Below are 72,089 nucleotides of genomic sequence, written 5' to 3' on the forward strand. Positions count from 1 at the left end.
TACGTGGACTTTTGTGACTGGCTTCTCTCACTTACCATGGTGTTTTCAAGGTTTGTTGTAGGATGTGTCAGTATTTCATTCTTGTTGTAGGATGTGTCAGTATTTCATTCTTCTTTATTGTCGGATAATACTCCATTGTATAGATATACCACACTTTGTCTATCCATTCGCCCATTACTGGACATTTGGGTTGTTTCCACTTTTTGACTATTATGAATAATGCTGCTATTTATATACCAGTTCCTCTGTGGACATATGTGTATATACCTAAGATAGAATTGCCGGGTCAAATGGTAAACTATGTTGAATTGTTTGAGAAAATGTGAGTGTTTTCCAAAGTGGCCGCACCATTTTATATATCCACCAGCAATATGCGACAGTTCCAATTTCTCTACATTCTTGCCAACATTTGTTATTATCTGACTTTTTGATTCTAGCCAGCCTAGTGGAAGTGAAGTGGTATCTCATTGTGGTTTTGATTTGCTTTCCCCAATAGCTAATGATATCAAGCATCTTTTTATGTGCCTATTGTCCATTTGTATATCTTCCTTGGAAGAATGTCTATTCAGGATCCTTTGCCCATTTTTGAATTGTTAGTCTTTTTATTATTTTTTCCAGCTTTATCGAGGTACAGTTGACAAATCTGTGAGATATTTAAAGTGTACAACATGATAATATGTGTATACGTTGTGAAAGGATTCCCCCACTGAGTTGATTAACACATCCACCACCTCACTTATTTACCTTTTTTTTTTTTTTTTTGGTAAGAACATTTAAATTCTACTCTCTTAGAAAATTTCAGTTATACAATACAGTGTTATCAACCATAGTCACCATGTTATACATTAGATCCTTAACTCTTTTTATTACTGAGTTGTAAGATTTCTTTATATATTTTGGATAGTACAAGTTCCTTATTAGATAAATGATTTGCAGATATTTTCTCCCATTCTGTGCGTTGACTTTTCACTTTCTTGATGGTATCCTTTGAAGCTCAAAAGTTTTTAATTTTTGTGTAGTCAAATTTATCTATTTTTTCTTTTATTGCTCATGCTTTTATTATCTCTAAGAATCCTTTGCTAAATCCAAGGCCATGAAGATTTACCTGTTTTCTCCTAAGTCTTAATAGTTTTTGCTCTTAACATTTAGGTCTTTGATCCATTTTGAGTTGATTTTTATATATGGCATAAAGTAGGGGTCCAACTTAATTCTTGGCTATCCTCTTGTCCCAGCACCATTTATTTTTTATTTTTTTTACATCTTTATTGGAGTATAATTGCTTTACAATGGTGTGTTAGTTTCTGCTTTATAACAAAGTGTATCAGTTATACATATGCATATGTTCCCATATCTCTTCCCTCTTGCGTCTCCCTCCGAGGTGCTCCCTCGGTCACAAAGCACCGAGCTGATCTCCCTGTGCTATGCAACTGCTTCCCACTAGCTATCTATTTTACATTTGGTAGTGTATATATGTCCATGCTACTCTCTTGCTTTGTCACAGCTTACCCTTCCCCCTCCCCATAATCTCAAGTCCATTCTCTAGTAGGTCTGTCTTTATTCCCGTCTTACCCCGAGGTTCTTCATGACATTTTTTTCCCTTAAATTCCATATATATATGTGTTAGCATACGGTATTTGTCTTTCTCTTTCTGACTTACTTCACTCTGTATGACAGACTCTAGGTCCATCCACCTCATTACAAATAGCTCAATTTCGTTTCTTTTTATGGCTGAGTAATATTCCATTGTATATATGTGCCACATCTTCTTTATCCATTCATCTGATGATGGACACTTAGGTTGTTTCCATCTCCGGGCTATTGTAAATAGAGCTGCAATGAACATTTTGGTACATGACTCTTTTTGAATTATGGTTTTCTCAGGGTATATGCCCAGTAGTGGGATTGCTGGGTCGTATGGTAGTTCTATTTTTAGTTTTTTAAGGAACCTCCACACTGTTCTCCATAGTGGCTGTACCAATTCACATTCCCACCAGCAGTGCAAGAGTGTTCCCTTTTCTCCACACCCTCTCCAGCATTTATTGTTTCTAGATTTTTTGATGATGGCCATTCTGACTGGTGTGAGATGATATCTCATTGTAGTTTTGATTTGCATTTCTCTAATGATTAATGATGTTGAGCATTCTTTCATGTATTTGTTGGCAGTCTGTATATCTTCTTTGGAGAAATGTCTATTTAGGTCTTCTGCCCATTTTTGGATTGGGTTGTTTGTTTTTTTGTTATTGAGCTGTATGAGCTGCTTATAAATTTTGGAGATGAACCCTTTGTCAGTTGCTTCATTTGCAAATATTTTCTCCCATTCTGAGGGTTGTCTTTTGCTCTTGTTTATGGTTTCCTTTGCTGTGCAAAGGCTTTGAAGTTTCATTAGGTCCCATTTGTTTATTTTTGTTTTTATTTCCATTTCTCTAGGAGCGGGGTCAAAAAGGATCTTGCTGTGATTTATGTCATGAGTGTTCTGCCTCTGTTTTCCTCTAAGAGTTTGATAGTTTCTGGCCTTACATTTAGATCTTTAATCCATTTTGAGCTTATTTTTGTGTATGGCGTTAGGGAGTGTTCTAATTTCATTCTTCTACATGTAGCTGTCCAGTTTTCCCAGCACCACTTATTGACGAGGCTGTCCTTTCTCCACTGTACATTCCAGCCTCCTTTATCAAATCCAGCACCATTTATTAAAAAGACTGTTCTTTCCCCATTGAATGGTTTTGGTACCCTTGATGAAAACAGTTGATCATAGAAATATGGGTTTATTTCTGGTCTGTCATTTCTATTCTGTTGGTCTATTTGTTTATCCTTGTGCCGGTCCCACACTGTCTTGAGTACTGTTGCTTTGTAGTGAGTTTTAAAATCAGGAAGTGAGAGTCCTCCTACTTTGTTCTTCTTTTTCAGGGTTGTTTTGGCTATTTTGGGTCCCTTGCAATTAGATGTGAATTTTAGAATCTGTTTATCAATTTGTACAAACAATTCAGCTGGGATTCTGATCGATTGCACTGAATCTATAGATTATTTTGGGGAGAATTGCCATCTTAATAATGTTAAGTTTTCCAATCCATGAACAGGGGATGTTTTTCCATTTATTTAGATCTTCTTTAATTTCTTTCAACAGTGTTTTGTAGTTTTCAGAGTATACGTTTTGCACTTTTGGTAAATTTAATCCTAGGTATTTTATTCTTTTGATGCTATTCTTCAGGTAGTGTTTTGATGGGAACTTTTGTGGTAATACTTTTGCAAAGTCTTCTTATCAGGTGAAGGGGTAGGGTGAGTGGAGAGTTAAAAAAAAATGTCTCTCCAACTGTTGGCTGGAGAGAGGAGCAGGGCATTTTCTGTCATTCTTTAGGAGGCTGTGTGTTTAGGTCTTTCACGGTCCTGTGGCAGGGCACTGAGGGATACATCAGCCTGCAAAGAACTCCATAAACCCAAAAGCCGATGGTTTTGTGTGGTGGGCGAGGAGAGTGAGTAGCTGAAGATTGATCACTCTTGGTCAATAGGAATGCAATCCGTTTGGACTAATTCACATTAATATTTAAGTTACTAATACCCATCCCCCAACTTCTGAGATTTGTCTGCTTTTCTAAAAGGGGAAAATGAGTAACCCAGACGCATCAGTAATAGGAGAAACTTAGTAGCATAAAAAAAGGAAGGAGAACGTTTGGGAAGTGTGAAAAATATTTTTGGATTTGATCTGGGAGGTTAAGGTTCTTGTGAGGAAAGAGGATGTCACAGCACAAGTTGGGAAGTCCATTGTTACCTGCCTGTCTGCTCTAGCTGTCTGCTCCTCTCTCCTACATCTGCTTTTTATGGCTTTTTCCTTGCTCTGTTTATCCTAGTTGTGTTTTGCTCTCCCCTCAGTGGCTCTCCTTAGCATGTGTATGAAGGGAGGTGGAAGTCAGGCCCAACATGCACATGCCTGTGTCTGGAGCATCTGTAAATCTAAGGTAGCATTTTTCCTAAATGCCACCAAAATGGTTGTGATGCTAAAATTATATATATATATATATATATATATATATATATATATATATATATATACATGTACACTTTTTTTTTCTTTTTCTTGTCTCTGGATTTCAAACCCTAAATTTGTCCTAGCATCATATTCATGACCATAAATGGAACCCATTGTAGAGATTATATCATAGAGATTAGCAAGTTAGTGGTTTCATTATTTTATGTGTTATGAACCAGTATTGTTTTAGACTGCTAACCCTCTTTAATATATTTTTGTGTATGTGTGATAAATGCTGGAAAAATTTAATGGTAATTTTATTTGTCTTTCCAACATTAACTGATTTTCAGATTTCTGCTTTTTTTTTCCATTTTGGTTTTACCTTTTTAAAGTTCTAAGATCAGACTGAGGAAGAACAGCTTGGGCCTGATTTACACATGGTTCTGCACACCTTGCCGGCCCTCCTCAAAAGTGCATGGCTGCCCCACTTCAATCCATTCTCATGTTTTGGTGTAGCTCATTTTTTCTTTTTCTTTTTGGTTGAGCTCTTTTGATTGCACAAATTGGGATCTCCCTCAAGCTACCTCGAGTACGGGGTTGCTTATTGTAAGGACACTGTGCATGGGAACCCAGGAGACTCTGGGCACTTAAGCCACTGGGGAAGTAAGAACTCTGGGTTACGGCGCTGGCACCAGGCAGCCCTGCGGACATCAGCAGCTGAAGCGGGCTTCTGTAATTCAACTTTTCTGGTGGCCAGTTTCTTTAGTATCTCAAGAGATCTTTTATTTACGTCATGGCTTCTGTTTAAGTATACGCTCTGGTCCCTTAGAACTCCAGTTAAGACATCGTTATCTCTCCCTTTTCTCATCATCATTTCCTAGCTTCAGGACCCAGAGAACTGTCTAGTCTTGGTGCTTCCTAGCCTAAATGCTGGGAGGGAGCTGGTGCCCAGCCCTCCCTGCTTTCCATGCCAGGCCATGCCTCAGGCACCTGGCTAACCTGTGCATGGGCCTCCCTGGAGTCTGATGCCCATCACTGATGCTGTTTCCTGTGTCCGAGGAGGGCCCCCCAGGTGCTAGAAAACAGGGCTACCTGTAGAACTACCCCTCCAGCAAGACCCTGGCCAAGAACTTCCCCCTAGGGGAGATTTGGGAGGGCTATACTGGCCCCCCCTGCCCCGCCCCTATCCCCACTACAGACCTGCAAAGGACATAGGTAGCACCGAGAGCAGGTCTGGGAAAAACTGGCAGTAAATTAAACTTTGAATTTTAAATAACCCCACTGATGTCATATCCTTGTACAGATGAAAGTAAGAAGCCAGTGATTCTTTAGATTTAGGCAGAAAAATTGCTGAACGTTTAGGAGGAAGTGAAACAAACACTGAAAGTGAAATTAACTATTGTTTTTGTTGGAGGGGGGAATAATAAAAGTAATTGAATACATTGTTTATTATCTTTTTAAAAATATATGGTTTTCTGGGAGTTCCCTGGTGGTCCAGTGGTTAGGACTTGGTGCTTCCACTGCCGTGGGCCTGGTTGGGGAACTAAGATCCTGCATGCCGAGCCATATGGCAAAAAACCCATATATATAGTTTCCTTTTTCTTTTCCCACTTTCTTATTGGGATGTAGTTGATTTACAATATTTCAGGTGTACAAAGTGATTCAGTCATATATATATACACACACACACACACACACACACACACACACACACACACACACACAGAGACATTTTCAGATTCTTTTCCATTATGGGTTATTACAAGATATTGATATAGTTTCCTGTGCTATACAGTATCCTTGTTGTCTACCTATTTCATATATAGTAGTGTGTATCTGTTAATACCAAATTCCCAATTTATCCCTCCCCCCGCTTTGGTAACTGTAAGTTTGCTTTCTATGTCTGTGAGTCTATTTCTGTTTTGTAAATAAGTTCGTTTGTATCATCTTTTAAGATTCTGAATAGAAGTGATATCATCATGGTTTTATTACTTTAACAAATGCATTGTAAACTTTTGGAAAAATACAGAAAAGAAGGAAATAAAACAGAAATGACCACTGTTGACTTGTCACATGTAGGCTTCGGTTCTTAAATAAATAAGTAAAGAAATAAAAACATATGTAAAAAGATCACTTAATACTTCTTGAACAGTCCCTATCATTTAGTATTCTTCTGTAACATAATTTGGAATGGCTACGAGGTGGTCTCTTATGCAGCCCTACCATAATTCACTTTTCCTAGTGTACTACTTATGGACATTTAGGTTTCTATTTTATTTGATTTTTTAAATGAAAAATACTGCATTGTGAACATTCATATAAAAATTATTTGCACATGTCTGACCAGTTTTTTTACGTTGAGATTCCAGATGTGGAATATTTGAGTCAAAGAACATAAGTAATTTAAAAATGCTTTCGGGGCTTCCCTGGTGGCGCAGTGGCTGAGAGTCCGCCTGCCGATGCAGGGCACACGGGTTCGTGCCCCGGTCCGGGAAGACCCCACATGCCACGCACGGAGCGGCTGGGCCCGTGAGCCATGGCCGCTGAGCCTGCGTGTCCGGAGCCTGTGCTCCGCAACGGGAGAGGCCACAACAGTGAGAGGCCCGCGTACTGCAAAAATAAATAAATAAATAAATAATGCTTTTGAAACATATGGCCAAATTGTCTTTGAGAAATATTGAAATAGCTCACATTCCTACCAGCAGCATTCAGTCTCATTTCCCATGATGCTTGCCAGCAATGGATATCATTGAAGAAACATTCTAATTTGATAGACAGAAATATGGCATCTCATTTTTATTTGCACTTACAGCAAGGTTAAACATTCGAAATAGATTATTGACCTTTTTATAAAAAAAATGTTACTTTTAATTGTGGTAAGAAACATAAAGTTTACCATTTTGCCTGTTTTAAGCATACAATTCAACAGTGTTGAGTATATTCACATTGTTGTGTAACAAGTCTCCAGATCTTTCTCATCGGGCAAAACTGAAACCCTATACTCATTAAACAAGAACTCGCCATTTCCCCTTTCTCCCAGCCCTGGCAACCACCGTTCTACTTTCTGTTTCAAGGTTAGCTGGGGTCAGCTCTCCACACTGGTTCCTGTAAGTCTTTCAGTGAGGCAAGAATTCTCCATATCCATTATTTTGACAGGCATAGGGGCTAGCCTGGGGAATTTGGAAATCTAAACAAATGAAAAATTTTACAACCCACCAGGAGGGCATAGTTTATCAGGGGGCAGTTTCTGACTAGCGGCTTCTGTTTGCTAAATTATAGACATCTAACCTTTTCTCTCAAACCATTCTATGGTGCTATCATTTAATTTCCTTCCCCCCATCAGTAAATGCCATGGCAAGGTCCAGTACCTGATGACATTTTCTATTGGGTTATAAAGGTAGCATCTTTTCATATGTTTGAATCTGCTGTTTATTTTACATGAAGTAAAAATCTTCCATAATTTATGTTTGAATCATTATTTCTTCTGTTGAATGACAAAAATTCAACCAAGTAGATTTAAAGATCTAATTAACATTATTGAACGATTCATGAATTGGGCAGCATCCCATCTAGCAAGTAGAGGGGAGCTCCAGAGGGCTGCAGAGAGGGGGAGGTTTTCAAAGGCAAGACAAGCCGTAAACAAACAAAAAGATTATTTCTGGCTTAAGTAACCTCCCTATCGGGGACAGAAGGAGTTACCTCATCTTCCTTTGGGGGGATCAAAAGAGTGACCTAATTGGTGCTGACTTGAAAATTTCACATTTTCTAGTTGGGATTACATTCCTGGGGAAGGTTGTAATGGCAGTTTGGTTAGGTATTAAGTCTTGGTTTTGGCATAGGTGTCTCCATTTTGGGCCTGTCATTTCTTTTTTAATAATTCTGATAGAATTATTGTGTTTATTTTTAAATGATAGTTACCTGAAAAAGTGTAAAATTAATTTGTGTTCACTGGAAAAATTCAAACAATGTGGAAGTGGATGGAGTGGAAAATGAAAGTCTTCTCCCCTCTAACCCCACCCCCATCCCTCTATCCCGCTTTAAAATATTAAAGCTTGACTGTGTTCTCTGTGATGTTTTGGAGCCAGTTTAAACTTTCAGCTTCCTATTTGTACAATTTGACTTGGTCTCTAGCATCTCAGGTGGCCAATGCCCTGTGAGAACTGTTGAATCCTCCTGCCTTGGGTGGGGGTGGGTGAAAATCTCAAGTCCTTTGGGGAGAATTAAAGACCCCAAATGTGAACCATTTGTCCAGACACACAGTCATGGAGGCAGCCTCAGGCAATGGGAAGACCTGGGCTGGGAAGCAGACTGACTTGAGTTCACACTGGACTAATTGAGCTCTCTCCCTCCCTGTGTGACCTGGGGCAACCTGCTCCCTCCAGCCTTCTGTTTTCTTACCTGTAAAGTGAGGACACTGAAATCTCCCTCACAGAATAGTTGTGAAGTTTACACAAGAAAACGCAGATGTGCTTTGTTGGAGACATTCAGTCATCTGGGAGAAAGAGAATATACAAATACTATGATGCAAGTGAGGTTCATGCCAGCAGGGACGTGCACAACACGCTGTGTAATGGGGGTGAAGAGCCGGGGCAGGAGCGGGGAAGGGGGTGGGAGTTGGCAGGACGATCTGGAAGGGGTGGAGGCTTGGGGTCAAGGACCCACCCGATCAGTGTTTCGGCAGAATCCCAAGATGGATGTCACCCATGGCCTAGCCTTCAGCCGATGCAGGGATTCCTTCAATAACCTGAACTCTCGAGCTGCTCCTCCTTCCAGCATCCGCCCCTTTGCACACGCCAGTCCCTCTGCTTAAAATGCCTTTCTCCTGTAGCCTTCCTGGCTAAATGACACCACCCTTTAGGCCTCAGCCTAAGTGCCACTTTCTCAGTACAGCCTTCCCAGGCGACACTCCCCCACCTCCCCATTTATTCTTTCCGTTCTTTCAAGAGGCTGTCCTTTCCTTTCCTTTCCTATCATTCCTATACTATATTTATGAAGTCATCTCGTAAGCTCTGAGTCTGCTCTGCCCTCCACTGTGTGTCCCACTCCTACTCCAGCACGTGGCACATAAATACCGAGCGAGTGAGTGAGTGAATGAATGAATTCCCCCTTCCCCAGCTACGTTCCCAGCCTACCTTTCTAGTCTAATCCCCAGAGAGCCTCTCCGTATTAGTTTCCTGTGGCTGCCATAAGAAATTACCACAAACTTTGTGGCTTAAAACAACAGAAATTTATTCTCTTCACCATTCCTGAGGCCAGAAATTTGAAATCAAGGTGTTGGCAGGACTGTGCTGCCTCCGTAGGCTCTAGGAGAGAAGGTTTTCTTGTTCTTCCAGCTTCTGGTGACTCCAGGTGTCCTTGGCTTGTGGCTGCATCACTCCAGTCTCTGCCTCCATCTTCACATGGCCTTCTCCTCTGTGTGTGGATGATTTCTTCTCTTCTGCCTCTTATAAGAAGGACACTTGTCATTGGATTTGGGGCCCACCCACCTGCAAAGACACCTTTTCCAAATAAGATCACCTTCACAGGTTCCAGAGGTTAGGATGCGGACCTACCTTTTTGGCAGCTTCCCACCTCCCATGAAGCCTTTCCCTCAGCTGAACCGGCCTGGTCCCCATCTCTGGATTGTCCATCATGCTTTTCCCCCATCCTCTGTGTATGCCACTGTCACACCTCTTCCTCCTCTTTCCGTGAACGTTGAAATTCCCCTGTGGGTCCTCTTGCTCGCTCACTCACTCTGGCTGAAAGGACCTTCCTTCCCCTTGGAAGCACAGCCACTGCTCACGGTGCGGCTCGCTCACCTCCTTCGGGAGCTCTTTCCTCTGCCTGCTCTGGGTTCTCCTCCCCGACACCCACCATGTGGGGAGCACCCACGTACTTCCTCGTATTCCCTACAGTGCCAGGGATGTTCGTGGAGACTCAGGAAATACTTGTGGATGATAATAATTATCTGGAAAGTGGGGTCAGACTTACATTATCAAAATAAAGGCAAATCGTGACCATGCAGCCATAGCCACCTTTCTGTTGTAAAATACATGTGCATGCATATAGTGAGGGGATTAATTTTTTTTTTTTTTTTTTTTGGCATGGAGTAGGTGTTAAGTCCAACTAACTAAGTGGGGTTTTAAGGAACAATAGACAGTCTTAGGAACATGCAGGGCCTGGAATCAGCCGAGTGGCTGACTGCACTGACTGGAGGCTCAGAATCAAGTTTCCCACCTTCATCCCTCTTGGGGCCACACCATCTCTTATCTGAACTCTGGAGTAGTTTAAATGTCACAGGAGTGACTTGTCCCTTGAAAGCTTGGGTTGCTGGTGAAACCGTCAGGGCTGTTCTCAGTGGTGGATCTCTGGGTACCTTTTCCATTCTCCTCACCTCACTGCCAACCAGCATCCCCTGCTGCCCCTCATGGCCCTCTGCTCCCCAACATCTCCAGCCTCCTCTGATTTCCCCAAGCTCCAACTCCAGCCTGACCCTGCCTGGCCTTCAGTTTGAGGGCCGGTCATCATCTGGCTGTCTTGGCCTTGCTGTATCCTAAACTCCCAATTCCCAGGTGGACCGATGTTCCCCTTGGTTGGGTCAGCAGGAGACAGGGTTAGGGGAGAAGCACAGGTATACTTTTCAGAACTGTGGGAGGGCAGGCTCTCAGGGGGGATCTGGGTGGGAGGCCCTGAGAGGCATATCTGCTCCTGTATGTAGGTTCCAAATCACTGAGTGTTGGTATCTTATTTTTCAGATCGATCGTGTCCTGTGTTGAAGATGTTTCCAGAACAGCAGAAAGAGGTATGTCATCAGAAATCCCCCAATAGATAATCCACATGCTTTAACTCACTACAGGTTAGTTCTTCATTCTCTGACCATAAATCTGCAGAGGAGAGTCAAGATACCACAGGACGTCATAGAAGGGGGCTAATGAAAGAACAAAACAGCTGCCCTCCTGAACCTCCTGACCCCCACTCCCCAGCATCCGTGCAGTCTTCTTGGCCCTACCCAGTACGAAGACCAGGCATGCTTCTTCCTTGTCCCTGTGTTAAACAGTACTGGGACCAAGGTGCTTGCTTCAGGAAATGCCTTCTCTGTGAAGGTGGCCAAACTGCAAGCCTCCACACTGCCCTCACTTCTGATACCAATTTCAAATTTGGAGGTTCCCCAGACCATCTTCAGTTTTGAAAATTCACAAGAAAGACTCACAGAACTCACTGAGAGCAGTTATACTCACTGTTATGGTTTATTACAGGGAAATGATACCAGTTAGAACCAGCTGAAGGGAGAGATGCAGAGGGCCAGGTTGGGAAGGGGCCCAAATGCAGAGTTACTGCTTATTCTCTCCACAAGAAGTCAGTGTGTGATAATTTCCACAGGGAAGCTCCCCTGTGCCTTTGGTGTCCAGAGTTTTTATTGGGGCTCATCCTGCCTGCATGGCCGACCTTTTTGTCTGCTCCTCCTGGGATCAGGCTAATACCTTTAGTCTCTAGTTCCTCCAGAGGTCACAGCTGATACAGCGTGGCCCTAAGCCTCCATCATATTCACATTGTTAGACTGTCCAGTGGCCAAACCCAGGCAAACAAAGATACTCTTGTCAGGCAAGACATTCCAGGGGCGTAGAGATCACCTCCCAGAAGCCAAGGGCAGAGGACAGACCTCCTTTCAGGTAAGCTGAATGCTTCACTACACACCTGTATTGGCCTGAGAGCGGAGCTGTGCTGACAGCCGGCACTATTCCAGAGGCACATTTTAAAAATTGTTCTTGGGGGGAGAAAGCTCCCCATGAAAGCAACAAAGACGTTTTTCCAATGAGAAGCCTTTTTTTTTTTTTTTGCTTGGCTGGTTTAATCACGATTTTTAAAGTTCATTTCAGTTAATAAAAACGAGACACAGACTTTAACCAACTGCATAAAGAAAGCATTATATTGACCTTACAAAGTCCTTTATTATAACTAATTATATAATAATATTATAACATTAAGCAGTTTTAAACTGGAAAGTCCTTCAATTGAAAAGGAAAATACCGTTAAGTTGAGAAAGGGGTATAATGCCCAGAAATATACTTGAGTCTCTGTCAGCAAGAAATAAGCACAGCAAGACCAGATTCTGGATGTGCTGTAACATACTACTGTCCACCACATATCAATTCATTTTCTATGTGTGGCCAGAATTTCTTGGTTTCTCTCACGTTGCTCTTAGAACAAAGTCCACACTCCTCAGTGTGGTTTCCAAGGCCCTGTGTGATCCGACCCTGCTTCTTTCTCCAGGCTCGTCTCCTGCTTCTCCCTCCACCCAGTGCCCTTCTCACGCCTTATTCTGGAAACTTGATTGCTCTGTGTGCCCTGGGCCCCTGGGCTTTCACAGATGTTTTTCCTACTGCCTGGAATAATCTCTCTCCCCAGCCTTCACACCACCTTGACAGGCTGATGACTCCTTATCTTTCAGGCCTCAGCTTAGAAGTCAAGGAGAGGCTTTCCTAAAGCCTCAATTATCAAGATATTTTTATCTCAGCAGCTACCCCATCAGCACCCTGTAGTTAATGCCAGTTAGAAGTGGAGGAGGTTTTGGTTAAGCCTTTAAATATCCTAGTGGCTGGTGGTGGTTTAGTGGAAAAGAATTCAAGTCCCACCTAACTGCATATATAAGGGCTGAATGCAATATCACTGATTGTTCTAGAATCTAGACCAGGGGGGCAGTGTGTGTGTGTAAGCCCTTTGCACTTGGTGCCCACAGGAGACATTACTAATTAATCGTAAGGTTGACATGTGAATTGACACCCAGTTACCATCCTTGTTCAAGATGCAAATGGCCCAGGACTGACATCTTGGTTCTACCTAAGCTGGTAGAGCCAGTTTAGAAGTTTGGTAAAAAAAATTTTTTTAAGATGGGGGGGTAGAGTGGGGAGTCGATTGCAGTCTCTCTTGTTAAAATAGCTTTACTACCACAATAAATCTAGAGAGAGGAGAACAGGGAGGGAGAGGCTCCCTTGTTAGCTAAACATGTTCCATTTGCACATTGGTTTGAATTCCCACGAGAGCAGTATCTGTGCTGATGGATCTTCCCTGTAAAAAGGCCTTGGCATCAGGCCATTGTAAAATTAAAATGAATTCAGATTCATTCGTGCATGCAGCTTTAATTTACAATTAAAATATTATGGTTACATATTTTAATAAGAATAATTAAGTGGGCCCAACTGAATCAACTCTTCTGTTTAATGAGACAGAACCCGGAACCCTAATGAAAAGGCAGGTGGCTGTGACAGGAAACGCGTTTCAGACGGCATCTTGTGTGGAGCCAGGCGTTTTCATTCTCTTTATATTCTAACACCCAGAATGAACAGGTTGATCTTCCTGCATCACTAAGGACCTTTGGCTTCAGCCACATTGAGCTCATCTTATGTGATATGTAAATAAGCAGTTTATGCTCTTTCATGGAGTCTGACATTCTGGCCCCTCCAAGGAACTGTGTTTGTGTCTCTGCCCAGGGCTGGCATGGTGTAAGTGGGATAGTCCTACATATGTGATGTGACTGGAAGGGTGGGCTGAAACCTCTCTTCTCTCTCTCTCTGTGTGTGTGTGTGTGTGTGTGTGTGTGTGTATCTCCCCAGCTCTCCTGGATCATGATGGCTGAATTCTACCTTTAGAGATTCATACCTTTTGTATAAGAGTTTTTTCTCCTTCAAAATGTACATACTTTATATTGGATATAATGGCAATTAGCATTTATTGACACTTGAGTGACAGTAAATCTACAGCTCCGTGGCAGGAGATACCTTGAGTGGAGCAGAACCAAGTGGGCCCAGGACAGTTCCAGGCACCGTGAGGACCCTGCCACACAGGGCCCTACAGGGAGAGATGGGAAGGATGTGTTGCTGTTTTGGACATGTTGGCTCTAAGCTTAACATTTAAGTGTTCAAGATACACTTACACTGATTGATGGTAACATTTTGGGCTTGCTCTAGGAAAGCATGGTTTTAATATTGATTTCTGATTGGAAACTGACTGAGCTGGGACCCGTGAGTAACATCAAAGGGTATCCCATAAGCAACGCCTCCACCTGGTGTCCTGCGATGCTGGGGACTTTGAAGGGAAGTGACAAGACAAGACCCTTTCCTAATCCCCAAAACTCAATTTGTTCTTCCTTCCTCCTTTCCTCCCTGCCTATATGACGTGATGTAATAATGGGGAAAACTGGGTATGGGATATATGGGAATTCTCTACTGTTTTTGAACAATTTTTCTGTATATTTAAAACTGCTCTAAAACAGTTAATTTTAAAACAGATAACATTGAATTATATGTGCTCACACATAAAGATTTCTAAAAGACTGCAATGAATAAATCAAGGTACAAAACAGTATTTACAGTGTGCTCCCATTTGCATTAAAAATTATATATACATGTATATACACACACATATATATACATATATGTGCCGATTATGTGTATAACAGAAGAAGTATATAAAAGTCCTAGATAGGCTGGCAAGAAACTGGAAGTCCAGTAGGAGGGGGACTTCATTTTCATGGTGTTCTCATCTGTACTTGAAATGATCTCTCTCTCTTTCTTTAACCACATACGTATTTTATTTTTATAATAATGAAAAAATCTTATTTTTCAAAGGTAGATAAGTATTGGGATGTCATTATGTTAACGGTGTCAGTACCTGTTGAACTCATGGTTAATGCTTTCAGATTCATGTTTCTGACTTACTTTCGCTTTCAAGTGCCACATGTGTCTCTTTTCATAGAGCAGTCCCCTTGAGATGACCTCTTCCCTTCTTCCCTTCCTCCCTTCCTTCTCTTCCTTTACTGGTTTTAACTTTTCATCATAAATTTTAAACATACACAAAGTAGAGAGACTAATATAATGAGCCCTTATGTACCTGGGGGTTCAAGAGTTAACACGTTATTAATTCATGACCAAGCTATCGCCCCACCGCCACCCATTCCCTCCTGCTACCACACAGTGAATTATCTGAAACGAATTTTAGGCATAGTGTAATTTCATCTGTCAATATTTTAGTATGCTTTTATAACAAATGACCCTTCTTAGAAACAAACCACATTATCATACCTTAAATAATTAACATTAATTCCTTCATATCATCAAATAGTCAGTGTTCAAGTCTCCCTGATTACGTTGAAAAAAAATTGTATATTTGGTTGTTCTAATCATGATCCAAATAGGAACTACACATTGCATTTGGTTAATATATTGCTTAAAACCTCTCATTCTGCCCATTTTCCCCCTTGTGCAATTTATTTGTTGAAGAAACTGCGTCTTTTGACCTACAGATGATTTCACATTCTGGATTTTGCTGATCGTGTCCTTGTGGTGTAGTTTAACACAGGTTGGTAATTATTTCTTGTTGTAAAAGATGAGTTTTTTCCACTAATGTATCATGAAATACAAAGGGGTAACTCTCCTTAATTCTGGACACTGCTTGTGTAAAGAAACTCATAACATCATGAATTATTATAAGTCATGTAAAAGGCAGGTCTAGTTGAATTTCACTCACAGCTATTTATCCCGACGTAATAAAAGCTTTCTTAAAAGTCATCGTTCAAAACTGCCAGGGAACGGCATTTAAACACACTCCAAGCTATAAAGTGACAAGTAACATTCCTTGGAGGATGTCTTTTAGGTTATTTGTCATAAATATTATTAGGAAATAAAGGAAGGTTGCTTGATACATTCCTTCTGCCTTTCAAGCATGTTATTTGTAGAGAATGTAGTGTGTGTGAAAGGGGCTAAATTTTAGTTTTGAGATTGTTATGGGGGAGCCCTGGATAGAACCCTGGTGAATAAGACATTGGTTAAATGTCAGTGCCTCGCTCAGAACCAGGACTCAATGCATTTTAATTGAATGAATGAGTCTCCAGTTCAAATACATAAACATATAAAATGGGTATATACTTTGGAATAGGATAAAAACGGCCTGAGAAAGTGAGCATAAAATGAAACAAGTTTTCATTTTTATGGTAGAAGATTCTCATCAAGGCTATGAAAAACTAATACTAACACCTAGAGATTCTTTGTTTGTTAGCTTTTGTCTGTACTCATCTTTTTGTAATAAGAATAAATATTTTTACAGTTAGCACACAGTTATGTTTACTGTACTATAAAAATAGTAGAAACTGTGATAGGTATGTAGTGACATATCATTGTGGTGTTAATTTGCATTTCCCCTAGTGGCTAATGATTTTGAACATCTTTTCATGCGCTTGTTTGCTATCTGTATGTCTTCCTTGGTGAAATGCCTTTTCATATGTTTTGCCTATTTTCTAATTGAATTCTTTGTTTTTTTTACATGTTGAGTTTTGAGAGTTCTTTATGTATTCTAGCTACAAGTCCTTTGAGGGATGAGTGATTTGCAGATATTTTCCAGCCTGTAATTTTTCTTTTCAACCTCTTCACAGGAGGTGCAGAGCAAAGGTTTTTAGGTTTGGCGAGGTCTAATTTAGCTCTCTTTCCTTACGTGGATTATCATTTCGGTGTCAAGTCTAAGAACTCTCTCTAATCATAGGTTGCAAAGATTTTCTCCTATGTTTTTTTCTAAAAGTTTTATGGTTTTCGGTTTCCATTTAAATCTACGGTCCATTTTGAGTTAATTTTTATGTAAGGGGCAAAGTTCAGGTCAAGGTTCATCTTTTGGCCTGGGGATGTCCAGTTGGTCCAGAGCCACTTGTTGAAAAGGCTATCTCTCCTCCATTGAATTATTTTTACACCCTTGTCTAAAATCAGTTGGGCATACTTGCATAAGTCCATTTCTGGGTTTTCTATTCTGTTCCATTGACCTGTGCCCCTCTACCCGTACCACACTATCCTGATTACTATAACTGTATAGTAAGCCTTAACATCAGGAAGAAGGATTGCTCCCACTTTATTCTCTTTCAGAATTATTTTGACTATTCTAGGGTCTTTTCCTTTCCATGTAAATTTTAGAATAAGGTCAGCTGTGTCTTCAAAAATCTGGCTGGGATTTTTACAGGAATTGCATTAAACTTATAGATCAATTTGGGGAGAATTTATCTCTTTACTATGTTGACTCTTCCAATACATGAACACAGTATAGAATATACTTACACAGATATATACAAAGAAGTCTATACTTCTTCGATTTCTTTCAATAGCATCTTATAGTTTTCAGCATACAGAACCTGTACATCCTTTGGTTTTGAATCTTCTTTATAATCAGTTGGTTAATTCTCAGACATTTCATGAGCACTTACTAATGAGTGCCAATACTGTGCTTGGTGCTAGAGATATAAAGATGAAATACAAGGCCTTTGAGAAGCTAGTGGGACAGAGTTTCAGAAGAACATGTTGTTTGAATTGATGTTTTAGCTAATAGCAAAGAAAATAATTTTTTCCCCTCCAAAATAATGCACTTTGGTGAAATTGGAAATATAGTGAAATCGGAGATTTATTACTTATTGTTAAAGAAGCACCCAGTAGAACACATTTGAGGGCACAGGCTTTGGAGCAAGGCAGACCAGAGTTTGAAACCCAGCTCAGCCTGTTGGCCATTTGACTTTGGGCCAGTTGCTTAAGCTTAAGAAGCCTTATTTTTCTTATCTGTAAAAAGGGAGGTGATAATATTACTGACCTCTTAGGATTGTCATAAAGATTAAAGCAAAACATGTATAAAGCACTTACCACAGTGCCTGGCACATGCACGTGCCTTGTTCAGTATGGTTATTTTTATTGTTGATTTATTCTCATATATCAGGGCTAAGGAAAAAAAGACGAGGTAGATGGATAAATGGATAAAGGTTGAACCTGGGGTGGGAGTTGGGGAGGGAAGGGGGTACACTGAAATTGAAGAGTGATTATTACAAGACAACACAGGAATTAGACTTTCAAAGAGTGCAGTTCTCTTTCTTCAGAAGTTTGTTTTCACATGGAGAACCGTAGGGATCAGTTAGCTTAAGTTTTTAATTCTACCCTGCCTGATTTCTTCCTTCATACTAGATATAATCATTAGGCCCAAGAAGTCATTAAAGTGTTTAATAAGGTTATTAAATTGACTAACTGCTGCTACTGAAGCAATTTTCATAGGAAATCCATATGATCCTAGTTATGGAACCTGGAGCTGTCCTTTGTGGCTGACAGGCTGTCAACATTCCTTTGAAGGATGGTGGGCAGCATCATGAGGGATGCGTCTAATTAAGAGATTACAGGTGAACCTTGGCTTCCTGGGTGTGCTATCCGTAGCTGGAAGTATCGTGAAACTTCACTAATTCCTACTAATTGCAGATTGGGGGAGGGGGACCCATCTGAATTATAGAATATTTTAAAATAAATGTACGTTTATTACTTTCAAGTACATATTTTAACTCCAACGATGCAAACAAATCGTTGTGTGGTACAAGTCTTAGGGGACTCAAGTTATTGGTGCTCTCAGAATGATTTTCAATTATTTCTATGTAAATAGGTGCTTCTGGAGTTCGTTAGGGGCTTGAAAACAGTTCATTCTCATAGACCTTAAACACTGCTCTTGTAGCCACGCGCTGTTAACTGGCACACGCTTAGAGGAAGGGGTTTGTTAAATGAAGATAAACTTTAGACCAGCTGCTAAATAACATCATTAATTCATGGAGTCCAAGAACCCAAGTGGATGAGGTTTTTATTTCAGTTGAAGTTTGATCTCATCTTTTTTTTTTTTTCCTGAAGCCAGTTCATTTATTCCTGCAGACATGCATTTATTCATTAAGTGATATTAATGGACTGCATTGGGTGTGCCAGGCGCTCAAGTCATGCTGGGCAGCCTGAGCTACCCTAAAGGAGCTTAGCATCTAGTGGAGGAGGCCTGCAGGTCATTACAGTGCAGTAAGGCGTGGTGAAGAGGGAGGAGGCCCAAGGTCTGCCCAGAGACAGTAGGCGCTTGGAGTAGAGTCAAATTAATTAGACTGGGTGAATCTGAGGATTTCCAGAGGAATTCCAGAAGGATTTCTAGAGTCTGAGTTGCCTTTTGAAAATGGATTGGAGTTAGCAGAAAATAAAAGAAAGAACCAGATGATGGCGATGAAGGAAAAAGCAGAAACTGGGGTGAGGACAGCAGTGCAGGCAGAGAGAACAGCATGTTCAAAGGCATGCAGGTGTGAAATTGCATGCTGTGTATGGGGATGTAAGCTTCGCCTTTGGAGATGAGGAGAGTGAAAATCATGAAAGGCTATATTGTGCTAACTACAGAGTTTGAACTTGATCTCGAAGGTTATGGGGCAGGTTTTGTAGGATTTTCAGCAGGAAAATGACACCATCAGATGTGTGCTTTGGAGCCATTCTTGTTTTGGTGTGGGGGATGAATTACGGGCCCAGGGATCAATTAGCAGCCCCTGCATTAATGTTGGGCAAGCAGTCCTTGGCTCAAAGCACGCACAGAGGGAATAGAGTTGTGGGTGGGTCAAAGAAGGGTGAATCTGGAGGACGTGGTCAGTGAGTCAGATAGAGAAGTCTGGGGACTCTGGGTTTCTGGCTGGGGTTGCTGGGGATGAGATGAAGAGGAGGATGTGGGAAGGGTGTGGACTCTTTGTGCTCGTGGGATGTCCCAGTGAGCTGTCTAGGCAGGAGGTTGGATACGTGGGGAGATGCCTGGACTGGGATGGAGAGAGAATCATCAGCTCACGCTGAGCACTTGAAACCATATGTTTGGATGAGGTCATCCTGGAATCCTAACAGGGTGTGAAGAACAGCAGCCTGGGATGGCTCTCAGGGCAACAGCAACGTTGAAGGGAACGAGAAGGAAGAAAGTTCGCCATTTGGCACTTCAACCAAGTTAAAGATTTTCAGGATTGAAAAAGCATTTGGAGCCTTAGCACCACAGTTAATTTTGAGTGTTCATTTAAAGTGCATTGCTGTGTTCTTAGGAGATTCTTTTTCCAGCATGGCTTTAGAATATGTTTTCAACATATCTTTCCTGCATAAAGATTAGTCATAATGAGTAATAATAATGGTACAATCCAAGAATTACAATCCACTAAGATGAGGACAGTAGATTCTTTACTGTAGAATCTACAGTGTTCATTATGATGTTCATTCCTTTTACAAATACCACGAGGGGCCTGCTCCAAGCAATTTCTGTGAAATCTTTAGGTCACTCTGCCTTTCACTGAAAAATTACAGTATTAAAGTGTTTGCAACTAGGTTCTTAAATTAATAAATTTTTACTTAAAAAAAGGTATTCATCTGGATTAGCTTTTCTGAATCGCTTATTGCCAAGGTCTATGGGAAGACCTCTGTGCTCTGGGTTTATAAGCATCTTCCTTTCTACGTAATAATAGTTGACTTTCATGTAGCACTTAATGAAAGTTTTCCCAGTGCTCTCACAGGTATTTTTTAATTTGATCCTCCTAACCAACAGTTGAGATGGGCCGGACAGGCATCATTCCTATTTTCCTGATGTAGAAGTGGAGGCTCAGTGAATAAGTTCATAATTTAGGAAGTAAGTGCATCAGAATTTACCCCTGGTCTTGTGACCACAATTTCAGTGCTCTTTCCATGAAAAGGGACATGTTACTCAAAGTGCAGATGTCAGTAGTTAGACAGTAGCGAACAAATACAGGGGAAAGAGTCCTGATTTTTTTGAGAACTATTTGTCATTACTACCATCTTCAATTAATAATATGTTGAGTGTTCAAGGGGTCTGTGATGCTGTGGTAATTGTGGACTTTATAATTTTAGTTCAGAAACCTTTTTTTAAATGACAGGTTTGTAGAAAATTGACAAATGCATTTCTTTGTCTTTTCATTTTTGTTTAACCTGAGTGGAGGCCCACTATTTCAGTAACAGGTGCATATCTTCTACTGTTAATATGGAACATTGAGCTGTTGGAAATATTTAATTTCCCCTGTGGGATATTCAAGAACTTCTGCCTCTCCAGTGGAAAAGTGGAGCTGCCAGCACCCTGTGAGGGAGTGTGGCTTACATGTGACCTGATGACTAGCAGCCTTCTCCCTTAGGCTGGCTTAACGGGGGTAGGATAACCTTGTCAGCCCTTGTCAACATTCTCCCTTGCCCTGAGTGTGTTGGGGGCATTTGGAGGGTTAGATGTCGTCTACCCTGGATTCTGGTCTTCTCTCCTATTCCTGACCTATTTGTCCTTCTGTTCATTGATTCATTGGTGATTGATTCACTCCTTCTAAGAACTATGGATGTGTGAAAAGCACTCTGGGAAAATGAGTTACACACAGACACACACACACACACGCACTAAGGGCAGGGTGCCTGGGTTCTGTTTCATGTCCACCTCTGGGCAGGATCTATTTTACCCTGACCCAATCACACTATATGTAAGAGGGCTTCTTACTAACAATTGTCTTTATAGTCCCTCTTATAATTTAGAATACGCTTTTAAGAAAAAATGGCCAAAACGTTTAGAGTATTGTTATAGTGTTGTCTTGTTTTTATTGTCTGTCTTCTAAATGACTTTAAGAATACATAATGAAAAGATTTTAAAATAAGACTTTTTGGAACATTAACTCATCATCCCTGTATATATACTGAGGGCAAGCAGTGGGGCAGAAGTGTCCAATGCAAGAGCAAAGCATTACTTTAGAAGGTGAACTTGATAGGTGGCAAAAGCGATTTAAGGGAATGTGGACTATTTTTCTCCTCTCTTAATCCTCTGTCCTGAAAAATTCTCATTTTATTATCTGCATAACAGAATGGAGGTGCTCTGTCCAGAAAACCTCATAATCTTTTTTCTTCTGCTGCTCTAGAGCACTGACGGCCTGCTTTTCAGATGTGCCAAAGCAAAGCAGTAAGGAATGCCTAAAATTTCAGCCCTGAAGTCTTTTTTCAAAACAAAAAGTTAAAATAGTTAAAATGAAATTCAGTTAGCAATGAATTGTTGTGCCAAACATAACACTCTTTTTGTTGTACGTTTTCATATTTTAAAATTAAGCTGATTTAATGAAGAGCACTTTTTAAAAAAAAGATTGTATTTAAAATTTTACCCCCTATTTCCTGTTCTCACTATCTTTAAAAAGGAACAAAATGATCTACTTTGTATTTTTTTTAACTTTTCTAACTCTTATCTGTAACATGAGGTTGTTATGAAGATGAAATGATTTACTACATGGGAAGGTATATTTTAAAAATAGAAGAGGGTGTCAAAGGTGCTCATCTTTCTGTTACTAAGTAGTGCTTATTCTCAGGAAGTTGGGGTGCACACACAACGTCATTTTCAGCTCGACCTTTGTCACTCTTTCTTGTGTTCTAGCAAGTGATTTATCAGGCAGGGCCTATAGTTTTAATTCAGAGAAATGAAGAAAGTAAGAAATGACCACTTATACAACTTGATAAAAACGTGAACCTATTTTTCATGATGCAAAATTAAAAATCAGTTTTAGAGTATCTGTTCTCATTGTCTTCACATAACCTGTAAAACTATCCAAAAGTGCACCCAGCTTGGTTTTGCGTTATTGTAAAAATTCCATTTGTGGCAACAGCGTTTTTTAGACTTCCTGTGGTGCTTGATTCATTAACTTCTTGTTTTTTAAAGGATTACAACCACATCGGTTAAAGTTTATTTCAGTTTTGTTCTTGTACAGTCATTTCTCTCAGCCCTTCTTAGCCCTACTTGCAATTCTGAAACCTGTTTCTTTGCTTGTGATGCCCTTACAGGAATTTGTAAGTGTTTGGGTTCGAGATCCTAGGATTCAGAAGGAAGACTTCTGGCATTCTTATATTGACTATGAGATATGTATTCATGTAAGTATGCCGTCAGTAGTCCATAGAAATCATAGTAATTTTTAGGTAGCATACATTTGATGGGATACTATGATATACTTATAATTGAAATCTATAAACATTTTTCTAATTCAAAGAACTGAATTTGAATGATTACAATTAGTGCTTGTCTCTTAAATGAAGTAGTACGATGGTTCCTAAAGTTCTTTATTTGAATTCCTTAGTGTACCTTTGTTAATATTTTAATGTTTATTGCCTTCATGTATGAAGATGTGAATACATCTAAAATGCAGAAAGAGTTTTTATAGCTCATTAATGGTATTTCTTTATGATCTGTTATAGCATATTTCTGGAGACTATATTGCCTGATAAATCTTAGGTTTTGAGAGGATGTAAAGTTCTCTGGAAAAGAGATGTGCAGTGTTTTATATGTAGAACAGGAAAGTAGGAAATGAATATATGGAATTATTTTGCCTTAGTCTCAATTCTGAGTAATTCAGTAAATGACTAGAAATGGTTTACTTTACTTGGAAATAGTACTGTATCACAATCTCTTGAACAGTGGTGTGTCGCCTCCTCTGATTATCTTGAATGAGGGTCCGCAGTCTTTTTCTGGAAAAGGCCAGGTAGTAAATATCTTTGGCTTTGTGGGCCATACAGACTCTCAAAATTACTCAGCTCTGTTGTTGTAGGGTGAAAGTAGCCATCAACAATACATAAATGAGAGTGTAATTGTGTTCCAATAAAAATTTATTAGTGAAGACAGGTGGCGGCTGGATTTGGCCCGCAGGTGCGTATAGTTTATTGGCCCTTGATCATGAAGATAGTCACTTCTTTTGCCTAATTTAGTCCAGACTTTTCTTGAGAGCATAGAAACGGGCTCAGATTTTATCTGTGACTGTATAGAACAGGTGAGATAAAATTTAACCATCCTTTGATCTTCACATTGTTAATAGCTACATTGGTATATTGGGTAACCAGATACCACCCACAAAACTTCTCTTTTTTCTCCTTTCTTCCCTTTTTTCTTTCAAAGTTCCCCAACTTGGAAAATAAAGTAAAAATTCAGAACTGCTTTCTTTGATGATTGTGTTGAAGCCCATTGCCAGGGTATGCCTTGTATTTTTTTTTTTTTTTTTTTTTTGCGGTACGCGGGCCTCTCACCGCTGTGGCCTCTCCCGCTGCGAAGCACAGGCTCCGGACGCGCAGGCCCAGCGGCCATGGCTCACGGGCCCAGCCATGCCGCGGCATGTGGGACCCTCCCGGACCGGGGCACGAACCCGTGTCCCCTGCATCGGCAGGCGGACTCCCAACCACTGCACCACCAGGGAAGCCCATGCCTTGTATTTTGATTTTGTTTTCGTTTTACTCATGAGGTCACACCAGATATGCATTCTGTGTGGAAAATTATAACACAAGTATGTAAGACTAAGCATTTGAAAACGAAATGAAATTCTTTAGTTGCCTTTTGACTCCCTCTAAAAGATTTGTGGGTCCTTATGACACACTTTATAAGTAGGCATGAAATTTAATTATCTTCAGGGAGTTAATGAAAGTATAGATCCTTCTCTTCTACATAAATAACATGATGTGAATTCAGAAATGTCCATCTAAAACCAGAAATAGTGGGTTCCACGCATGTTATTTGGTGGCGGCTCTGGTGCTTCTCTGAGATGCTTATAAACTGACGATGAATAAATGTTCTTGGCTTGATAGATAGCAGAAGCAAGCAACTAGATTTAGAGGAACTTGATAAATCAGTGATCTCAGTGTAGCCTGATCCTGAAGAGGCTTCTACCTATTGTTGTACGATTAGGAATGGGTGGGGAGACTGGAGAGTTCTTGTTACCCTCATTTAGATGCTGTACCCATAGAGCTTTGCAGGTAGAGAAGCTGGTGTTTAACGCACTTAAATTAACCTCAAGGGAAATGGTACCAGGCAACTCCGAAGTTGTAGCATTTACTTGGAATTTTACACTAGTGGACTGTCGAGGTGGGTAGTCCTTCATATATCCTCTCCTGAGCTTGTCCTGCAAATGAAGAACTTATAGATAGACCTCTGTCTGGTGTGAGCACCAGACGGATCTCCAGTTATTGCATGCACAGTGATTCTGAGCAGAGAAATGAAAGGCAGTTGAACTGAACTCCACCTCTGCCTGAGGTTCAAGAGGCCCTGCAGTGGCCTGGTCCTCTCTGGGGAGAGAGCACTGAGAGGATACTCACCCAGGCCTTGTTAGGGCACGAATTCTGGAGTAAACGGCCTGCTGCCTGAGTCCCTAAGGGTCACGTTAGAGGGAGGCCCTGGTGTGCTTTGAAATCCACACACACAACATTATTATTTTTTTTTTATAAATTTATTTTACTTATTTATTTATGGCTGCGTTGGGTTCGTTGCTGTGTGCAGGCTTTCTCTGGTTGTGGGGAGCAGGGCCTACTCTTCGTTGTAGTGTGCAGGCTTCTCATTGCGGTGGCTTCTCTTGTTGCGGAGCACAGGCTCTAGGCACACGGGCTTTGGTAGTTGTGGCACGTGGGCCCAGTAGTTGTGGCTCGTGGGCTCTAGAGCACAGGCTCAGTAGTTGTGGCACACGGGCTTAGTTGCTCTGCGGCATGTGGGATCTTCCCGGACCAGGGCTCGAACCCGTGTCCCCTGCACTGGCAGGCGGATTCTCAACCACTGCGCCACCAGGGAAGTCCCACAATGTTAGTGTTGTGCCACAGACTCCATCCAGTGCGTTTGCTGCCATATCATCCATGGCAGGATTTAGGCCAATAAGTATTTTGGGGGCAAGTCTCTTGACCTCTCTGCATCCTGAGGTTCTTTGAATTTTAGGAAGTTCGGGAATACCAGGAACTGTGCCATACATTTCATGGGAACGGTTAGGAACTAATGTACACCATCCCTGACACTTTCCAAGGAAAAACAGCGGCTGGGTGCTCATTAAGTGGTAGGTTGATAACAGTTTTTGAGATGATATAAATCTTGGGGGCAAAAAAAATTCCCATTTGGCAGTGTAAAGATTATAAAATAGAATTTTGAAATTAATAGGTAGAATAGAGATCTTCTTACAAAACCAACAGACAAATAAGCCAGTCTCTGGTTTTACAGAAAGGAGAAACACACATATTTACCAGCCTTGTGTTTACCCAAAGGAGAAGCATTGCTGTTTTGCTTTGGGTAGGGACTCTGAGGGTGGCTTTTTCTAAGTTTGCCTTAAGGTAGCTGGAAGGAAACCAATGTCCAGTAACTAATAATACTATTAAGAGATAACATTTGCCATGTGCATATTACAACAACCCTGTGAAATTGGGATGTACTATTTCATCCCCATTTTACCATTCAGGGAACTGGAGTTGAAGTGACTTGCCTTATAGCAGAGCCAGGACTGGAATTTGGGTCCTCCATGCACATACTCGTCCTGTGCACCACATGTCTCTTTTTACTTGATCACGCTTCCTTGAACATCTAAGTAGAGAAGAGAAATGCTGATCTCTTGTTTAAAAGTGATTTCAGGATTCTGGGTAATTTGTGTGATCTGTGGTGATGACCATATCAAGGACACAACAGCTTCTGCGATGTCATGTGAAGGACCAAGAGAAGGTGTTTCTAATCCCCAAAGGCTTCTCCACGGATGGATGGATGGGGCTGAATGCAGTGGATGACCCTGAGCTCTCATTGGTCATTTATTCTTCAGGATTTGTTTAATGTTTATGATTTGTCTCTGAAGGGAGTGCTAATAGGTGAGCAGGAAGCTACTTCAGGACTCAGGGAAGGGCAGGGTCATGCCTTGCCCCAGGACAACACTGCTCATTTATGTCACCCCAGCTGTCTTCATGGATGCTATATTGGTGGGTTATGTGCACTATTTGAGTCTTGCATAAATGCAAATGTATTTTTGATTTTTAAAATCCTACTTTAGATGAATATTGGGGGACATATAGGGAGTTATAGATATAAGAAAAGCATTTTTTCCTCAAGTGAGGCTTATATTTTTTGTTTTCTTTAAACAGACCAATAGCATGTGTTTTACAATGAAAACATCCTGTGTACGAAGAAGATATAGAGAATTTGTGTGGCTGAGGCAGAGACTCCAAAGTAATGCATTACTGGTGTAAGTGATTTAAAGAGTATATTGAGGAGACCTTATTATTATATTCAGTGTTTTAAAATTTGACATGCCACTATATATAAAATAAACAACAGTGCTTTACTGTATAGCACAGGGAACTATATTCAATATCTTGTAATAACCTATAATGGAAAAGAATCTGAAAAACAATGGAAAACACCTGAAACTAACACAGTATTGTAAATCAACTATACTTCAATTAAAAAATTGACATGTATTAAGATATATAAAATATGAAGGATTTCTTAGGCTTTCTTCTTGATCGCAATATATAGCTTTAGTTAGTTTTTTTTTGACTACTGCATCTGAATTCAAAATTTATCACTTGAATTATACCGACTTGTATGAGTATTGCCCACGGAAGGCCTCAAAAATGTTTTTTTTTGTTTAGGTTAATTGATTTTCTCACACCCTTATTATATCATGTAACCATATAACATGTATATAATAGTTGTGTGATAATTATCATGCACAATTTGCTTTCATCTTAAGGGATTTCTGTAACGAAACCACCTTAATTGGATGATTAAAAGCATTTTTTTTCCTTTCTCCTAAGACAACTGCCAGAACTTCCATCTAAAAACCTATTTTTCAACATGAACAATCGCCAGCATGTAGATCAACGCCGTCAGGGTTTGGAAGATTTCCTCCGAAAGTAAGTGTGCAGAAACGTTTGCAGCCAGACGGGAGATATGAGCACAGTGCTTTGCAAGAGTTGAGTGTCCTGCTGATCAAGTCGGGGACAATGTTTCTGTTTCTAAAATGCTGGTGATCTGCTCTGGTGGGACTCTCAGTAGTTCATTTCCTATATTAGAGCACCATCTTGTGGCTCACATCACACAGTGCATATCCGGGGCCAAACTTTCCAGAAAGAAAACAATAAACTAATTGAATCAGATAATAAATATATACTCCCTTAAGCTATAAAGCAGAGCCAAATTGCTTGGGAGTTTAGCTGACAAGAGTAAAATTTGCCAGGAAACAAATGTGCCTTATTAAAAAGGCACTTCTTAGAAATTCTCTTTATTTACAACATTTAGGATCAACAGACTGAAATCAGCTGTACGATGGGCTGCTAATACCCTTCTGAGCGCCTCTAAATGAATAGCTTAATGATACTCTTTGGAGAGAATGTTTATAAGGGAGTATTAATTGGTGTTTGAATAGTCTCAGTGGGTTATTAACTCTGGGGTACTTGGTGATGGTTGGTACTGCAGTGAAAGTGACTTGAATTCACACTGCTATAATTCCCCTTTTTTTCCACTCTGGAATGCTGGAATACCTACCTATCCCACGGGACAACACAGTGGTTTGCACACAGACCCTATGGCCAGACTGCCTGAGTTCAAATCCTGCTTCTCCTACTTATTAGCTGGGGACTTGGGCAAGTCTTTTACCTCCTCTGTGCCTGTGTTTGCCCATCTATAAAATGGGGTAATAATAGTATCTACTTCATAAGGTTGTCGAGAGGATTCAATCAGTGAACGAATGTAAAACACTCACAACACACTGACATATAATGTGTGGTATCCAAGTATCGGCCATTATTTTAATGTACTTAAATGAAATAGCTTTGAGCTAATTTTTCTATTTTGCTATTTTGTAGATAAGGAAATAGGATGAGTCCTATGACCACTAGTTAGTGGCGGGGCCCAGTCTCCTGAACTGTCTTTTTCTACTAGCTTCAGGATCTGAAGCCGTCTCCTTTTGAGTTTCCTACACAGTAACTTTGAGCTAGCCTGAAATAATATACTGCCCTCTCCCCATATGGCTCACTCATCAAGGGTTTGGGTATTAAGTATCCACATGAATATTAACATTTATTTCTATTAGATTGATATCATGCTTTTCCTTTGAGGGGGTCATGGAGACATACAGAAACATCCAAGATTATAAATTGAGGGAGGGTCGGAAGAGAAAAAGAAGGCAGAGGAATAAAAATGACAAGAGACCAGAAGAATTGATTAACCGAGCCAAGTTCTCAGAAAACCTCACACTGGTGTTCTTTGGGGTATCATAGGCATGGCAAAAACCAAGTCAAATTTCTTCTGCCCTTTCCCTTTGGGGATAGCTCCAATTTTAATTGTCTGTATGGGACCCAGGTGGCTAATGGCCTCTCCCTTAAGACGTGGTCCTCGCAGCCAGGTTTGCAGAGTGGCTTGTCGCTCCAGATGCTGCTCAGGGAAGCTGCAGACTGGCCATCGCCAGTGAGACCTGGACAGAGCTAGTCAAATCCTGCAGTCCCCAGAAGTGTTGGGGAGCTACATGTTTTTGGTAGAGAAATCTCCTTATTTGAGATCAAAGGCCAGTCCGTGTCTCTATATTTATGTTGCTGGTTAAGTGCAGGGCATGCGTTTTTCGACCAGGAATCACTTCATTGTTTTAAACATGACCTTTCCTTGCACAATTGGTCAACCAGATTCATGCCAGAGTGAGAGTCACTGGGCTGCAGAGGGGCTGTGCTTAGTTACTCTAGGTTGTTTGGGCGTGCCGTGTCATTTGGCAGTTTGCTGGTGGAATCTGATGCAGAGGTCATAATGGAAAGTGTCGTGGGTCAGGGGCTTGAGGAACTGGGTTCCAGGTCTCCTGTGAATCTTGGCTCCTGAGTGTTTTCTGACTCTTCGACCTTGGAAAAGTCACCTCATTCCTGTGAGCCTTGGTTTGCTAGAAAGAATGCAATAATGTAACACATGTATTGCCGACCTCGTGGGTAGTTAATTCATTCAGAGAATGGCTTGGAAAGGACTCTGCAAACCTATTTATTAAGTGACTACTTTGGACCAGGCTGGGTACTGGGGATATAGGACTGCACAAGAGGGACACATATCCTTGACCTCTTGAAGCTTCCATTCTAGTGGGAAGCGACTATATACATAGCAGGGATGGCTAGATTCATTAAAATTGGATCTGGATTACCATGCGGAAGTCAAATCATGAAACGGACACCAAGTTCTCTTATGATGTTATTTGTTCCATTATGGTCTGTGAACATTAGTCTCCAAGTGATGAGTTTCACGTTAAAAATGAAAGCTGGTGCTTCCACGTGGTTTGAACCTGAAGGAAGTAAGGAGTCTAATACCACACGGTTGGATTCAGTCCTGACCTAAATGCCCTGAATACTGTGACCCTTCCAGTCCTCGCCACCTTCTTTTCTGTGCCCCTCGGATTCTGATTCATGTTCTTTGTCTAGTTTGTGTAGAAATAGCAACCTCGCATGTCTTTGCCCCGGGTACACCCCCTCTGTCACCCCAGCCTAAGCCCACTTTGGCAAACGGGATGTGACGTGCACCTCAGCCAGCCATCTGTGTCCTGACCCCACCTTGCTGTCCTCTGAGGCCCTGATGGTTACCCATTAAGTAGGGCCACCGTTAGTAGCCTGTACCTTGTTTGTAGAGCACTTTCGGAACTTGAGAGGGAAACACCACAGCATTAAAATGTGAAACATGCCTGTGTTGTAGATTTTTAGCAGGTACTTTTAAAACTTGGTTTTTAGGTAAGTTTTGAAGTTATGAACTAAGAGCGCTATATATGTTCAAACCCTTTGAAACCAAAATGCTGCTGTCTCTGTGCGTAGGTGTATGTCTGTAATACAAATGTATATTTTTTTCCATTTTAAGGTCATTTGTGAAGTAATGCATCATTAATAGCAAAGTACATATCCAGGCCACTCTTCATAGAGGAATTAGAAAGTTGTTTCTTTGCCAGGATATCAAATAAGAGTAATTTATACTATTTTATTGAACACTGGCTGTGTTTAGCTTTTTACATATTTTCTCTCAATACTTACCACGTTAGGAGTCAGGCTTCATCTCAGTTTTATAGACAAGGAAACTATAAGAAAGGTAGAGGCACTATATTAACCCCAGGAACTGGCAGGTTTATAATTAGAACTCTTAAATGCTAGCTAAATTTGGTCAGTATGATTGTGAGATTTTTCAGATATATTCATTTTTCCTCAATCTTGGCTATACTCTCCCTTTTGGGTCTCCCCCCGCCCCCTGGTTACTTTTAAATTGTAAGTCACTTTTACTAATAGTTATGAAAAAAGAAGTTATAGACTAAATGATAAATTCTGTTGGTAAGTTTCTAACTATGAAATTGGCATTCCTACTAACTTTTTACATTTGATTGCTACCACAAATGGGAGCCAGCTTTCCTTCTTTACTGAATCCACCCCATTAATATAACTACATGTACCTTACAATGTAGACTTTTGTATTACAGTTTTGTATTTCTTAAAAAATTAAGGAATTGAATAAAAAAATTTTTTTTGCAAAAGGATACCATGGAAACATTACAGCTAGTTTTACACACACACACACACACACACACACACAATTTTTATAAGTCTTTGTGTTCAATAGAGGGCACCACAGCACAGATCATGAGTGTCTTCAGTGAAGATTTGTAGGTTTTATTTTTTTCTCATGGTAAGAGGTAAACAGGCTGAATTTTTTTTTCCTACATCAAACGGATAACCTTCCACACGCTATACAGATGTGTATACATATCATTATATTGGGTTCAGTAGACTCAGGGCATCCTTAGTTAGGTTTTGCATAGCTATATATATTCTCAGCTGAACCAATATATAATACACCTAATAAAATCACGTTGAGGAAAACCAGATTTTCAGCTGTGTTTAATTCAAGGAAAAACAGGTTTTGCTTCGTTTAATTTAAAAGTTGGTATGGAGAAAGGAATAACTTTTGACTTGTGTTGTAAATATCCTTTCAGAAATTCCTTTAAAATTCTAGAGGCTATTTATTGTTCCTTTTATAAAGGCTTGAAAATTGTATACATTTATTTTTATGGAGGCTTATAAAGATGACATTTTATTGACTGTTTTACTAAATACTCTTTATATTAAGTTTGAAGTTGATTTTCTGCTGTTAGATTTGTTGGTGGAAAATGTGGCACAAGTATGACTAAGGTAAAATAAGGTTTAATATTATGATGGCAGTCACAGCACTCTCTGATATATACTAAACCAGATATTACTTAAAATGAACTAATTATGCTCACTGAACCAGATGGGAAAACACTCTAAAAATTTTGTATTTTTAATTTTGGAATGAAATACTGGACTGAAAATAAAAATCCTAAATACAATAAAAAAGTATTTTTGCTTATTTAAAACTCATACCCATGGAGTACGGTGACATAAATTTAGCCAATCAGACAGAAGCAATTCAAAAAACCTAGACTGTGCCTGGCACATGTTTTTGAACTCAGGGCCTGTGTGGGTGTTCAGATGTTCCCTGAACATCCTTCTCCCCAGTTCAGGATTGTGAGCTGGGTGTGCCGGGCTCCCTCTGGCTGTTCACCTGTGTGTCCTCCAGATGGCAGTATTAAGCAGAAAAGAAAACACTGGGAAATGAGTCTAATGCACAGTAAAATTGGAAATTGAATTATAGCTCAAGAAAAAGGACAGTAGCCTTGAGGTGCAGATCAACCTGGACTCCGATCACTTTTGTTTGCTGTACCCATGTGTTAGGTTACTAGCAAGTTAATAACAGTGTGTGACCAGTTCAAGGCTCAGTAGAATTGCTTTAGACATGAAATAAAGCTAAAATGAATTTGTGTCCAATATCATTGGCATTAGTGCTCATTACTTTTGTGGTGTAATGCCTCAAACCATCTAAAATCAGTTTTAAAGATTACCCATTATTTTATAAAGGAAATACATTTCCAGCAGAAACAAAGCAGTAAGTATAATCCTATGAACAGTTACTTGTAACACTGCTGGCAGGAAACCACTGACAAAGGACACAGGAAACACTCCGTTCAAACTTCACAGCAAATGCAAGGTAATATTAATGGCTCGTTGCTATATAAATCTTCTCTTGATTTGAAGCATTCAAAACAAGAGTGGTAAACATTTATAAAGGTAGAAAATAAATCTCAAAGAGTAGTAAAAGGGATTTATTACTTTACTCCTTATACTTGGTAAATTAATCTTTATCATGTGATATGGTCATCTTCTGAGGGCACCCAGGGCAGAGGACATGGAGGGAGTGTAAATATTTAACTGCTTTGCTTGAGACTTTGCCTTTCAAAAAGGTACGAAGGTTTTCCTTTTCCTTTTAGTAGGTCAGTAAAGAGTATTTCTCAAACTACATTTGTAAGCCTATTTGAAGCAAAGAGGACAGCTAGATTTCGGTTTTGATCCTGTGCATTTTTAGATGCTTGCCTTCTTGAAGAAATAATTCTGTTTTATATGGAAGAGAAGGAAATATTCCAGTGACCTTGGATTTTAAGTAAATTAATATGAATGGCCAAAAGAGATTTACTTATCTAATTACTTGTTTAAAAAATGCAGAATATAAAGTAAGTTTCGTTTGGTATGAAATACATACTCTGTTTTTCATAGATCTCTATATGAAAAAAATCCCATGTTGGACAGAATTATACTTGGGTTTCAGTGTTTCAGTTTTGTCTCCTATGTCTGGTCTTAGTGTCTGTGTTATATCATTATCGAGCTATTAATAGAGACTAAATTATCCTATATCAAAATCTTTGCTAAAAAGAGAAAACCAGTTTTTATTTAAATATAAGGGTATTCTTTGACATGCATTTCAGAAAAAGACACATTCACTGCTAATATGAATTGGAGCGTGTGCAGATTCTGCTACAGGGCAGTTTTTCATCCTCCATGCAGTTCTGATGCACCTGCTGAAATTTGTATTCTCTTTGTAAACTTCGATCTTGCGTGTGAGAAGGCTAGTATGTACTTATTACAAAATTATCATACTTTAATTACATATATAGTAAAATTGGCTGGGAGCGATTTTATTTAGGGACTCATTTTAAAATAGATACGTAGTGCTGCTGAAGATTTTGTAGAAATTTCTAGTCAATCTTAAGTATTCAAAAAAGCCACCTCTCAACTGAGCCCTTGTGAACGTGTATTTAAGCATCCTTGTAAAGTTTGAAAATGTAAGACATGCTGAGAAACCTATTGACTTTTCAATATAGTTTTTAATAGTTGCTGAAAGTTTTGATGTTTTATGACAGCCTAGCCAATAAAGATCACAGAATTGACATGCTGGTTGGCAGTAAATTTTTTAAAAGCCGAATAAATTTCTGTGACTATCTAAGCAAAATATTTCCATAATTAATCCACATGGTCATAACAGATGGTTAACTTGAAGAAATGTCCTTGAAGTTATTCTTTTAACAGATGTTCTTAACTATTAGCTTCATGTTTTTACTCACCTAAATTTCCAAATCATCGAATAAAAGTTAACATATGCTTTCATCCCTTTAATAGGCAGAGTCGTAATTGATGCCACGTTTGCCATAGTAGAGAAATTACTTCAGTGGCACATTTCTAATGTTTTTCTCTTTCCCACCCTATAATTGTCCATCCCCGTCCACTGGTCATGTCTCCTTTTTTCTTTTACATAGGGTCCTACAGAATGCACTTCTGCTTTCAGATAGCAGCCTTCACCTCTTCCTGCAAAGCCATCTGAATTCAGAAGACATCGAGGCATGTGTTTCCGGGCAGACTAAGTACTCCGTAGAAGAAGCAATTCACAAGTTTGCCTTGATGAACAGACGTTTCCCTGAAGAAGAAGAAGAAGGAAAAAAAGAAAATGATATAGATTATGATTCAGAAAGGTATTTCCTTGCATTTTGATTTAATATCTACGTATTTATATAGCACATATGCGTGTGTATAGATATATACGGACACTCCACTTTTTTGTTGATGTAATACTAAGATAATGAAAAAATTAATTGACTGAGATTTTATTGAGCTGTGACAGCTCATCATAGTAGTCTTCACACACACCTCCACACTGAATTAATGAATGCAGTAGAAATTCAATTATCTGCATTCTGATTATGTGACTTTCATTTAGTCAGACTTGAATTATTCGCGTTTAAATTATCTAGCTAAAAAAATATCCAACTGCACTCCAAATGGCTAATTAAAAGTCCAAATTTCCTGTCTCTCTCTGTGACTGGAGATAATTAAAGTTCTCCTCTGTTACTCAGGCTTTGAGTGTGTTGTGAAAACCAATTTCCTCTTTTTATTATTTTCCCCCTCTCTTCTTTTCCAGTTCATCCTCCGGGGTTGGACATAGTAGTGATGACAGCAGTTCACACGGATGTAAAATGAGCACAGCTCTGCAGGAATCCTGAAAAATAATTCTAATGTTACCATTTTAGGAATAGCAAACTGTGTCCGGTCGTAGAGCAGAAAGCTTGCTAATGATATATTCTTAACTAAAGCTCACTGTCATATTAAGTATTTAAATTCGTAAAGATGTTGTGTTGTTTATTAGTGGTATTTTTATGTTGTCCTATTTTGGCTAAGCTTCTGTAAAAAGCTAAAAGCCAGTGAATGCAGTATTCTCCTTGATAGGCGCACGCTATTGGTAAAACAAGATCCTGCCCTCAAATGAAATGATTTATATGTTTAAAAAAACCTAGTTGGCTTTATTGTATTTTAAAAGATAGGTAAATAGGTAGCATTTGAAATCCAGATAGAGCATTCCTTCTTGTATCACTGGGGCAGTGTTAGCATAAACACAGCAGGTATGGTCTTAGCCGCTAGGAAGACTTTCAGCACAGACCAGAATGCCTCTCTCAGACAGGCGGCTGGAATTCTGTGGGTACCTCCCCTGCACTGGGAAAACACTTACTTTTGGGGTGGTTGATTGAAATGTTTTAAGAGTGTTTAACCTTTCCAGTATTCTATTTCACACGTAAATGGAAAATGTATCTTATGAATAGAGAGACGTTAAAATTATGTTTACATCTTAGAGAAAAAGCCCAGAAATAGCACTAGTCATTTTGCTTATATTTGCAATATATAGATTCAGAAATACATTTTCATTGTCCAAAAATCAGCTTTAACACATGGTTTCTGGAAACAAACCATTTGTTTTCATTATCTGTGTGTAATTAGAATTATAGGTTCATGATTTATTTTCTGACTTAATGTGCAATTTCTTATCACTAGATACCTTTCAGTGTCAGTGACAGTTGCTTGTTACTTTTTTAAGTTAAAAGTAGGATCTTATAAAAATTAATAAATTTTGCCAATAAATATTCCCATAATTTAGAAAAGGATATGAACTTGCTAATTTCAGAATTAATTATTCATTTTTAAGAAGTCCTTTCTTTTAAGGCATTTGCCTGAGCATCTATAAATGCTTATTTTATGAAGCAGTAATTAAATGTCTTTTTTTTCTTTTTTTAGTGGCCCAAAGGTTAAATGTCTTAGATAAAGTACATTGAACTTCAAATTTCAGATAAAGCAGCATTTTCTTGAGATAATTGTTCAAGTTTCTTCCTGGTTGAATGGTACAAAATATCTCTGAAATTAACAGGAAGATATTTTTACATAGCTGGTATAACTTGTTGCTTTAATTAAATATTACCTCACCTCATTTTATTTTAACTAGGGGTTTAAAAGTATTATTTAAAGAGTCTTTGAAATGCTTGTAACTAAGAACCAACAGAAAAAATTAAATTTAGAATACGAATGATCTCCTTAATTTCGCCTTTTTGTTTGCTCTAAAACATTATTGAACTTTTCGTAAATATTTTGATTTAAGGTATCTTGGATCTTGTTACTTTGTCATCTAAGACTCATTATTTTAATACGGGGGAAAAAAAGATTTAGCAATTTCTTTTTATCTTGCTAACATGTAAAGTTTGCCATCCAGTCATTTGAGTGTGATCCCTAGGTCCTTGGCAATACGTATTTGCATTCACGTTATTTCTGTTTTACTGCAGTTTTGAAAAGCATATAACGTGCCACCAATCGTCATGTGATTTTCAGATGATGTAACTATAGCTATCAAAATTGATATTAAGTAATGCCTAATACTGTGATAAGTAAACTTCATGAGATCTTCATTTTCACATTAAACATGAAAAAATCAACTTCAGTTTGTTGGATCGCTTATTTTATACAAGAGAATATATTTCTTCTGTCTTAGATCTAAATTCAGTGTGTCTTGAATGATTAGTAATTTTTAATGAATAATTTTGGTCAAATTTGGTTTCATATTCACTGTAGTTGTGTACATTTAAGGTTTAGCCTTGGTTTGGTTGTTTTGATATCTAAGCACTGGCTTCTTTAAACTGATTTCCTGCAGCTGAAATATTTAAATGAACTTCAGCCCCCAATGGCTTTCTTGTTTTGTTCAAGTCTCTTATTTTTCACCGCCATATTTTTATAAAGCTTTCTTTAGAAAAAGAAAACAATTACTTAAATAACTAAATAGCATAGATGTTTATTTAAAACTATTTTAAATGTAACAAATTTAAAGAATTCTAATCCTGGTTGCTTTATGATTTACATACAAAAAACTGTATTTCCCTGGCTAATTCTTAAAGGGCACACTTATTCACCTATAAAGATAGTTTATGTGTTCTGTTTGAGAACTGGTTTTATATATAACCCAAAGGTGTCAACAATGAAAGTCAATACCTGTTACTTAGGGCTTCTTTTAAAGTCTCACTTGGAAGAAAGTGATTTAAATTCTAGTTAAAATTTCAAGTTTTAAAAATTACTAAGGAAAAACAGAAATGTTAATCTTTAGTTATGTCCCTTAAGATATGAAATATCTTGCAGGAGCTTTTTAAGCCTAGTTCACATTTTACTAAGTAATTAAATACAAACAAGTGATACGCAATAACTTTACTATAGTCTGGTAAAAAAAATAAAATTTCTTTCATGGCTATTAAGAATTTAAACAAATTCATTTATCCTAGCCACAATTACCATTATATCCCAACAGTAAACTGAATGTTTTTTTGAACTCAGTTTATGTTTTTTGGTGCCTTAAGGAGTCATCATTATTGAGCTACTGTGGTACAAATAAGGTTTTCAGTATTTTAGCTATAAAGGAAGACCCTTTTCCATGAAAGGCCTCTAAAATTTTAAGATAAAAATGACAAAAGTTAAAAAAAAAAAACAACAAAAGTTTATTCTATTTCTAAATAGTTTTCCTCTTAATATTTAAATCACTTAGTTGGTATCCTATGAATACAATGCAGCATCTTTTCAATGTAGGAACAATTTATTTCAATACAATTTTCTGCTTTTGTTTGGAATACAGACCTTTATATACACATATTTTCAAATACACAAAGCTGTCTGAAATTAGTTATTGCAGTTTGACAGTCAAAGCATAGATACAATTTCCTTTGCACATAAAGGTCATAAGAAATGAATACATTTTAGTAGAATGGAGTTCAAAAAGTTTAGGACGTAAATAAGCAACAATTTCTTTAAGTTTGAAGTATTTACAAAGGATTTTGGCTCTATTCTTTGACATATGCAGCTCACAAACGAGTCACCATTGTTCCTTTAAGTCAGGCACAATTGCTCTTCACTCTTGCTGGAAACTCTTCTAGATCATTGTTATGAACAGTGCATCGGACACTATTTTAGCTGCGCAAACTCTGGTAGTGACCCTTTTCTCTTTCTCCAAAATTTCAAAGACTTGTTTTCAAAAGATAGGAAACGAGAAAAAAAATTAAGCTACAGTTTTCTAAGGAATTTAAACTCTGGTCTAAAGAGACTATGCAAATGGTTTATGCCAAAGAGGAAAATACCCTTTCTCCCCCGACGAGAAGTGCAGACGCATCCAAAGCCCCACACCGCTTGTTTTTGCCGCTAGAGGCACAGCACGGGCATAACTTGCGGTTGTTTTTGCTTGTTTCTTACCTCTGGGCCTTCTTTATAGCTCTGCCCCCCACCCCACCGGCGGCGGCGCTCCCGCGGCTGCACCCGGGCCGCCTGTTGGCTGCAGCGCCCGGCCGGCTCGCGCACACTCCCCGCGATGCGGCCAGCACACGCGCGCTCCCGCTGCCTCCCGCCCTGGCCGCTCAGCCTCCGGCGGCGGCGGCGACTGCGTGGCAGGTAGCGAGCCGGTCGGCCTCGGTCCGGTAACCCATGGCAACCGCCCTGGTAACCCATAGCAACTGCGCGGCGGAAAGAAAGGTGGGGGGGAACCCGGGTGGGGGGGGCAGCGGGTGGTGAGTGGGAACAACAACCGCGAAGAGACAGGATTTACAGCACCGACCTGCAGCGCTCCCTCCCCTGCCCACCTGCCTCGAACGTGGGCACCGCAAGGCCCCCTTCCCAGGGTTAGAGTGACAGCTTGGCGGCTTGAAAAAAATAAAATAATGCAGAGGGGCCTGGGGTGGTGGGTTTGATGCAGGAGGGAGCTTTGAATACCGATGACCCCCTGGGGCCTCCGGGTTCAGTCGTCTCCGGGTCCCCGCTGGTTTGGCAGCGCGCGTGGAGCCGGCCCCCGCCGCTCGGGTGGGTTTCGGGCCTGGCTGGGTCAGGGCGGCCGGGCCGGGGAGACGGCGGCGGCCGTTCTCAGTCTAGGGCTGGACCCGAGTCTTTGTTCTGCAGATGCTCGCGCGGCACTCCGGCCTCCGCCCCGCCGCCCGGCCCGAGAAGGGGCGACGACGCGCCGCCGGCGCGGGTGTGGTTCAGGCCTAGAGCGGCCCCGGAGCGTCCCGGGGTCGCGGCGGGGCTGGGGCCAAGCCCACGCGTTGCGAAAGTTTTATCTGAGCACGCACCGCACTCATTAGTCGACCTCTTTCTCCTCTAGTCTCCCCAGAACCCTAAATAAGAACCTGCGGGTGGGCGCGCCGTCGCGTTAACCCGTTAATCTGTCTGGGAAGGGAGGGGACCGACGACGCTTGGTGTCGGGACTTGCTCGCCGGGGAAGAAGCGCTTGCCTCTGGGTTCAGAACCGGCCCTAGGTCAGGGTTTAATGTATGTATGTGGGAGGGTGGGGGACGTATAGGGAGGGACAAGTCCCTCACCCCATCAGGCCTGGAGCCCAGAGGCCGAGCTTCCTTTACCCTGGAAAAAAGCGCGCGGCCAGTGGCGACCCGATGCAAGGCTGCGGGAGGACAGAGGGGGGCGCTGCTGGGCCAGCGCGGTGGCCCGGCGGTCCGCGGCAGAACGCGCCGCCTGGGGTCTGGCTAGCTGTCTGTGTGGTGGCGTGGTGTTAGGGCTCCTAAGTGGAAAGAACCCACGCCTCACACAGCTTTCAGTCGGTGCTTGGGAGCATCATCTGCTCGCTTGTGTATTCGCCGAACACCCAGCCCTCAAAAGGATGATGCAGGAAACACAACCGGAACAGGTTCCATTGGATACAGAGTACCTAGGTACTTAAAAAGTCCACTCCATCAGGAAATGTAGTGTGGTGAAGAGAGATGGCACTGGACGCCTATAGTTCTAGGTCTAAATCTAGCTAGTTGTGATTCCAGGTGCATTTTGATGTTTTAAGAAGGATAAGGCCCGGATAATTTTTGAAGTCCTTTGAGATCTTAATCCTCAATTATTCTCCCTCTGTAGGTGTGTGCCAGTTACAAATACAAATAGCAAAGCCTACACAAAGACCTGCACAAGTATAACATATATTTGTACAAAATATGGTCCTGAAAAGGTGAGTAGATCAACAGTGTTTTATATATCTAATACTTTTACTGGTAAACAAAAGGGAAACTGGCCAAAGAATCCTATTGTAATCCTTTCATAAGGAAAAGAATCTTCTGAATATATGCTTTTGTTGCCGCAGATCTTAGGGAAGCTTTGGTTTATTTGCACAAACGTGCACGTTCTGGGCTCCGCTGCCTACTGGGCACCAGGTACAAAGGAGACTGTAAACTCTCAGACCTGTATAAATTGTAAAAGATAGCTTGCCTGCCCTGGGATCCATTCAGCAATCCCAGCCCTCTGCATAGTGGTGTACTGGGAGCCCTGTGCTGTAGTTTAATTTTTTTTTTTTTTTTTAACAAAAGCAATTACAGAAAAGTGCAAATTTAACGTGTGACATTTAACATTTTGCTGTGGCAGGCAGCCTCCACTTAAATGGGGCCTTTCTGCAGAACAACAGGAGCCAAAAGGCCTTGTGTCATGGAGTAATGTAAGACACAATCTGGGCTGCAAATGCACAATGAATCGGGAAGGATTTATGTAATTAATTGACCAGTCTTAACCTGTTATCGTGATGTAAGGAATTTGGAACTCATTAATTTGCGTTCTGACAGATTTCATATTAGAGCTGGCAAATATGGATTGAGCCTCTTATTCTTGTAGCAGCTGGAATTTCCATGACAGTGAGGATTAGTGAAGAAGACCTATTGCTGGAGTCAAACTGCCTCTTTGTAATCAGTAGCCCTGCTCTGTATTAAAAGGATAATGGGAAAAAAAAAAAAAGTAAGAAAAAAAAAAAAAAGGAAAAAGCATATTACCTGGCTGAAGGAGCGGAAGGGGCTGGTGCTCACACTGCTGGTATGTGTATTGAGCGCAAGCATCGGCGGTTGAATGAAAACATTAATTTCAATCATAAAGTTAGCTGGTTTCTCAAGCACCTTGAGAGCACGTGAAGGTAGAAAGGTCTCAGGGTCAGGTTTAGTATAGTTGTCCAAGTTAGAAGGGATTAAAAGATGGAGCCTTTGAATTTCCTCTATGTGCACACAGAAATGTATGAAGAAGGACATAGAAGTCTTATGAGGGGCAAATGGCATTTTCTGAATATCATATCCACAAATGAGCGATTCAGAGCCCCGAAGGAGAAACTGGCTTTCTCAGGAGCCACTGACTGTCTCCTAGTCAGAGCTCCTTCGTGGACCTCATGAAACCCAGAATTCACATAATGAGCAGTTCGTCGATAATCTGATTTGTGTCCTTTTCACAGAATACAATGTTTAATGAATCACCCGTTTGGAACTCTCTAGTTTCTTCTTTGAGATTTTAAGAAAATCCAGTAAAAATCTAACTTTCATTTTCACCCTCTTTGATAATCAAAAAAATGCTAGGTTGGAAAAAAGTTCCAAGATTAAGCTAAATGCTTTTTCTTTTCCTTTCTTTCATAATAGCTTTCCCCAATTACTGTGCAACGTGATAAGGTTAATATAACAACTGCCATAAGGATCATCAATACAGGAAGATAAGCAAAGTTGCACGTTTAAAATATTTTCAGGGTATCATTTTCCTCCTTCTGCTAATGCAGAATACAAGCACTGCATATTTAACTTTTTAGACATAAAGCCCAGTTGACCTTTTCTAGTATGTTATTCATACTAGAATATTCATAAATACTATTCAAAGTTGGATACTGACTGCTCTTGAAATGTGTTTTTAAATTTGTATATTACTTTAAAAATTTTCCAAACAACTTTAATTTTAATATAAGAAATATTGTTACAATGTGAATCTTTGCAAAAACGAAAGGATTTCCAATTTCCTCTCCCACTTTTTTTGCTGTCTTGATTCCAACCAAATTCCAAAGTAAAGATTTTTTTTTGTGATAATGGAATATGATCTAGCAATGAAGTGCTTGGTACAAAGATTTGTTTTGTGATTATCTTGTTAAGGTGTGATTTCTTCAGCTTTGGTTTCATTTAAGTGCATGCATAAACACTGGAAATTTGCATCAGTATATTAATGTTATCCTTCACGTTGAGAGCAAAAAAAGAGCTAGTAGTTGTTATTGGTATTATTATTTCAGTGGGAAGTCTGTGAAGATAAACAATTGATATCAGCAAGACTTGGATAACTAGTATAAACCTTGACAAGGGCGATTAATAGTGTATATAAACACACTTCAAATTTGTATACACTATCTCAGCTCTCACCTAGGGATTTCTTTGTATTTTTTAAAAAGGGTAATTTGTAAGTTGACAATTACAAGGTTATCAGCTTATGTGCTGTATGTACTGTTTATATATTGGAGGTATGGAATGGACACTTTGAAGTGTGATTTAGCCTAGAGGGTGTTGACAGGAAGGAAGTCTAGTGAACGGGGTTCTGGCTCTGCCACTAACATATACCCAAAGGCAGCTCCCACCCTCTGTAGACTGCAGTTTCCTCATCACTACAATAAGAAGACAATACAGAATGTCTTTAATATTCTGTGTTAATAAGGGTTATAGAAAGAAAGAAAGAAAGGAAAGTAAGAAAGAAAGAAAAAGAAAGAAAAAGAAAGAAAGAAAGAAAGGAAGGAAGAAGGAAGGAAGGAAGAAAGAGAGGGCGGAGGTTTTCATGGTCTATTACATTATTTCTGCAGGACTTCTCAGTGCCTTTCATATGTTGATGTACAGTGAGTGAGAGAGAGAGAGAGAGAGAGATAGAGAGAGAGAGAGAGAGAGAGAGAGAGAGTGTGTGTGTGTGAGATACTGTTTTTCAAAACCATATCCAAGAAGACAATAAAAATTTTATGATCTTTTGAATCTATAATACTTTGGATTCCTTCCCAGAATGGTTAAGGGACACTTGTGTTCATCCTAAGTGTTCCTGAGGCCAAGGTGTGAGGGATGTGTGGACATCACCAAATGAGAAGGAATCCCCTTCTGAGACTAGGTTCTGTAAAGAGTCAGGGAGTATGGTGCTAAGTTTAAATCTTAGGCTCACTGCTTAAAGATGAGTGACTTGGGGCAGGTCCCTTAACTTTTGGAGTTTGTTTCTTCATTTACCACATGAAGATAATAATACAACCTGAGGGCAGGTGTGAGGTGCTGATGAAATCACTGCGTGTTCCCGGTACTTGGAAGGGTCTTTTCATTTCCCCTCCTATGCCTTCTTGCTTGGCTAATTTCTCCTTTTCAGGACTCTGATGAAATGCCTCCCGGTGCAGATGTCCACTCTGACAGCACCCTCTACAGGGCAGGGACACTTGCAGTGTTTTCTGGGCAGGACCTGCCTCATATTCGCACATGCCTTTCTGGAAGCACCCATCCCCCTGTGCTGCATCGTTGTCCACCCATCTTCTCTTCAGGCAGTAGTCCCCGGAGGGCGAGGACTGCATTTTATCTCTGACCCACCCCGCCCTCCCAGCGCCAGCCACAGTTTAATAAGGAGCACGTTCCAGAGTCAGGGATGAATTACTGTCCTACGTAGGCCCCTTCTTTTTTTTTTTAAATTAATTTTATTTATTTATTTGTTTGTTACATCTTTATTGGAGTATAATGCCTTTACAATGGTGTGTTAGTTTCTGCTTTATAACAAAGTGAATCAGCTATACATATACATATATCCCCATATCTCCTCCCTCTTGTGTCTCCCTCCCATCCTCCCTATCCCACCCCTCTAGGTGGTTACAAAGGACCGAGCTGATCTCCCTGTGCCATGCAGCTGCTTCCCACTAGCTGTCTATTTTACATTAGGTAGTGTATATATGTCCATGCCACTGTCTTACTTCGTCCCAGCTTACCCTTCCCTCTCCCCATGTCCTCAAGTCCATTCTCTGCTTCTGCGTCTTTATACCTGTCCTGCCCCTAGGTTCTTCAGAATCATTTTTTTTTTGCATACAGTATTTGTTTTTCTCTTTATGACTTACTTCACTCTGTATGACAGTTTCTAGGTCCACCATCCACCTCACTACAGTAATTCAATTCTGTTTCTTTTTCTGGTTGAGCAATATTCCATTGTATATATGTGCCACATCTTCTTTATCCATTCATCTGTTGATGGACACTTAGGTTGCTTCCATGTCCTGGCTATTGTAAATAGAGCTGAAATGAACATTGTGGTACATGACTCTTTTTGAATTATGGTTGTCTCAGGGTATATGCCCAGTAGTGGGATTGCTGGGTCATATGGTAGTTCTGTTTTTAGTTTTTTAAGGAACCTCCATACTGTTCTCCATAGTGGCTGTATCGATTTACATTCCCACCAACAGTGCAAGAGGGTTCCCTTTTCTCCACACCGTCTCCAGCATTTATTGTTTCTAGATTTTTTGATGATGGCCATTCTGACTGGTGTGAGGTGATACCTCATTGTAGTTTTGATTTGCATTTCTCTAATGATTAGTGATGTTGAGCATCCTTTCATGTGTTTGTTGGCAATCTGTATATCTTCATTGGAGAAATGTGTATTTAGGTCTTCTGCCCATTTTTGGATTGGGTTGTTTGGTTTTTTTTGATATTGAGCTTCATGAGCTGCTTGTAAATTTTAGAGATTAATCCTTTGTCAGTTGCTTCATTTGCAAATATTTTCTCCCATTCTGAGGGTTGTCTTTCCGTCTTGTTTATGTTTTCCTTTGCTGTGCAAAAGCTTTGAAGTTTCATTAGGTCCCATTTGTTTGTTTTTGTTTTTATTTCCATTTCTTTAGCAGGTGGGTAAAAAGGATCTGGCTGTGATTTATGTCATAGAGTGTTCTGCCTGTGTTTTCCTCTAAGAGTTTTATAGTGTCTGGCCTTACATTTAGGTGTTTAATCCATTTTGAGCTTACTTTTGTGTATGGCGTTAGGGAGTGTTCTAATTTCATTCTTTTACATGTAGCTGTCCAGTTTTCCTAGCACCACTTGTTGAAGAGGCTGTCTTTTCTCCACCGTATATTCTTGCTTCCTTTATCAAAAATAAGATGACTATATGTGCGTGGGTTTATCTCTGGGCTTTCTATCCTGTTCCATTGATCTGTATTTCTGTTTTTGTGCCAGTACCATAGTATCTTGATTACTGTAGCTTTGTAGTATAGTCTGAAGTCCGGAGCCTGATTCCTCCAGCTCCGTTTTTCTTTCTCAATACTGCTTTGGCTATTCGAGGTCTTTTGTGCTTCCATACAAATTGAAATTTTTTTCTAGATCTGTGAAAAATGCCATTGGTAGTTTGATAGGAATTGCACTGAATCTGTAGATTGCTTTGCGTAGTATAGTCATTTTCACAATGTTGATTCTTCCAATCCAAGAACATGGTATATCTCTCCATCTGTTAGTATCATCTTTAATTTCTTTCATCAGTGTTTTATAGTTTTCTGCATACAGGTCTTTTGTCTCCTAAGGTAGGTTTATTCCTAGGTATGTTATTCTTTTTGTTGCAGTGGTAAATGGGAGTGTTTCCTTAATTTCTCTTGCAGAGTTTTCATCATTAGTGTATAGGAATGCAAGAGATTTCTGTGCATAAATTTTGTATCCTGTTACTCTATCAAATTCATTGATTAGCTCTAGTAGTTTTCTGGTAGCATCTTTAGGATTCTCTATATTTGGTATCATGTCATCTGCAAACAGTGACAGTTTTACTTTCTCTTTTCTGATTCGGATTCCTTTTTCTTCTCTGATTGCTGTGGCTAAAACTTCCAAAACTATGTTGAATAATAGAGGTGAGAGTGGACAGCCTTGTCTTGTTCCTGACCTTAGAGGAAATGGTTTCAGTTTTTCACCATTGAGAACAAAGTTGGCTGTGGGTTTGTCATATATGGCCTTTATTATGTTGAGGTAAGTTCCCTCCATGCCTACTTTCTGGAAGGTTTTCATCATAAATGGGTGTTGAATTTTGTCGAAAGCTTTCTCTGCATCTACTGAGATGATCGTATGGTTTTTCGCCTTCAATTTGTTAATATGGTGTGTCACGTTGATTGATTTGCGTATATTGAAGAATCCTTGCATTCCTGGAATAAACCCCCCTTGATCATGGTGTATGATCCGTTTAATGTGTTGTTGGATTCTGTTTGTTAGTATTTTGTTGAGGATTTTTGCATCTATGTTCATCAGTGATATTGGCCTGTAGTTTTCTTTCTTTGTGACATCTTTGTCTGGTTTGGTATCAGGGTGATGGTGGCCTCATAGAATGAGTTGGGCAATGTTCCTCCCTCTGCTATATTTTGGAAGAGTTTGAGAAGGATGGGTGTTAGCTCTTCTCTAAATGTTTGATAGAATTTGCCTGTGAAGCCATCTGGTCCTGGTTTTTTGTTTGTTGGAATATTTTTAATCACAGTTTCAATTTCAGTGCTTGTGATTGGTCTGTTTATATTTTCTATTTCTTCCTGGTTCAGTCTTGGAAGGTGGTGCTTTTGTAAGAATTTGTCCATTTCTTCCAGGTTGTCCATTTTATTGGCATATAGTTGCTTGTGGTAATCTCTCACGATCCTTTGTATTTCTGCCGTGTCAGTTGTTACTTCTTTTTCATTTTAATTCTATTGATTTGAGTCGTCTCCCTTTTTTTCTTGATGAGTCTGGCTAATGGTTTATCAATTTTGTTTATCTTCTCAAAGAACTAACTTTTAGGTTTATTGATCTTTGCTATTGTTTCCTTCATTTCTCTTTCATTTATAGCTAATGTAATCTTTATGATTCCTTTCCTTGTGCTAACTTTGGGGTTTTATTAAATTCTTCTTTCTCTGCCTTAGGTGTAAGTTTAGGTTGTTTATTTGAGATGTTTCTTGTTTCTTGAGGTAGGACTGTATTGCTATAAACTTCCCTCTTAGAACTGCTCTTGCTGCATCCCATAGGTTTTTGGTCATCGTGTGTTCATTGTCATTTGTTTCTACGCATTGTTTGATTTCCTCTTTTGATTTCTTCAGTGATCTCATGGTTATTTAGTAGTGTATTGTTTAGCCTCCATGTATATGTAGTTTTTACAGATCTTTTCCTGTAATTGATATTTAGTCTCATAGCATTGTGGTCGGAAAAGATACTTGATACGATTTCAATTTTCTTAAATTTACCAAGGCTTGATTTGTGACCCAAGATATGGTCTATCCTGGAGAATTTTCCATGAGCACTTGAGAAGAAAGTGTAGTCTGTTGTGTTTGGCTGGAATGTGCTATAAATATCATTTAAGTCCATCCTGCTTAATGTATCATTTAAAGCTTGTGTTTCCTTATTTATTTTCATTTTGGATGATCTGTCCATTGGTGAAAGTGGGGTGTTAAAGTCCCCTACTATGAATGTGTTACTGTCGATTTCCCCTTTTATGATTGTTAGCATTTGCCTTATATGTTTAGATGCTCCTATGTTGGGTGCATAAATATTTACAATTGTTATGTCTTCTTCTTGGATTGATCCCTTGATCATTATGTAGTGTCCTTCTTTGTCTCTTGTAATAGTCTTTATTTTAAAGTCTACTTTGTCTGATATGAGAATTGCTATTCCAGCTTTCTTTTGATTTCCATTTGCATGGAATATCTTTTTCCATCCCCTCACTTTCAGTCTGTATGTGTCCCTATGTCTGAAGTGGGTCTCTTGTAGACAACATATATACAGATCTTGTTTTTGCATCCATTCAGCCAGTCAATGTCTTTTGGTTGGAGTATTTAATCCATTTACATTTAAGGTCATAATTGATATGTATGTTCCTATTACCATTTTCTTAATTGTTTTGGGTTTGTTATTGTAGGTCTTTTCCTCCTCTTGTGTTTCTTGCCTAGAGAAGTTCCTTTAGCATTTGTTGTAAAGCTGGTTTGGTGCTGCTGAACTCTCTTAGCTTTTGCTTGTCTGTAAAAGTTTTAATTTCTCTGTGGAATCTGAATGAGATCCTTGCTGGGTAGAGTAATCTTGGTTGTAGGTTTTTCCCTTTCATCACTTTAAATATGTCCTGCCACTCCCTTCTGGCTTTCAGAGTTTCTACTGAAAGATCAGCTGTTAACCTTATGGGGATTCCCTTGCATGTTATTTGTCGTTTTTCCCTTGCTGCTTTTAATATTTTTTTCTTTGTTTTTAATTTTTGATAGTTTGATTAATATGTGTCTTGGCATGTTTCTCCTTGGATTTATCCTGTATGGGGCTCTCTGTGCTTCGTGGACTTGATTGACTATTTCCTTTCCCATATTAGGGAAGTGTTCAACTATAATCTCTTCAAGTAGTTTCTCAGTCCTTTTTTCTTTTTTATCTTCTTCTTCTGGGACCCCTATAATTCGAATGTTGGTGTGCTTAATGTTGTCCCAGAGGTCTCTGAGACTGTCCTCAATTCTTTTCATTCTTTTTTCTTTATTCTGCTCTGTGGTAGTTATTTCCACTATTTTATCTTCCAGGTCACTTATTTTTCTGCCTTAGTTATTCTGCTATTGATTCTTTCTAAAGAATTTTTAATTTCATTTATTGGGTTGTTCATCATTTGTTTGCTCTTTAGTTCTCCTAGGTCCTTGTTAAACGTTTCTTGCGTTTTCTCCATTCTGTTTCCAAGATTTTGGATCACCTTTACTATCATTACTCTGAATTCTTTTTCAGGTAGACTGCCTATTTCCTCTTCATTTGTTAGGCCTGGTGGGTTTTTACCTTGCTCCTTCATCTGCTGTGTGTTTTTCTGTCTTCTCATTTTGCTTATCTTACTGTGTTTGGGGTCTCCTTTTCACAGCCTGCAGGTTGGTAGTTCCCATTGTTTTTGGTGTCTGCCCCCAGTGGCTAAGGTTGTTTCAGTGGACTGTGTAGGCTTCCTGGTAGAGGGGACTGGTGCCTGTGTTCTGGTGGATGACACTGGATCTTGTCTTTCTGGTGGGCAGGACTGCGTCCGGTGGTGTGTTTTGGGGTGTCTGTGACCTTATGATTTTAGGCAGCCTCTCTGCTAATGGGTGGGTTTGTGTTCCTGTTTTGCTAGTTGTTTGGCATAGGGTGTCCAGCACTATAGTTTGCTGGTCGCTGAGTGGAGCTGGGTCTTAGCATTGAGATGGAGATCTCTGGGAGATTTTTACCATTTGATATTACATGGAGCCAAGAGGTCTCTGGTGGCCCAATATCCTGAACTTGGGTCTCCCACCTCAGAGGTACAGGCCTGACACCTGGTCGGAGCACAAAGACCCTGTCAGCCACCCATTTCAGAAGAAAAGCGAGAAAAAAAGCAATAAAGAAAGGAAGGAAGGAAATAAAGTTATTAAAATAAAAAAGTAATAAAAAAATAAAAAAACTAGAGAGCAACCAAACCAAAAAACAAATCCACCAACGATAACAAGTGCTAAAACCTATACTAAAAGAAAAAAGAAAGAAATATCAACCAAACTGAAAAACAAATGCACCAATGATAACAAGCGCTAAAAACTATACTAAAAAAAAAAAAAAGGGCAGACAGAACCCTAGAACAAATGGTAAAAGCAAAGCCATACAGACAAAATCACACAAAGAAGCATACACATACACACTCACAAAAAGAGAAAAAGGAAAAAAATATATACATCTATATATATAAAAATAAAAAAGGAAGAGAGCAACCAAATCAATAAACAAATCTAATGATAAACTCTACATACTAAACTAAGATAAACATAAGACCAGAAACAAATTAGATGCAGAAAGCAAACCCCAAGTCTACAATTGCTCCCAAAGTCCACCACCTCAATTTGGGATGATTTGTTGTCTGTTCAGGTATTCCACAGATGCAGGGTACATCAAGTTGATTGTGGAGATTTAATCCGCTGCTCCTGAGGCTGCTGGGAGAGATTTCCCTTTCTCTTCTTTGTTCGCACAGCTCCCGGGGTTCATCTTTGCATTTGGCCCCGCCTCTGCGTGTAGGTCGCAGGAGGGCGTCTGTTCTTCGCTCAGACAGCACGGGGTTAAAGGAGCGGCTTATTAGGGGCCTCTGGCTCACTCAGGCTGGGTGGAGGGCAGGGTACGGAATGGAGGGCGAGCCTGCGGCGGCAGAGGCCGGCGTGACGTTGCACCAGCCTGAGGCGCGCCGTGTGTTCTTCCAGGGAAGTTGTCCCTGGACCACGGGACCCTGGCAGTGGCTGGCTGCACAGGCTCCCAGGAGGGTAGGTGTGGATGGTGACCTGTGCTTGCACACAGGCTTCTTGGTGGTGGCAGCAGCAGCCTTAGCATCTCATGCCCGTCTTTGGGGTCCCTGCTGATAGCCACGGCTCACGCCCGTCTCTGGAGCTTAGTGCTCTGAATCCCCTCTCCTCGTGCACCCCAAAACAATGGTCTCTTGCCTCTTAGGCAGTTCCAGACTTTTTCCCGGACTCCCTCCCGGCTAGCTGTGGCGCACTAGCCCCTTCAGGCTGTGTTCATGAAGCCAACCCCAGTCCTCTCCCTGGGATCTGACCTCCGAAGCGTGAGCCTCAGCTCGCAGCCCCGCCCACCCCGGCGGGTGAGCAGACAAGCCTCTCGTGTTTGTGAGTGCCGGTCGACACCTATCCTCTGTGCGGGAATTTCTCCGCTTTGCCCTCCGCACCCCTGTTGCTGCGCTCTCCTCCGCGGCTCCGAAGCTTCCCCCCTCCGCCACCCCCAGTCTCCGCCCTCGAAGGGGCTTCCTAGTGTGTGGAAACCTTTCCTCCTTCACAGCTCCCTCCCACTGGTGCAGGTCCCGTCCCTATTCTTTTGTCTCTGTTTTTTCTTTTTTCTTTTGCCCTGTGCAGGTACGTGGGGAGTTTCTTGCCTTTTGGGAAGTCTGAGGTCTTCTGCCAGCATTCAGTAGGTGTTCTGTAGGAGTTGTTCCACATTTATTTCTGATGTATTTCTGATGTATTTGTCAGGAGGAAGGTGATCTCCACGTCTTACTCCTCCGCCATCTTGAAGGTCTCCTCTACGTAGGACCCTTCTTAAAGCCCCTTTCCTGTGGCAGAACCAGCAAAAGTAGTAGAAGAAGAACTTCAGGAATGGTAGTAGGTAATTCAGAGATGTCTGCCTCCTTGAACTTGAAAATGTTGGTCGTCCTGAGGGTGTAGGAGAACCCTCTGTTACAGTGCCTCATTTCCCATTTCTCTCCAGCAGTAGACCTTGAAATGGTGATGTAGTTGTCCATTCGTGAGGTCTACGTGGCAGTCAGTCAATGCTCTGCTCAAGATTCCTCTTTTCTTTGATCAAAGAGACCATTTGATGAAATACTTTGGTGAAATATTTCATTTGGTCGCCTCATTTCTAAGGCATTGTGCCTAGCGCAGTGTGTACATACTAGATTGACGTTCAATAAATGGTTGATGATTAAGTTGAAATACTTGACTATATGGACAGACTAGCATGTTCTCCAAATGTATGCTGCTATGTCATATAACCCCATAAAGCTGAAACCCAGTCTGGCTTTCAAAAAGCAATTGAAAAATAATTTAAAGTTTACTAAGTTCTCCTTAAAAAACACTGAAGGATTCTAATATTAACATCCAAAACTTTCTTAAAAGCCCCAGTCCCGCTTCCCTCTCTATCTCTAGATAGATATAGGTCTATCTATCTATGTACACCTCACATTCCTTGTCAGCTTTTTTCAAACTCCTGACAACTGTAGCCTCTTTCCAAACTTCCAGATCCCAGCCCACACTGGCTCTTGTCTTTCTCCTCCTTTTCTCTAAACTCCTTTGCACTTCTCCCAGTAGCTCTTGGTGTAAACCCAATCCTCTCGATTCCTGCCCACACTAATTCCAACCTGTGCAGCCATAGCTCAGGAACTAGTCTGGCAAAGACAGAATTCTCCTGAAGGGTGGGGGCAGGAGGGCTGGGAGTGGAGTGTGGAGTGTGCTGGGGGGCAGAGGGTGGGAACAGGTCGGTTATACTCACAGCCGATTATTTTTTTTCCCTGTGAGCGAAAGTGGGCAAAGTGAAACCTGCAGTCTAACCCTGCAAAGAGAACTTCCCGAAACTCCTCATTTTGTTTAGTTTCAGTGAATAACAAACATTAGTTTGCATCTCATTTTTGCTTTCCTCTTTGTTGGTTTACCTACCAAGTTCACCCTCTGACCTTCACAGGACCTCCCCTAAAAGCCATTGTGTGAAAATCTACCTTATTTCTAAGGACTATTGGAGAAAGAGTCTGTGACCTTCTTAGGCAATTTATTACAAGGATTAACGACTCCTTTTGGAAAATTATTTTAACTCACACGCCTCATGCTACATGTTAAGCCCAATCTATGGTCAGGGTCAGTGTGGAAGAGGCTGCTGTGAGGCCACAGGGAAGGGCAGAAACTCTTCTGGACTGGAGAGCATCTTCCCTGTACACACACTGAAATTTAAAAGTCCTAAAAGCACTGTGCTGGGCTGTGCCAGCCCTGGAGAGGGAGAGACAAACACTGATGGGCCAGATGCAGCCTAAATGGTGGTTTAGAATACAACCATATTTTGTGTGGAGAAACTTAAATTTTTTCTTAACCTTTTATTGTCTAGTTGAAATGTTTTCAACATTACTATTTCGTACTAAGTTTTGCTGTAATAATGTAGGGTTCTTTTTTTGAATAAAGTTCGTCAATAGCTATATTAAATAGTAGACTTTCAAACTCAAAAATGACACTTTTGTAAGGGTTTTGACAGTGAGTTGGATTGTGAGCAATTTAAGTTGGTCTTAGTGCAATCTAGGTGTTTGTGTGGCTTGTGGTTCTGCCTGATCTCCAGAGGAACAAAAACTGTAACCATAATAAAGGTTGATTGAGTTCTAACACTCTGCCAACCTATAAGAGAGCCAGAGAAAAGTAAAGGAATGGGGAAAGCAGGTGAGACTCTACTTTCTGTTAGAGTAAAGGAGACTTTGGAAACAGAATGTAAGTAAATAGGGAGCTGGGTTATGTAGAGAACTCTGTAGCTGTAACAAAGAGACCCCACAATGCAATGGCTCAAATGAGCGAGAAATCAATTTCTCTTTCAGTAAGTCTCCAAGGCAGGTGGGTAAGCCCTGCTCCAGGAAGTCAGTCAGGGACCCAGTCTGGTGGGGTGGCTCTGCCATCCTCCACAGGTGCTTTCCAAGGTCACTCCAGTCATTTCTATTTCCAGCCAGTAAGAAGGAAAGGGGACAACACATCTGGCGCAAGCACCTTTTAATTTATTTTTCAATAGAAAATTCCAAACATATCCATATAAAGGTAGGGATAATGTAGTATAATACATCCCCATGTGCCCATCACTCAGCTTCAAGTTATCTTCACATGGTCGGACTTGTACCGTTATATCCCCCAGATATGTCCTCCTTTGCTGGATTATTTGAAATCAAATCCCAGACATCTTTAAGCAGATGATCTGGAAGTTGTACACATCGCTACATCACTTGGTAGGAACTCAGTCACATGGCCACGTCTAGCTACAAGCAAGGCTGGGCAGAGTCTCTAGCTGGGCAGCTGTAAACCCAGGAAGAAGGAATGAAGGCCGTACTTGAGATTATAGGTTTTGAGGGGAGTCCTTGAGAAAGGCCAGAAATGGAAATTAAATGACTCAAGGAAAGAGTAAGGACATTTCTACACCACAGTAAAATCCAAATGATGACAACTGCATACTAACACCTTGTGAAAGGACACAGAGTTGTAGACACTTGAATTTTCAGCAAATACAGCATTTGCTGAACAAAAACGGAACAGCAAAATGAAATGATTTAGAAAGGCACCGCAGAAGCTTGCTTTTTCTCACCTGTGTAAAGTTAGCTGAGGGAATGATTTTACAGGACAGTCAATATATGTGTAAATTATGAACATAGGATATTTGCTTCTGCTGTTGAAATCCTGTCTCTGATGGTGTTGAAAGGTTTATGTGTGTGTGAGATTTTATGTATATCCATGTAGTAAAAAGAACAAGGCACCACAGAACTTAAAATGAGCAAAAGATGAGCTGGTTTAAACTAGTTTAATGAAACAATAATGTCTAGGAATATTTACTGAGCATATACTATATTCGGAGGATTGTCCTGGGTCCTCCAGGAGATACAGTGATAACAAATACATAGTCCAGATACATAGTTCTCAGGGGCTCTCAATCCAAGGGCAGATACACATGAAAACATCTAACCATAATGCCAGACAGAATGAATCAGAGGCGGTAGCTGAGGGACAACTAGTAGACATAGTAAACATCCATCGTTTCACCTGCCCACTGTCCCTTCTCTTCTCACAAGTCGCTTGGTTTTCTTTGGGCTGCCCCTTTCACTCTAAGTTCACAGTGGAGCTGATTCAACCTCCACGTCCAGGTTTCTTTACCCTGTAAAATGGGTATACTGACCCTACCTCGAAGCATAATTTTGAGGATGAATGGAATTACTGTCTGTGAAAAGCATGTATATATGAGTTATTACTATTATTTCTGATTTGCAGTGAGTAAAATAAATATATAAGAATAAAGAAAGTCATGACATTTTCTACTACCAATATTGTTTGGGAATAATTGATTTCAAGACAAACCAAAATACAGGATGATTTTCAAACACCATGTATACATTCATTTGAAAGTGAACACTTCGTATTTATGAATTTGAATTTGGGGCATTTTCTGCATCCTGCCTCTTTCTGGTTTCCCATGCCCCTTCTTGCCCAGGCCGTTTATGCACATGCACCGCCCTGAAGCCAGGAGGCAACCCTTCAGTCCTCTGTCAGTTGGGCTGGAGATCCGCTTGCAACCGTTCCCTTCCCTTGCCTGCTCGCAGGGCATCTTGTTCTTCTGTCCTCTGTAGCCAGGAGGTTGCATATCTTGTGTCTTTCTAGAAAATCATTGATTCTATTTATGCATTGGCTTTTTATATAGTAGGTTTTGAGTTAGATTTAGTCCCAGTGGCTGAAAGTTCAATGTCTCCGAGTATCTTCCTCCAGATCCACAACCATATTTGGCAGTGAAGAAGCTGAGGGATGAATAGGCTTCCATGTTGCTTGGTTATAGATAGGGAGATGCTGGCAGAAATTTGCAATCATTTGCATATATACAATTGTCTGTCTGATGTTTGCTTGCATGCTTGCTGTCCTCCTCTGCCCCCTGTTCTCTTCGTGCAGTGAATTACTAATACAAATACAGATGATGAAATTTCTGATCCCAGCTTGCAAAGTGGATGCACATTTTGGAAGGTATCTGGGGAAAATGGATAGATTCTCTTGATCTTTTTGCTTTATCCAGACAAGGAAACGAAGGGGAGAAAGTAATTACAGGGACTTGTCTTTGAAAGCAGAATGAGTGGCACTGACACGGTTTCTTTTCAGAGAATCTTGTAGAGAGGCTATTTTCTTGTTAATACCAATAGGTATTTCCCTGGAAATAGAGTTTCCTTATTAAAATGTGTGTTCAGCAGATGGGACGCTGTCCACAGGAAGCAGGACAAGTTCCATGCTTGTGGCTCCAGAACAGAGCGGGTCTAGGAGCAGATGAAATGGCCTCCATGATGGAGGTACTCCCCAGGGAAGCCATTATAGTGCAAATCCTAGAGGCACGGAGGAAAGCAAATTTGCATCTTTTGGTAAACCACTGCTCCTGCACACTCAGGAATCACAAGTTCCTTAAAGCAGAAGCCTGACTTTGCTGGGCAATTGTAGGTAGTGGCTCAGTGGCCCTGATTAGGTGGCAGTAATATCAAGAAATCTCCGGAATACATTCCTATTAGCTATTAGGAAGTTCCGTGGAGAAAGAAGCTGAAAAGCAACTTTAATTGGGAACTTTTCAGGGTAATAAGAATTTTCTTATACCTATCCCTGCAGTGAACGAAAAGTTAATATCTGGTAAGTAAGCAACTAAAATCAAGCCCCACATTTTCTTAAACAACCAAATGAATAAACAATGAAGTTTTAATTGTCAGTTTACTATATAAGTTATGGCATAATGTGATCAACTTTGGTTCCACAAATGCATGTCAACTCTTTATTTCTTTTTCAGTAATCTTTGATTTTACCTATTGTTGACCTTTTACCGTATGTCATGTAGTAAATGCCAATTCTGTTTGTCTGAACAGGTTTCTAAACAACCCAAGTTTGTGCTGACAGCTTGTATGAAAAGAACAAATATTTGCTTTATATTTCATGTAAATGCTTGCATGCTGTCAAACAAGACGGGCTTAAAGAGGCTAAGATTTTGTCTTTCATGGCTCACTAAGGGACAGCTAATCTATATCAGAAATAATTTTAGATGTAGAACTGCAGTGTGGAAAATATAGATCTCCCACTGGTTGAAATGACATTAATAGGAAAAAATTTAGCTGAAAAAGGTTACGAAATGTTTATTTTGTCATACACCTTAAAATATGTTGGGAATAAAATAAAAAAAGAGAGAAATAGTTTAGAAGACTGTTTTAACAGCTATTACCCTATTGGAAATAGTTTAATGGTATTATAACACTTTAAGTAGACATATAGGAAATGATATAACTTTACATTAGAACAGGGTTAAGTAAAAAACAGAGATGCATTATTTTAGATAAAGTAGATGGATTCCTTAAAATTACTGGTATTAAAGAAGTCATTGGGCAATAGTTGGGCTCCTTGCTTTCTTTCAATTCTTTCGTGGCATAGCCTTTATAGTCCATAGTGAGGTAGGTAGAGGTACACTGTTATAGCTGCAGTTTTGTAGCGGAGAGTGAATGAAAGAAAATTTCTCTTAAAACTAAAAACAGTGTTCATTCTAATGGTGATGTGGAGGTTTCAGCTGGTGTATGAAATTTGTTTGCAGATATAATGGATACCAATCTGAATATGAAATATTCATTATGTACCATATTATTTCTGTTAGGATTCATGCTGTCTGCCATCTTGGGTGGGATTGTGGGCCGATTTTCCCCTTTGACTCATTTCCTGTTTCACGATGCCTACTGTGCAATATTACAGGGATATGTCAGCCATGAGCTACCTTACTGGTGTGACTGTTGTTCCCACTTTCCTTTATACAACAAAGAATGAACTGTTCGCATACTGCCATCTGCCTTAAACAACACACTTCATAACACAGAACAAGAATTTTAACAAGACCTCCAAGGGGTCTGCTGCCATTTTTAGAGGGAAGCTTTCCTACAAAGGAAGTGCATGGAAACTCCCAAGAGAAAGCTGTTGAAAACACCCCCGGTGAGAGGAACCGGTGTCATCCCATCTTATTGTCTACCTGTCACCACAGTCTTCTCGCGTGATTCTGACAGGCTGCTCTTTTCTCTTGTAGCCGGTGCTGCTTGATGTCATTTTCTTGGTTGAACATCTTTATATTTCTGACTTGTTACAAACCATTAACTAGTTTCTAGGTTTCAGTGTCCTGGCTACTTTTGACTAGTAAGTCATTTAGCATAATAAGGTTTCCCTTTATCTTCTTGCTAAGGAAAATCTCTACATGAAATGATCAATGTTCCAATTTTTCTGAATCCTAGCAGATAGGAAGTGCCTGTCATTGGATGCAAGGCATCTTTCTGAAAGCATATTCTAGTTCACATAATAGAACTTGACAGACACACTAGGTAACCATTACACTGAAGTTTGTGGAAGGCTTCAAACAATTTAGGTGAAAAGCAGAAAATTGTATAAATTATACTTACTTGTGGTGGTTTCAAATAAATATAACCTTGTTTTTAATTAGATTTCCTAGATGAAATGTTTTCAAACATAAAATGCTTTGAATATATTTTGAAAAACATTCAGTGGTTTAACAGTTGTCAATCTCTATCAACATCCTTAGTTATGGGTAGCACTGCTAGAATGAAGACTGGCTGCTTTGGACATGGATGTTAAAAATAGTATATACAGACAGGTGGCTTGATGACATATTGCTAAACCGTTAGAAACAACTTCGGCGTTAGTCTGCTTTTGCAGAAAGCTACTCACATATGAAATTAATGTAACTAAAACCTTACATAATCTTTTTCCTAAATTTCTCCCTATTCTTAAAGTTTTAAAAGTATGTTTTTAAAAAATACACTTAAATATTATGAGCACATCTATTAATGAAATGTTATAATATTTAAATCCTAAATGGTAATATTTATTGATTCTCACCTAACTGACCGGTTAAGGGGATTTAAACAATCAGTTACTGACCTAGCAATTCCACTTCCAGGACGCTGTCTTAGTGAAACAGTTAAGCAAGTGCATAGTATGTTCAGTGTATGTGGCATTGTTCTTTAATTGTGAAAAACCTGAGACAGCTTAACAATCTATTAATAAAGTGATGGATAAATGAGCCATGGTACCTCTATAAAATAGAACACTATATTGTTGTTTAAAAACTGAACTACAAATGTATGTGCTGATATGGGGAATGTCTTTGATATATTGTTGAGTGAAGAAAGCAAATTGCAGCGCAGTATGTAGAGTGTGATACCATTTTTGAGGGTAGGGGAAACTCTATCCCTACCTCCACGATCTTTGTGTGAGCATAGAACACAGTCTGAAAGGATCCACACCAGACAAACTCTTGAGTGTGAAGGAATGTGGGAAGTAAGAAGACCTGACCTTTTGCTTTCTACACCTCCATATTGCTTGAATGTAGATTCTCTAATGTTTATAGACACCATGAGTTCACTTGGAAATCTGATTAGATAATTTAAAAAGGAAATTTCATGACATGTAAAGGATAGAATGAAAAGAGATAAATGTAGCTACTTGAGATTTCTAACAAAGAAGCATGGCTTCCTTCCATTCACTTAGCTCTGGCACTTAGAGCACTTGTGTCTCTCTACGTATTTTAACAACAGAACCTCAAAATCCGGGTGCACGTGCTGTCAAAACCGAGTATATATCATTCCAGGCAGCGGCAGTGGTCCTCAGTTGGTTTCTTGGTGCTGTATTTCAAGTCAGCTCATAAATTATTAATAGTACATGTGTAGGTCAGAGACACACTAACCCTGACAATCATTCTATAATATTCTCTCTTTAGCATTAGAAGAGAAGAGAAGGGAGTAATCAATATGCAACATCAGAGGTACATTGCACACAGATATGGTATATGCACTTAGAAAAAAAGAGTCAGATCTTTACAAAAACCTGTCAGCCTGACATTAATCTTGTATTATGAATAATGTGGCTATCTATGAATCTTTAATATTTTTTAAATGATGAAATTGTATGGTATGCTCTACCAAAGCAAATCTGATAAAATGTGAGAATAGTTTGATCAGTGAAGATGTTGATATACATGAATTAAAAAATTTAAACCTAGCTCATTAAAGCAGAAAAAGTAACAGCTATACTTTGATCTCAGGGTAAATTTTCAGCCGCAATAAATTTAGTTCTTCTATCATCCAGAATGCCTAGAAATTTTTCTTTAAACAAGTTATATAATTATTGTGTGATTAAACCCATCATCCCATAAGACAAGAAGCTCTGATAATATACTACTAAGAACCAGTATGGTGCTGGTTCCTAGTTTATAATAAAAGCTATATTTGAAAATTCCTTTTCAAATTCTTTTAAAACACACAGATTAATGTTTCGTATATAAGATACAGCAGGGCTTGAGAAAGATTATGGATCCAGTGGCTTGTTAGAAATACTATTGTATTCATTGTTTTTCATGAAGTAATCCTGGAATAATTTGGTCCAGGTTTAATTTTCAGTGAAAGTACAAAAAGTAGATCAAGAACTTTGCTTGTGAAATTTGCCTAATGAAGACATTTTAATCAGTGCTTGTTGAACTGAAAATAAAAATATAGTTTATTTCTACAGATTTGAGGAGAATTAACATGTATCTGATTGTTAATATTTGATTCTTGTTCAATTATTTATGATATCAAGGAATGAATCTGTCAAGTAAATAATGAAATGCGTACATGTAGCATATGTAATTAGGTTAGGTGCATAAATCCTAAGTGTTCACTTTATAGTTGTCAGTGTAAAATTTATTAATAATGAGAAATGTTAAGTGAAGAAAATTCTTAGCACAGTCTACCTCATTACTGTGGATTTTAGCAATTGCTGCTCAAAGAAGAAGAGGCGGAGGAAGAGGCTTCATTTTCTAGTTGTGCTTTAATTGTTAAAGATATTAGAGGGTTAGAGCGCGTTTTCCTTTCTCCTGTTTAGAAGTATACGATTTGAACAAATGAGTTGTGGGCTTAAATAAATGATGCAAATGGAATAATTCCATATTGGAAAAATATGGGCCCCAGGGTTTCTAAATCCAGATAATTATTTAAGGGGGAAAATTCAGCTAACATTTGAGAACGAAAAACCTACTTATATGATTGAGCTGTCAGATTCTAATCTTAAAATTCACTGCGATGGTGAGAAGATGGAGAGCAATGCATCATCAACTGCATTCTTCCATTTTCCCCTTTCCTCACTAGCTAAACAGGCGTGGAAGAGAGAAGCACCTTATCAGGTACGCTTCTTGTACCCTGGTTTTGCCTGGGCTGCTGGGACATGTAATAAAACAGGGATTTGAGGAGACCTTGAGGAGATCTTACCTGTGAGTGGGGCTTGATGGTACGTAGTGCTAGGTGGGATCTCTGGATATGATGGGCTGGAGGTAGACGACAAGCTCTCTGCCCCTGAGGATATAATGGGAACCCTGACCCTGCAGGGACTAGGCTGAGTGGCTGCCACCAACTCCATAATAAGGAATTTGACTTGATAACCTGGTTAAACTTAGTTCTGTACTAAAGGTTAATCATGAATAGTATTATGTGGTGTAAAGGGCAGTCAACCAGGAAAGAAGATAATGAGATCTCACACTACCACTAACTAGCCTGGAGACTTCCAGAAAATTCTTTAGGCTCTTTCTTCACTCATCAAATGAGAGGGCTGTAATTCTGGCTTTAATGGTCTACGATTCACAGAGGTGATGTTGAAATACATCCAATTTTGTGCAAGCAGTGCCATGAGCTTCTTGGGAAAAAAGGGGTGAGAGGTAGCATTAATATATGAACATTCATCATCTGACTACGTATTGTTATAGAGGCAGCTATACATTTATAAGAAGATGGAAGATATAATCACAAAAGGAAGTCCATGTATTGTTTTAGTAAATGATACAAATCTAACTATAGCCACCACTTAAACTTTTTTTTAACCTCAGGTATGTAAAAGTTAAAAGAGAACTAGGAAAAAAAAAAAAAAAAAAGAGAACTAGGGGCTTCCCTGGTGGTGCAGTGGTTAAGAATCCGTCTGCCAATGCAGGGGACACGGGTTTGAGCCCTGGTCCAGGAAGATCTCACATGCCGCGAAGCAGCTAAGCCCGTGCGCCACAACTACTGAGCCTGCACTCTAGAGCCCATGAGCCACAACTACTGAAGCCTGCCTGCCACAACTACTGAAGCCCGCGTGCCTAGAGCCCGTGCTCTGCAACAAGAGAAGCCACTGCAATAAGAAGCCCACGCAATGCAACGAAGAGTAGCCCCCACTCGCAGCAACTACTGAAAGCCGGTGCGCGGCAACGAAGACCCAATGCAGCCAAAAATAAATAAATAAATAAGTTTATAAAAAAAGAGAACTAGAAGGCCTATTTAGGATAAGGAAGTGACACTACAAAACAAAGAATGTATGTTGCAATTTTCCTACCTGCCCTGATGAAAGAGGGAGATGGTTATTTAATAATTTAATCTTCAAAAGCTTCTGTGATTTACTGATTTTCAAAAGGGTAATATTCTGATGGTGAGCAATTCAGTTATCAAATTATTTGCTAAGTCAAATGAATTATTTGCTATCCTCCTGATCTAAATTCTTAGATGTCTGCAAACTAAAGAATTTAGGGCAAAAATGATTTAGTTCAGTCAAGCATTATTATTGAAAAGGAAAACTCCTATGTGGAGTCCATTATATGGCTAGTTATTTTGGAAAAAAAGCAAAGCAAAAGAGTAAAACTGATTTTACCACCCTCTAAGAAAATTACCAGTGGAATTCAGCCAATTTATACTGGCTAAATCAATATACACCATTTTTAGAACACATTTTGTGGAAAAGACCAATACAAGAATAATCTAAATATGACTATCTTTGACTTTCAGATGATAAACCATCATAAGTTGCAGAGAGACACTTTTAGTTACCAACCCAATAATCTTCCTTTCTTCCTTGGTAATCACTTCCGTCTCCCCAGCACAGATTCTTGAGAAAGATAGATAATTTTTTTAAGCCAACAAGCTTTGCAATAGTTTGTATGCAGGAATAGGTGGCTGGGAGACACACTAAAATTCAGCTTTCGTTTTAATATTGCCTGTCTTATTTGATTAATTATCATTGATGATAATCTCATCTCCCTTGCTAGTGAAAGTTTAGAGATAGGCATGTGACCCAGTTCTGGCCAAAGAAATATGAGCAAAGATCTTCCGAGGGGGCTTTTGGTATAACTTCCCCATGCTTTTTTTTTTTTTTATAACATCTTTATTGGAGTATAATTGCTTTACAATGGTGTGTTAGTTTCTGCTGTATAATAAAGTGAATCAGCTATATGTATACATATATTCCCATATCCCCTCCCTCTTGCATCTCCCTCCCACCCTCCCTATCTCACCCCACTAGGTGGTCAAAAAGCACTGAGCTGATCTCCCTGTGCTATGCGGCTGATTCCCACTAGCTATTTTATATTTGGTAGTGTATATATGTCAATGCTACTCTCTCACTTCATCCCAGCATACTCTTCCCCCTCCCCGTGTCCCCAAGTCCATTTTCTATGTCTGCGTCTTTATTCCTGTCCTACCCCTAGGTTCTTCAGAACCATTTATTTTTTGATTCCATATATATGTGTTAGCATATGGTACTTGCTTTTCTCTTTCTGACTTACTTCACTCTGTATGACAGTCTCTAGGTCCATCCACCTCACTGCAAATAACTCAGTTTCGTTTCTTTTTATGGCTGCGTAATATATTCCATTGTATATATGTGCCACATCTTCTTTATCCATTCATCTGTTGATGGACACTTAGGTTGCTCCCATGTCCTGGCTACTGTAAATAGTGCTGCAATGAACATTGTGGTACATGACTCTTTTTGAATTATGGTTTTCTCAGGGTATATGCCCAGTAGTGGGATTGCTGAGTCATATGGTAGTTCTATTTTTAGTTTTTAAAGGAACCTCATATGGTTCTCCGTAGTGGCTGTATCAACTTACATGCCCACCAACAGTGCAAGAGGGTTCCCTTTTCTCCATACCCTCTCCAGCATTTATTGTTTGTAGATTTTTTGATGATGGCCATTCTGACTGTTGTGAGGTGATACCTCACTGTAGTTTTGATTTGCATTTCTCTAATGATTAGTGATGTTGAGAATCCTTTCATGTGTTTTTTGGCCATCTCTATGTCTTCTCTGGAGAAATGTCTATTTAGGTCTTCTGCCCATTTTTGGATTGGGTTTTTTGTTTTTTTGATATTGAGCTGCATGAGCTACTTGTATATTTTGGAGATTAATCCTTTGTCAGTAGCTTCATTTGCAAATATTTTCTCCCATTCTGAGGGTTGTCTTTTCGTCTTGTTTATATTTTCCTTTGCTGTGCAAAAGCTTTTAAGTTTCATTAGGTTCCGTTTGTTTATTTTTGTTTTTATTTCCATTTCTCTAGGCGGTGGGTCCAAAAGGATCTTGCTGTGATTTATGTCACAGAGTGTTCTGCCTATGTTGTCCTCTAAGAGTTTGATAGTGTCTGGCCTTACATTTAGGTCTTTAATCCATTTTGAGTTTATTTTTGTGTATGGTGTTAGGGAGTGTTCTAATTTCATTCTTTTACAGGTAGCTGTCCAGTTTTCCCAGCACCACTTATTGAAGAGGCTGTCTTTTCTCCAGTGTATATTCTTGCCTACTTTATCAAAGATAAAGTGACCATATATGCGTGGGTTTACCTCTGGGCTTTCTATCCTGTTCCATTGATCTATATTTCTGTTTTTGTGCCAGTACCATTCTGTCTTGAATACTGTAGCTTTGTAGTATAGTCTGAAGTCAGGGAGCCTGATTCCTCCAGCTCCATTTTTCTTTCTCAAGATTGCTTTGGCTATTTGCGGTCTTTTGTGTTTCTATACAAACTGTGAAATTTTTTGTTCTAGTTGTGTGAAAAATGCCATTGCTAGTTTGATAGGGATTGCATTGAATCTGTAGATTGCTTTGGGTAGTAGAGTCATTTTCACAATATTGATTCTTCCAATCCAAGAACATGGTATATCTCTCCATCTGTTTGTATCATCTTTAATTTCTTTCATCAGTGTCTTATAGTTTTCTGCATACAGGTCTTTTGTCTCCTTAGATAGGTTTATTCCTAGGTATTTTATTCTTTTGTTGCAGTGGTAAATGGGAGTGTTTCCTTAATTTCTCTTTCAGATTTTTCATCATTAGTGTATAGGAATGCAAGTGATTTCTGTGCATTAATTTTGTATCCTGTTACTTTACCAAATTCATTGATTAGCTCTAGTAGTTTTCTGGTAGCATCTTTAGGATTCTCTGTGTATAGTATCATATCATCTGCAAACAGTGACAGTTTTACTTTTTCTTTTCCAATTTGGATTCCTCTTATTACTTTTTCTTCTCTGATTGCTGTGGCTAGGACTTCCAAAACTATGTTGAATAACAGTGATGAGAGTGAACATCCTTGTCTTGTTCCTGACCTTAGAGGAAATGCTTTCAGTTTTTCACCATTGAGAATGATGTTTGCTGTGGGTTTGTCATATATGGCCTTTATTATGTTGAGGCAGGTTCCCTCTATGCCCACTTTCTGGAGAGTTTTTATCATAAATGGGTGTTGAATTTTGTTGAAAGCGTTTTCTGCATCTATTGAGATGATCATATGGTTTTTATCCTCCACTTTGTTAATATGCTGTATCACATTGCTTGATTTGCATACATTGAAGAATCCTTGCATTCCTGGGATAAACCCCACTTGATCATGGTGTATGATCCCTTTAATGTGCTTTTGGATTCTGTTTGCTTGTATTTTGTTAAGGATTTTTGCATCTATGTTCATCAGTGATATTGGCCTGTAGTTTTCTTTTTTTGTGACATCCTTGTCTGGTTTTGTTATCAGGGTGATGGTGGCCTCATAGAATGAGTTGGGGAGTGTTCCTCCCTCTGCTATATTTTGGAAGAGTTTGAGAAGGATAGGTGTTAGCTCTTCTCTAAATGTTTGATAGAATTCGCCTGTGAAGTCATCTGGTCCTGGGCTTTTGTTTGTTGGAAGATTTTTAATCACAGTCTCAAATTCAGTGTTTGTGTTTGGTCTGTTTATATTTTCTATTTCTTCCTGGCTCAGTCTTGGAAGGTTGTGCTTTTCTAAGAATTTGTCCATTTCTTCCAGGTTGTCCATTTTATTGGCGTATAGTTGCTTGTAGTAATCTCTCATGATCCTTTGTATTTCTGAAGTGTCGGTTTTTCCTTCTCCTTTTTCATTTCTAATTCTATTGATTTGAGTCTTCTCCCTTTTTTTCTTGATGAGTCTGGCTAATGGTTTATCAATTTTGTTTACCTTTTCAAAGAACCAGCTTTTAGTTTTATTGATCTTTGCTATTGTTTCCTTCATTTGTTTTTCATTTATTTCTGATCTGATCTTTATGATTTCTTTCCTTCGGCTAACTTTGGGGATTTTTTGTTATTCTTTCTCTAATTGCTTTAGGTGTAAGGTTAGGTTGTTTGTCTGAGATGTTTCTTGTTCTTGCGGTAGGATTGTATTGCTATAAAGTTCCCTCTTAGAACTGCTTTTGCTGCATCCCATAGGTTTGGGTCATCGTGTTTTCATTGTCATTTGTTTCTAGGTATGTTTTGATTTCCTCTTTGATTTCTTCAGTGATCTCTTGGTTATTTAGTAGTGTATTGTTTAGCCTCCATATTTTTTACAGATTTTTTCCTGTAATTGATATCTAGTCCCATCGCATTGTGGTCAGAAAAGATACTTGATACGATTTCAATTTTCTTAAATTTACCAAGGCTTGATTTGTGACCCAAGATATGATCTATACTGGAGAACATTCCATGAGCACTTGAGAAGAAAGTGTATTCTGTTGTGTTTGGCTGGAGTGTCCTATAAATATCATTTAAGTCCATCTTACTTAATGTATCATTTAAGTTTGTGTTTACTTATTTACTTTCATTTTGGATGATCTGTCCATTGGTGAAGGTGGGGTGTTAAAGACCCCTACTATTATTGTGTTACTGTCGATTTCCCCTTTTATGATTGTTAGCATTTGCCTTATATGTTTAGATGCTCCTATGTTGGGTGCATAAATATTTACAATTGTTATGTCTTCTTCTTGGATTGATCCCTTGATCATTATGTAGTGTCCTTCTTTGTCTCTTGTAATGGTCTTTATTTTAAAGTCCATTTTGTCTGATATGAGAATTGCTATACCAGCTTTCTTTTGATTTCCATTTGCATGGAGTATCTTTTTTCATAACCTCACTTTCAGTCTGATGTGTCCCTAGGTCTGACTTGGGTCTCTTTTAGACAGCATATATACGGGTCTTGTTTTTGTATCCATTCAGCCAGTTGATGTCTTTTGGTTGGAGCATTTAATGCATTTACGTTTAAGGTCGTTATAGATATGCATGTTCCTAATACCATTTTCTTAATTGTTTTGGGTTTGTTATTGTAGGTCTTCTCCTTCTCTTGTGTTTCCTGCCTGAAGAAGTTCCTTTAGCATTTGTTGTAAAGTTAGTTTGGTGGTGCTGAATTCTCTTAGCTTTTGCTTGCCTGTAAATGTTTTAATTTCTCCATTGAATCTGAATGAGATCCTTCCTGGGTAGAGTAATCTTGGTTGTAGGTTTTTCCCTTTCATCACTTTAAATATGTCCTGCCACTCCCTTCTGGCTTTCAGAGTTTCTATTGAAAGATCAGCTGTTAACCTTATGGGGATTCCCTTGTATGTTATTTGTTGCTCTTCCCTTGTTTTCAATATTTTCCCTTTGTATTTAATTTTTGATAGTTTGATTAATATGTGTCTTGGTGTGGTTCTCCTTGGATTTACCCTGTATGGGACTCTCTGTGCTTTCTGGACTTGATTGACTATTTCCTTTCCCATATTAGGGATGTGTTCAACTATAATCTCTTCAAATATTTTCTCAGTCCCTTTTTTTTCTCTTCTTCTTCTGGGACCCCTATAATTTGAATGTTGGTGTGCTTAATGTTGTCCCAGACGTCTCTGAGACTGTCCTCAATTCTTTTCTTTCTTTTTTCTTTATTCTGCTCTGTGGTAGTTATTTCCACTATTTTATCTTCCAGGTCACTTATCCGTTCTTCTGCCTCAGTTATTCTGCCATTGATTCCTTCTGGAGAATTTTTAATTTCATTTATTGGGTTGTTCATCATTATTTGTTTGCTCTTTAGTTCTAGGTCCTTGTTAAAACTTTCTTGTATTTTCTGCGTTCTATTTCCAAGATTTTGGATCATCTTTACTATCATTACTCTGAATTCTTTTTCAGGTAGCCTTCCTATTTCCTCTTTATTTGTTTGGTCTGGTGGGTTTTTACCTTGCTCCTCATTTGCTGTGTATTTCTCTGTCTTCTCAGTTTGTTTAACTTTGTTTGGGGTCTCCTTTTCGCAGGCTGCAGGTTCCCATTGTTTTTGGTGTCTGCCCCAGTGGGGAAAGTTGGTTCAGTGGGTTGTGTAGCCTTCCTGGTGGAGGGGACTGGTTCCTGTGTTCTGGTGGATGAGACTGGATCTTGTCTTTCTGGTGGGCAGGGCTGCGTCCGGTGGTGTGTTTTGGGGTGTCTGTGACCTTATTATGATTTTAGGCAGCCTCTCTGCTAATGGGTGGGTTTGTGTTCCTGTCTTGCTACTTGTTTGGTATAGGGTGTCCAGCCCTGTAGCTTGCGGTTCGTTGAGTGGAGCTGGGTCTTAGCGTTGAGATGGAGATCTCTGGGAGAGCTTTCACAGTTTGATATTATGTGGGGCCGGGAGGTCTGTGGTAGACTAATGTCCTGAACTCGGCTCTCCCACCTCAGAGGCCGGGCCAGACACTGGCAGAGCACCAAGACCCTGTCAGCCACTCGGCTCAGAAGAAAAGGGAGAAAAAGAAAGAAAGAAAGAAAATAATAAATAAAATAAAAAGCTATTAAAATAAAAATATTATTAAAAATAAAAAAGTAATAAAAAAGGAAAGAAAGAACAACCAAACCAAAATACAAATCCACCAATGAAATCAAGCACTAAAAACTATCAAAAAAAAAAACTCAAAAAAACCAGACAGAGAAAATCCTAGGACAAATGGTAAAAGGAAAGCTATACAGACAAAATCACACAATGAAGCATATTCATACACACTCACAAAAAGAGAAAAAGGAAAACACACACACACACACACACACACACACACACACATATATATATATAGAGAGAGAGAGAGAGAGAGAGAGAGAGAGGAAGAGAGCAACTAAATCAATAAACAAATCTACCAATGATAATAACCTCTAAATACTAAACTAAGATAAACATAAAACCAGAAACAAATTAGATGCAGAAAGCAAACCCCAAGTCTACAGTTGCTCCCATAGTCCACCACCTCAATTTTGGGATGATTCGTTGTCTATTCAGGTATTCCACAGATGCAGGGTACATCAAGTTGATTGTGGAGATTTAATCCGCTGCTCCTGAGGCTGCTGGGAGAGATTTCCCTTTCTCTTCTTTGTTCGCACAGCTCCTGGGATTCAGCTTTGGATTTGCTACCCCCCCCCCGCCACACACACACACTGTGTGTAGGTCGCCTGAGAGTGTCTTTAGGGAAGTCTGAGGTCTTCTGCCAGCCTTCAGTAGGTGTTCTGTAGGAGTTGTTCCACACGTAGATGTATTTTTGATGTATTTGTGGGAAGGAAGGTGATCTCCACGTCTTACTCTTTCACCATCTTGAAGGTCCCTCTCCACAATACCTTCTCGCCAGTGGCCAGGGGAGTGGAGGGCACCGGCAGGTACTGCTTTCGTGGGACTGGAGTTTCTGTGGGAAACTTCCCCGAGCTCAGGGGCAAACTCTCGTGGACTCTGCCTGCTGCGGGCCGCAGGGTGGGCAGGAGTGTGGTGCAGGAGCTGGGGCAGCACTGAGCCCTGCACTTGCCCTCATCCTCTGCCCGACCTAGGCTCCTGGCTGCTCCCACTCCTGCCACCGCCCTGCCCCCAACTTCCCCACTCTTAAGAAGAAATTTAAAGTAAGACTAGGCCCACTATTTTGGCTGGACTTTACCATTTCTTCAAGTGATGCCTGGAACTATGGCAGCCATTTTAAGACCCTGAGGAGAACTAGCTAAGGACAAGGTCAATAATCTGAGGATGGAGGAGTGGAAAGATGAGAAGAACCTGGGTCCTTGACAACACTAAACATGAATTAATCAACCTCAGCACCTGCTACCTGAGACTTCCTACAGGAGATATTACATTTTCCTTGTTGTTTAAGCTAGTAGAGACAGGTTTCCTATTTTATTTATATCAAAGTTATTTCGTCAAAAATGAGAGGTGAAAGAAGCTTTATTTTATCGTCTTTAAGAGAACAGCTCATCCTTAAGCTGGGAGCTGTATATACATTCTGCTGATAATATTTATAACTCATTTTACTTGTTTGCATAATAATATTTAAGTCCTCTGCTATTTGGACATGTGCATTATTTCTAGAATACTGGGTGTCAATAAACACAAAACATATGCCAAATATTACTGAGAACAAATACTAGACAACTCAATATTTTGTGTCGCTAAATGTGAGGAATGGGAAAGGCTTCTTGCAAAAGGTGGTATTTAATCTGGACTTGGAAAATTTGGAGGTGAGGTTCAAGGGCATTCTAGACAATGTGGGCCCCCAACCTGCTGAACTGTATGTCATGGGAGAGGAAGTGCGACAGTATGATTTGGGGGTATATAACGGTAGACAGATAAGGCTGGAGCTGGTTAGGTACAGATTGTGGGTTGTCCTGAATGTCTTGCTAAGGAGTTTGGGTTTCCTTTCCTCGGTGGTGGGAAACATTAGCGATGTTTGAGCTGGTCATCACTTATTGATTCTGGATGAATTGTTAAAGCATATATTAATATTTTACATAGGTTTTTTGGCATATTTTAATAAGTGTGCATGACTTTAATGAAACAATAAAAATCAATTTTCCATTCTAATTTGGATTCTATGTTTTAAAGCAATTGCCAAGGGAAACAAGTAAGTGACTGGTTAAGTAGCCATTGTTTTCCAAACGTTCAAAACCAGACGCAAGTTCTCCAGAGAGACTACTTGAAGGCCAGTAAACAACATTTCAAAGGCAGTTAAGTTCAGACAACTGGATGTGCGCATGCAGGACAGTTAGAGGGTCTGATGCCCTGGGAGGGAAGGGATGCCTTGCCTGTGTAGGCAAAGAGATGTCTTGACGGAAAAGGGAGTCGAGGAAAAGCTGCTTAGAGCCTTGAGACTGAATGAGGTTGGTGCCCAGTAAAAGAAGTTGGAATTGTGAGGTTCCCTTTGCCCAGGAGCAGAAGCTCTTCAGTCATTTTACTGATGAAGAAACGGAAACAGAGTGTGGAACAGACATGACGAAATTTCTCAAGTTTTCATTTGTTAACTTCTTTACATTTTCTCTTGTTCCAAAAAGGAATCAACCTTAAATATAGTCCTGAATAATCATGAAGCAGCATGATTTCACTGCTGGTAGAGATGGGACTAGAAAGCCACTTTCCTAAACTTCAGCCCTCGCATGAATCGTACTAAATCTTGCAAATCTGTCTCCGTAGAGTACCTTTGCTGCTGGTTACCAGGTAGTGGACACCGCCCAAATAGGCACAGGGCTAAGATACCATATGGCAAGGAAGCATTTCCCAGAACCCCCCCCGCAGATGTCCCCCATACCTGGTGTTGGCCAGGACTGGTCACGTGCTCTTTTCTGTACCAAGGCCTGGACAAAAGAAGGGGTTGATCTGATTGATTTATACTATTTAGGATTCACCCTTCAGTCGCAAGGGATGAATGGCTTGGGGGGCTGGGGGACATAGGGGAGAAGGAAGAGGGCATGGGACAGCAGCCTGAGCTGCAAGAAAAGCCCTGAAAATTGCGGAGTGGTTGAGAGCACAGGCTCTGGAGGGAGGGAGGCCTGCTTTCTCACCTGTGCTCCACGCCTTCCTAGCTGGGTTACCCTGGGCTCCTTGCAAGGCTTGGCTAAACCCCAGTTTCCAGGACAGCACTAGGGTCATTGTGGCAAAAATAAAATAATCTCGGTAAAGCAGTGGGCATAATGTTTTGTGCATAATAAACCTTCAGTAGATGTTTATTATTATTGTTATTGCTGCTATTTTTATTATTAATAAAAATGACCTCGCTCCTGCTTCCCAGAAGTTCACAAGGAGTCCACACGGAATAACCGCAGCCGTCTGTCGCAAGGCAGGAGGTGACTTCTTGCCAGGAGTCGGTCCTCCCCTTTTTCTCTATGCCAAAGGAAGGAGAGAGGCTCTGGAAACAGCCTTTCCTTCTGCACACGACTTGCCCCCATTCCCATATGGACTGCTCAACTAGGCTGGGGGTTTGGGAAGGGGTTCTGCACGGTGACGCAGCAACGTCCTGGTGGCGGCAGGACCCTAAGGTCTGAAGAACAGGGAGTAGCACACCCCCTCACCTGCTTGCTCAGTGGGTGAAGATGGGGTGCTGGGGATGCTTTCGTCCAACTTAATCACCATGGAAGTGGTGGTCGGGAACCAGTGGGGTCCAACCTCTTCTATCAGGGTTCAAGATTAGGAATCCTACGCACAGAGTACTCTCTTTTTCTGGCATTTCCATACGTTAATTCGATGACAGTTAAGAGGCAGGGCATTTTCTTAACATTCACGATCAAATCTTAGTAGATTAGCAATTCCCAGTCACCCACACCCCGTGGCGTCCCTAGCCGGGCTCGCCGGTGGGGCGCCGGCGGCGGCGCGGAGAGGGGGCGGCACTGCGCGGTGCCCTGGGGGAAGGGGGGCGCTGCACGGGGTGTGCGGAGGAGGCGGTGCTGTGCGGGGCCCCGCCTGAAGCCGGCTGCAGATGAGGCAGGCGGCGAGACGGACGCGCCGTTTGCATTCGCCCGCAGTCATTTTTACCCGCGGAGGTAATGAAGTTGTCAGCAGCGCCCCGAGCGTGGCAGAGCCTTATATTCAAAT

At 40.0% G+C, this 72,089-nt stretch overlaps 1 protein-coding gene across 1 annotated transcript; it reads left to right on the forward strand.

Moving 5' to 3' along the window:
- Window positions 1-10,702: 10,702 nt before the first annotated feature.
- SNX10 (sorting nexin 10) lies at window positions 10,703-35,049 on the forward strand. The gene is made up of 6 exons (XM_065883832.1): window positions 10,703-10,742; window positions 22,573-22,659; window positions 26,647-26,747; window positions 27,322-27,420; window positions 34,176-34,388; window positions 34,835-35,049. The coding sequence occupies exons 1-6, from the start codon at window positions 10,719-10,721 to the stop codon at window positions 34,914-34,916; spliced, it is 606 nt and encodes a 201-aa protein (XP_065739904.1). The 5' UTR covers window positions 10,703-10,718; the 3' UTR covers window positions 34,917-35,049.
- The last annotated feature ends 37,040 nt before the right edge of the window (window positions 35,050-72,089 follow it).

Source organism: Phocoena phocoena, chromosome 9, assembly GCF_963924675.1.
Source record: "Phocoena phocoena chromosome 9, mPhoPho1.1, whole genome shotgun sequence".
Lineage (NCBI taxonomy): Eukaryota > Metazoa > Chordata > Mammalia > Artiodactyla > Phocoenidae > Phocoena > Phocoena phocoena.

Excerpts from the sequence above, each read along its gene's own strand:
- SNX10 (XM_065883832.1), top strand. The coding sequence starts at position 10,719 with ATGTTTCCAGAACAGCAGAAAGAG. Across the intron at positions 26,748-27,321 it reads CAAAGTAATGCATTACTGGT|ACAACTGCCAGAACTTCCAT; the intron begins GTAAGTGATTTA and ends CTTTCTCCTAAG. Across the intron at positions 27,421-34,175 it reads TTGGAAGATTTCCTCCGAAA|GGTCCTACAGAATGCACTTC; the intron begins GTAAGTGTGCAG and ends TCTTTTACATAG.